The sequence below is a fragment of the Mastacembelus armatus genome, chromosome 17 (genome assembly GCF_900324485.2).
Source record: "Mastacembelus armatus chromosome 17, fMasArm1.2, whole genome shotgun sequence".
NCBI classification, from domain to species: Eukaryota; Metazoa; Chordata; class Actinopteri; order Synbranchiformes; family Mastacembelidae; genus Mastacembelus; species Mastacembelus armatus.
In genome coordinates this window covers 16,344,971-16,397,166 of record NC_046649.1, presented here as the reverse complement: position 1 = coordinate 16,397,166, position 52,196 = coordinate 16,344,971, and the positions used below count along the sequence as shown (strand labels likewise).

Sequence of the window (52,196 nt, the reverse complement as noted above, 5' to 3'; positions counted from 1 at the left end):
GAGCAGATGCCATCTACAAATCCCAGTTTATCCGGCATGGGGCCAATCATTGTGATGGCTTTTTACCGAAATCAAAGCATGCTGTTTAGACTGGAGTGTTCGGCTTGTTTTCTTTTGTAATGTCCGATATGTTCTTTGCATCCGGCCTTAGTGGGTAGCCTATGAGTTGCAGCTATATATATATCACAATTAATATATATATATATATATATATATATATTAAACATGAGGATAGTTGGTGTGGGTGAGGAGGATAAAGAGGATAGGGTTAAATGGAGGCAGATGATTCGCTGTGGCGACACCTGAAGGGAGCAGCCAAAAGGAAAAGAGGAAGAAGAAGAAATATAGCTTTATTTAAACAGCTCTGAGCCATTTTCATCAGCTTGTCTCAAGCTTTTAACTGCCACCGAGAGAAGCTGTCAGACCACACCCCTGCTTGTTTCCTTTGCTAATTCATTATTCTTTGTTTAACCCCAGCTGTCTAAAAAAACACAAGAAAAACAACAAACAAAAAAGTAGGCCTATACATTAAGCAACTTTTTGCTACTGATTAACTTCTCATTTTTGTGCTGGTCCTAACTGAAAGATTCCCCCTTGAGTGGTTCAAGAGAAACAGCAGCACACTTCAGATTTGGCTAATTACCCCAAAAGATTATTTAGGGAAAGTAAAATGGGAAGACAGGAAACAACACTGTTTACAAAGCACTTGCACAAATATTAGGCTAACACTCTTCTGAACCCTCAATCAGGAAGGTATGGGCTGCATGTTATTTCAACTTGGTATCCTGCCATTGTAAGTTGGGATGGAATGGGAGAAAAGCACTAAAATTACTTAGTCATGGCTTAAATACTTTATTTATTTTATTTATTACTGCATTTCCAAACATAACATTTCTATTCCAACTCTAGGGTGGTCAAACCAAATTGACAAATGGTCTTGTTTCTGAATAAAGCTAGTGGATTGCTATAATGTGGGAGTTGCTGGGATTTGTCCTGACTGCATAAATAACTGTCCTTGATTTGGTTTAATATATTGAGTCCAATTATTCTGTGTGATGCATAAAAGATTTTCTTTTCAGCCTGAAGGAAAGGTAGAGCTTGGGAAATGGCATATGCACCAACAGATGGTACGGATACCGTAGTCCATGCTGGCATTGATGGTAAAAAGGTGGAGTCTGTTGGGGTACAATACTGCTGAAGTCACATGCAGTGGTTACTCCACATGACACAGGTCAGATCAACTCATCTCACCACAGAAATAAGCAGAACTCTCCAAACAACTTCCCCTGAATAGATGTTATTGTTTACTGTGCTGCAAAAACTTTAAATAGCAGAGGGGTTTGAACTTCCTCTTCATTGTACTTCATGATTGCATCTGATTTTAAAATATGTCCACAGATATTTCCCAACAGGCGATTCTTCAATGTGGACAACGTAGCAATCACAAGACTCCTAGATTTCCATCTGAGTTCCACTCATTCCAGATGCATTGAGAGATACAAAATATGCATTATGGTCCTGTACCATGAAGGAAGAACCAGCACTTGAACTTTTGGGTCACTACTCTGAATCTCAGGTCCTAACCTCACCATTGCCCTCTAGTGAACACTAAATGAAGTTTGATGATGAATTAGCAGTTTTAGCTCCATAAGAAAGATAATTTAAAAACCTCTCTTCACTCTTTGGTGTCAGCATACAGACTTAAACAACTCCTACCATTTATTTCTGAATTGTAATATCAAATTAGAGGTCCTGACATGATTGGTTTTTTAGCTGTGTTCTTACTAAAGTCATATAAAAATATACAAAAAGTAATACTAAAGGAAAGATGCAGCAACACAACCTAAGCAGCACTCAGAGCTATAGGCTATGTGCTGACTAAGACCCTAAAATACGTTTTGCTGGCAAGAAAACAGAAATCAGAAACACCTAAACATTTGAAATAAAACTTGTGTTGTTTACACAAAATAATGGTCACTGCACCGTTCTCACTTTGACTTTATATAAGTGCAAGAAGTTGAGTTTGATTCATTCTAACAATTTCATTCTGTATTAGCTTACAGTGAAATTAATTTCACTTGACTTCAGTCTGTCTGCACAGATTCTAAGTAACTGGGCTTTCAAGTTGCTGAGAGGTGTAATGAGCTAGAAATCTGCCTGAAAGCTGGAAACCGAAGAGCGTGAAACAAACAACTGAGGTGAGATCAATGATGGAGACAAAATGTCTATCCCCCTGCTGATGTTGTGATCCCTAAAAAGCAGTCCCTTTTAAATGCAGAGTGTGGCACCTCACTAACTATTCACCGACCCACAAAATGTTTGCCAGTGCAGATATGCTGTGGTAAAATTCCACATGTTCCTGAGACGCAAGAAAAAGGAGAGGAGAGGCAAATTGGGGATACAGTATTTTGTATTGATGTTGTAAACAGATCTAATGAACAGATCTACAAACCAGAGTTTTGTAAAGTTATTGCTCAGACAGTGAAAGCACATAGAGTCAATCAATATTGCTTTACTTTGCATCTGGATGTTTAGATATTCTGTTTAGAGGTTCAATATGTAATAATCCAAATTATGATGAGAATGTTTCCTGATTTATAGAGTTTGTTTATCTTACATACATCCTGCTCCAAACAGCAGTAAGATAAGTGAGACATGACGAACATAATGAACTGGACCAATAACCATGTCACCCTAAGAGTGAGAAGATGTGATATTAGGTAATGAGAAGCAGCCTTGGCCTCATCACAGAGTCTGGATTGTTATTTTGTTTATTTGTTTTTTAGACTATAAATTCTGCCCCCAAATTCCTTTAAAAACTCACTTTAAATGTTCTATTTTATTACAATAACAAAGTATTAAGGTGCAAACTGACACTGAAGTCACTGAATTAATCATTGCATAAATAGGGAACTATGAAGATCTTTTTCAAAATGCAGATATATAAAAAATATTACAACGTAAAGTCAAAATACATAGATTAAAATATAGAATACAATACAATAATCAACCTGGAGAATTCAACTTGGAAAAAAGAGATTCAAAAGTAAAAACCAGATCAGGTTATTCAACATTAAATGCAATAAGAAAATGCTGCATGATGAGTGTAAGGTATAACAAGTATGAGAGTCTGTGTTGTTGCTTTTCACTGAGGTGGGACTGATGTCCAGCAGAGGGCAATAATGAAGCAACATTTTCTTTTTAATATTCCTCACAACAGTCAAAAATGTTGCTCCAACCTTTTTAATGATTTTTACACAAATGAGTTTGCATATTTTCTGGTGGCCTGAAGTCTTTTCTCTGCGTTGTTGCAGATCTCTGCACCTGTACTGTTTCTGTTCACGCCTGTTGGATCCTGGGCAGCTGCAAGCATTCTTGTGTCCCTGCTAATTGTCCCCCAGTCTCCCATCTCTACTCCTTCTGGACCTTCAAAACAAATAAAATTTTGTTTATAATTGATTTCCCTGTTTGAAGTAGAGGTCAGATTAACAATTTTACTCCCCTCTTGGGGATATTTAATTTAGAAAATGAGGTTTTTAAGAACTTGATAAATACACCTCTGTGAGAATGGATCTTCATAAAACACAGAGGCGTAACTATTAAATTAAATCCCATAGAGAATCCATTTAAACTTACAGTGAAGGATTTATTTAATGTTTAAAGGAGAGGTCTGGATATCTGTACCTATCTTTGCTTCTAAGCAAATGACATATACCTTTTCAACAGCACAGTCCCACAGCATTGTATACCCCTGATCACTGACATCGGTCTCCAGCACCTATATACTCCCTGAAATACTTCTTTAGAAGCAGGAAAGAGGAAAAATCCAGCCTAAACATCTATTAAAAGCATATGAATATCCAAAGGAAGGAAGTAACAGATAAACTGCATGCATTCTGCAGGTGTCCCTGGTCCTGGAGCTATATTTTGCTGATGTGCAGTTACTGGCCCCACCAACCTGCAGTGACTATTTGTTGCTTATTGTTGCTGTTCTTTTCTATCTCCTCTATCCACTCACCCCAACAGGTCGAGGCAGATGTCCGCCCAAACTGAGCCTGGTTCTGCTGGAGGTTTTTTCTTCCAAGTGCTTGCTCTTAAGGGATTTGTTGGTTTTTTTTTTCTTTTTTTTTTGTAAAGTGCCTTAAGTTGATTCAGTTGTGATGTGGGGCTATACAAATAAAACTGAATTGAATTGAATTAAATTCACCCACTGTTCAAAATGTTACTGTTTTTTTATTTGACTTGATGCTAAACATTTCACAAGTGTTGATGCTTCAGCTTTTAGTGCAAGTCTAAATATTTCACACAAAATTAATGTTTACTCAATAGGCTAGCTGATATCAGAGGTGTTCAGAAATTCAGCATGTGCCCAAAGACTACAAAGGACATGATGTAATATGAAAATTAAGAACTTAAAACCTGTCATCACTGTGTGTGCACTTCTGGATTTTTGTGCGTGTGTGTGTGTGTGTAGTGTGGATTGTGATATGATGGCCTAATAAAAAGAAACCATCACAGATTTTTCACTGTCAGCTTCAGTCTACATGTTAACAATTTTCACATCTTTAGTGATGACTGAATAATCTGCATCATATTCTAATCCAATTTGTTAGACAGCACAGTCAAACAGATTAATTCTTCTTTTTTAATTTAGTGCAATTACACACATACATATTCAGAATACACAGAGTCTAATGCAAAAGTCATAATTCCTCTGATGTGCAGCAGGGGATATTCTCCACTTGAGGATTTGGAGGAGAAATACATAAATAGCAATTTTCTTGATGGAACTGCAGGGGATCATTCACATTTATTCAGAATTTACTCTCACCTGATTCACCATCTAGCAATTTGCAATGATCGCAAAATAGAAACAAATCAGATATTCGTACAGACAACAACATCAAAGAGTGTGAAGCAGAGGTGTCTGGTTTCTTTATTGTCTATTCCAGATGTACAGCACATGATGTACTGGACATTTACAGGCACAGCAGTGCTTTAAATTAGATGTTAACACCATTGTGCTTACATGCTTAATGACGATCCCAACATGATGCTTAAAACATTTGAATAACAATCAAAGACGTCAACTTCATGGTGACGAAAACTCAGCAGATCAAAGTCAGTATGGTTCATTCTCCAATTATATACCCCAGCCCAGGCTCGAAAATTAGTAGCCCCAGCCTTAGTGATATTTTTGATCCTGGGCTGATGTATATGGTAACTCCCCATTCAACACGAATTCTTTTATGCACCAAAGGTTGACCACTTTGTTCTCCAATTATAATGGTATTGAATATTCAAAAAATGTCCGGTTAAGACTAAAAAAATGGTGCCACTTGTTTAGTATAGTATGAAGTCATACTACAAGGCTTTATGATTGCCATTTCTCTTTGGGCTTTGTCTGAAATGCATTAAATAGCTCTAAACAGGCACTCACAAACACAAGGATAGGTTCAGTGGTGCTAAATAGATGCATGAGAGGTTCTTCACTTGCAACATCGGGGAAATGGCGTCACTGATCACAAGTGGTGGGATGAATATCACACATTAAAAAAATCACTCCATGTTAATTCACAGTATGTCAGGAAAAATAGCGTTATTGTCATGTAAAATTCCAGCTGTCATTGAGATTTTATGTCAGGTCCTTGGTTTTGTAACAGGCCTTTAAAGTACTTCAATAACACTGATGTGTACATGCAAAATTGTGCAGTGATGCAAAAGCTGAGAGGAAGTTAATTGACATGTACAAAGACCAAACACCCCATGCATGAAGACCCTTGTCTTACATTTAGTGATGTCTAAATTGTATCTATAACTATAAAATCCTACTGTAATGCAAGCGAAATAAACAATCCTTCATAGAGAATAGTATAGATTATTTACAGTGACAAAATTAAAAATATATATATTTAAATTTGGATATGTGTCCATGCAGCTTATCTTTACAGCTGAAAATATGTAAGCTAGTATTGATGAAAGTAATTTTAAACCATATCCCAGCTATAAACTAGCTGTGCTAAAGTGTTTTAACCAGTTCACTGGGCAAACACACAGGGGAGCTAATAAAAATAAATGAACTGAAAAAGAATTAAAACAGAAGAGAGTAGATGCAGATATTAAATTGTGCAGTCTGATCCTTCTCAGCAGGTTGTTCTAAAGCCTAAGTGGGCCTTGATGGAGGAATCTGATCATCTTTTTATTGTTCAACAAGTTCAGTAACTTCATTTTAATATTCTGTTTTGTTTCAATGTTTTTACACAGCTTTTTGTGGCACAGTTGAACTACACTGCATTATACAGAGAGGTATTTCTGTTACTTAGCCTGATAGTATTCACTGACCTCACTTTCTGCAGTTTGTCTTTGTTTTAATTTGAAATGAATGCTATTTTTGTCCAGTAATCTAAACTCAATAACTAACAATAACACAGTTTAAAATTGTAATAAAAACATAAAATGAAATACCATTTGCAATAATTTTCAGACCCTTTGCAGTGGCATTCCAAAGTGTGGTCAGGTGCATCCTGACTGGAGTCCATCTGTGGCAAATTGAATTGACTGGACATAGTTTGTTTCCCAAATCACACTGCCTGTGAGCCAAGCCATGAAATTCAATGAATTCTCTGTAGAAGTCTGCAAAAAAAAAAAAAAAAAAAAACAATGTTGTAGTGCATAGGCCATTTCTAAAGTTTTGATATTTCTGGGTGCACAGAGGCCTCAATAACTGTGAAATTGAAAAGGTCTGGGACAACCAGGAGTCTACCAAGAGCTGGCAACCATATTGAGTACCCAGGCAAGAAGGGCCTTGGTCACTGTGATAGAGCTTCAGAAATCCTCTACAGAGACACGAGAATCTGACAGAGGGACAACAGTCTCAGCTCCATCAATCAGGCCTTTATGGCTGAGCGGCTAGACAGAAGCCACTTTGAGTAAGAGGCATACGACAGCCTGCATTGGCAAAATGGCATTTAAGGACTCGTGACAGCACCAGGAAAAAGATTCTCTGGTCTGATGAGACAAAAATCGAACTCTTTAGGCAGAAATCCAAGCACTGTGTCTGCAAGACAAACACCAGACGCTGCCCATGACCTGATTAATACCTTCCCTAGGGCAAAACATGGTGGTAGCAGCATCCTGCTATGGGGCTGTTTCACAGCGGCAAGGACAGGGAGACTAATCAGAATTGATGCAAGAATGAATGCAGCCAGAATCAGAGAGGTCCTTGAAGAAAACTTGGCCCAGAATGCACAGGATCTGAGACAGCTGCACTACAGCCTATACTTAATATACATCCCATAGAACATTGTATTATCTGATGTATAGATTATTATTTAAGCCTCTACATTATTGAACCTTCACACATTTTGGGTTCATGTTGTATTGCAAGTGGAATCAATGTGACTAAAAAAGCAGAGCTAATCTGCTGTCATCTCCTGCCTGAACTAATGATTTCTGTCCTAATCAAACACAGCCCTGTCTATGGAGAGAGCTGTAGGTACATCCAGAAAACAGAACACTCGAGAAGAGTGGTCCAGCTGCAGGTACTGTGTTACTGTAGCTACCTGACCATCACATCATGGGTTACAGTCAACAGAATGAAGTCTTTTGCAGACTGATTATTTGTCAAAATGTTCAATGCTCAACACGAGTTCTCATTATCACAGGATGGAAACATGCCAACTGTGGTCAGTGGTCAGTGGTGATTGCCCCCTGGTGATCTCATTTGGTAAGGAAGATAATTAAATGGATCGTAAACCAGCATCTAATAAAAGATGAATTCTCTCCAGGGATTATAATGACAATGGATTTGTAATTACTTGACTTTAGTGGATTCATAAATCCACTTATGTCCTTTCAACTCCTGCAAGCTGAGAAAAACAATCTTGTTCTACAATGGTCACCATGCACCTTTCCATTCATTTATTGTTTCAGAAATTATGTGCTGCATTTCCCAGTCTGTGCTCCCAGAGAAATATCAAATCCCTCAACCCAAGTTAAAAATATAAAACTGGAGATTTTTACCAGATGGAAAACAAACATCCAAGTTACGTTCAGCAACAATTCCTAATATCGCTAATTGAATCCATGTTTTTCTCACTTGATTCTATTGCTTGCGGATCGATCCCACCCGCTATTATGTAAGGAAAAGAAACAAGGACAGAGGAGCCAGAAAACATGTTTTAAGAGATATTAGAGGCCCTTTCTTTCTTAATGGGAAGCCTCCAATCACTAATTTAAAGATATGTGTCAATGTTTAACACCATTTCATTAAGGATGCACTTGTGTATCCTCGGTTATAGATCCTCCAGGCAGCCTCCTTGCTCCTTAGAGCAGAAGCAAGAGTTTTTGTAGGTCCTTTATCATAATGCACTGGAATGACTTCCAGGTTGCCCAAGGAGCGAGGTACAAGGAACGATAAAGTAAGGGAATTTAGATTCCTGGTAGTTGTGGGTCAGTAGAAAGTTGATCTCAGGGCACATCTACAATGAATAATCCATTTATAAAGCTATAATAAAGTTTTCTATTGTTTTTATCTTTTATCTTGGGAAAACAATGCCAATCAAAGTAGACTGGGGCCTAAAGATCTCCATTAAGCTATCTGAAAATGTGCTGTGCAGCCCTGAAATGTTGTCTAGTGTGTCAAACAATTGACATGTTACAAATCTCTATAATTTTGTTTCTTGTATATTGCTGTATTGCTGTGCTTGTGGCGTTAAACCAAATGCAAATGTAGTTTTTAATTTACGGCTCATATTCTGTCATTCAGATGAAAGACTGAGAATGTAATTGCACCCTTCATGCAACACAATAGAACAGATTTTAAGGGAATGTTGCACGGACTAAACACATCACAGAAGCAGATTGCAGCTAAATGTTTTTACTTAGCTCCCGGTTTGTTTGTCATATGCAGAAAATCCATAGTAACCCTTGAAAAAAATTTAAAGTAGTGCACAAAATTAGAGGTGATGAGTGACCTCCTGTGTTTGCCTCTGGTTTCTCTCACGACTCATAATTTAATTCAGGAAAGATTCTGATTGACACGTTGTCTCTTCGAGGCACAAATGCTGATTAGCAAGTCATTTGTGGCTGCTGTATGCCACTATTAAATTTAGCATATGTAAGTATATGATCTTAATTGAGTTGGCAACGTGAGGTGCATCTCTACATACAAAATATAGTCTGGACACTTCAAGGGTAACACTAATGTATGCACAAGTCGAATACAAATCACACATATATCCAAACAGCTGACAAAATAATTCTGGTATCTGTCTGTGCAGAATGTCATAGAGGATATCTCTGATTTATTTCAGTCTGAAATACCCAATGAGGTGGTATTGTGGCTGGGTACACAGTCATTCCCTTTTCGGATGTGGTAATCATTAGAGCATAATACTGGTTTGTTGGTTAGAAAATGCATGTGAGGAGTGGCTCTTTTCCTGTTCAGCAGAGTATATACTGCAGCTATGTCTACAGAGGCACACTGAACAAAAAGGTTGGCTGCCAAGCTGAATATGAAGCATAAATAGCCTATGCAAATCAAGTAGTGTGTCCATTGTTCAAGGGAAACCAGTACACAAAGCACTCTTCATTCACCAAAACATCATAAAGACTGCCAAATTAAAAAAAAGGTAAAACAAAATGAATTAAGGTGGTTAAATACATTTAAACAAACAACCACTATTGCATAGTTCTTTTACAAACATGATTATTATATTAATTTAACCTCTTAAACCCCCACTGACCTGTCAGCGGGTCAGTCATTTTTTTAATAATAGCAATACTTGTCAGCCAAGGCTGTTGTTGCTAATTAGTGTTAATATTCAGTTTTAAAGAGCACCAGTTGGTCTGGGCATTTATGGCTTTGGTTTTAAAAAAAATCTAGGGTTAGGATTAGAACTGGGTAAATCAGATTTGACACAGATGTTTTTAAAGAATATTGTGCACATTGAGAAATTGTGAATAAATAAGGAAATCTGTGTGCTGCCAGGGTAATAACTGATAAATATGAAATAACTGATAAATACTGGCAGCAATTGCATGCATAATGAGCCAAAATGGCAGAGCTGCATGGGAGAATGATGGTCACAAATTAAAATTTTTTCAGTTTCTTAGTTCATAAATTCAACAACATTGTGCTTTTGGCAGTCTGAAGTTTTTAGTTAAAGGTCTTGCAAACATTTTTGAATGTGATTTCTGTGTCCATAACTAGCTACTTACCATTAAATCATGTCCAACAGAAGAGGTGGTGAGGCAAATTCCATGAATTAAAAATAGTCACTGTTCATGTATTTGGAGATCAGGCAAACTGCCAACTGCACCAAATTTTACTCAAGGGCATGTATGAAACGAAACAAGTAAAAACACATGAGAGACTTTACACTGGAATAAAACTGCACATTGTGTTTTGATGAAGCTGAAGTTCACTAGCTAAGAAACATTTTCCCCCTCATTATAATCTTGCAAATATTCATACTCTCACCATCATTTGACAAAGAGGCATTTAACCTTTGACATTCTTCAGACATCAAAGATAACTTTGCCGTTTCGCTCCCAGTTTTCTACAGGAACCTTTGTGACCTGTCAGTGCTTCACTACAAAAAAAAAAAAAAAAAAAAAAAAAAAGCCAGGTTGTTGTTTGTTACTGTGAAGCACTTAGCACTTTGCATCTGCTTGAGTTTACAAATCAGTTATGTTGCAGCAGGAGCCTTTGACTCATGATGAATAACATAAATTAAGGAATGAAGCAGACTAGTTGAAAGACAAGCATTTCAGATTCAGGGTCTATCAATAGACTGTGGACAAAATTGGAAATCCTGCATGATAAAATTCCAATTAAAACTTTTTTTCTTTTGAGCATGTCTTTATATGCTTTATAAAAAGATCCCAAATGAATTTAAACAGGCTAAAGTGGGTGGTGGGTGCAAAATGAGCATGTTTCTTTTCATTGCCTATCCATAAATCCCAGTGGGGAGTTCACTTTTATCTTGGAGGAAAGCTGCAGAAGTCATTGTTAGAATAGCACCAGAAAAACACCTGCTAGTGCGCAAGACTAGCAAATCTGTTCAAGGTGTATTTGTGCTGTTCGACTCTCAAATTGGCAAAGTGAAGTTGAGTGGCTGAACCTCTTGAATCTCTTCTTCAGTCTTCACTCACGGAGATGTGGCATTTGAAACAGTTGCTGAGGTAGATTAGGGGGATGATGGCTGAGGTTTAATGGACCAGAGCTCTGTTTTAGATCAACTGGGGAGGGGGAGAAGTCAAAAAGATGGACAGTTGTAAGTATGAGAGTGACATGCAACTGATGTCTAGGGAATGAAAAGAATTTCATGCATCTCAAAGCCAGGTCAAAATGTAGGACACAAGGAAACACAATGTTCAGTTGTACTGAATCTATTTAGTGGTACACCACCTAATACTTGTAGACAGGTAGTGGAGGTGAATTAACAAAGGTACTTAATTGTGAATTGCAGTAGGTGACTACTGTAAGGGGAATTACCATGAGAATATACAGTATTCACAGTAATGTCAATTTTGGTCATTTGCTCTAACTCCATCCACGTTCAATGGTCTGAAGGAGATAATTAATGTGTTTCATGCAGACGTTGTTGCTTTATATGCTACATTACTGTGGATGTAGGCTGATAGCATCTTTACAAGATTTGCAAGATTTTGCTTCAATTCCAGCTCTATTTTTTCTTCTGTTAATTAATTTATGTAATTATCTTGTGTCACTTTTCTGGAAAGTAACATAAGATGTTTTGGTGTGGCAACAGTCACAACAGAGGAACAGATTTCATACCATTTATAAGTAATTTGTGTCTTTGTGATCTGACTATAAACTGGCAGAAGGACGTTCACAATATTTGGTACATGGTAGAGTCAGAAATTAAACATTTCATTTATAATAATTATATCTATATACATTATTTAATGCAACATAACTGTTAGAGATTCACTTTTAAATTTGGATTTGTAAAACATCTCACTTCTTTTAATTGCTGAATATTAATAGAGCCATATTACAGATTAAAAGACTGTGAATTCAATTCTGGATCCAATAAAAAGTTAGTGTTAGTTGACACACTCTGACAATGTACTTTTTGCATCCATGAGAGAAAATTACTATTAAACCATGTATATAATGCTTATTTCTATATTACATAACAAAGAAATCTTGTAATTGCACCATATAACATATAAAAGCACACACAGGATCAACTTTATCATTTCATCTCTAAGAAAACTCAGAACAGGAAATTGAAACGTAAAGCTACTTACACAGACAGCCAAAGCAAACACACATAAATGTGATACCGATCCATATCTACAAAATAGCTGGAGATTTAGAGATTGTAAAAAAACAACTTATTGGTGTATATATTAGAAATGAACACTAACATTTTTATCGATTATAGCAGAAACCTTGTGAGTTCACTTGGAAAGTGCTGCTGTCCAAGCTCTAATTACCATTTGGTTGCACATGCAGCTGCAAACACTATTTGCTAAATTGTTCAATTATAAATCAGAGCAGAATGCCAAAGGTGTTACTGCTGTCTTGGAGGTGACTCAATGGTAGCTTTGCAGGAGGAGGTAAGAGGGGCAGGATGAATAGAAATCAGATGAAGATCATCCAAGGTTGTATCAGTCATGCTGCGGAATAGTTTTGAACCAGAGATATCCCTGCATATTATGTTACAGAACAAATCCTGGAAATAGCATTATTTTGGTGTTTAATAAGAAATGCAAAATGTGTAATGCCTATTTTTCATTTAGTAGATCAGACTTCACAATTCAATGTCACATGTCTCCATTTGACTGCTTTTTTGTTTTTTTTTTTGTTTATGCAACATGAAAGTTTCTCAAGAGACTGGACTTTTGCACTTTGTCTGCATTAACAGTAGTCCACTGCATATTGTGTGATTACTTTTCAGAGATTGTTTAGTAGTTAATTGGGACATGCAGCCTAATGCAGGTTAGGTGTTGTGGACAATAGAGTTCATGTCATGAATTGGCAGCATCTGTCAGTCAAATGAAAAGGTTAGCTAATGGGTATTGGCGGGCAAACACCTTGTCTGTGAAAGCGGTTGCACAGAAAGGAGACTCAGCAAAATAGAGAATATACATACTTCCCAAAGTCTCAAATTCCTTTAAGGGTGCTCTAGTTTTTGCTTGACTGACAGGACTCCTAACCTAGCATGACAGTTTGAGACTACCCCCCCACCTCTCTATACTCGTTTAGTCACACTTTAAATACTTAGCACTGTAACTGCAAATGTAAGGCTGCAAAATGTTCCTTTAGGAGACTAGGCCTGATGTCACAGATACTGCATTTGCTACAGTCTGTGGTGTATACTCATCACCGTGGATTACTAATGAATTTGCATATGCAGTAGTGTACTGTAAGACACTGTCTTATCTCAAAGTCATGCAAAATTATTTTTTTCATCTCAAAGACAACAGATAGCAGCCACCTCTGTCAAAAAAAAAAAAAAAAAAAAAAAAAAAAAAAAAAGTCTTGGTGAAGAACAGCCCCAGTTTTCTCTTGTGTCTCTATTGGGCTAAAACAATATCCTGACAGACAGGCCTCATGTTTTTCTATTTGCATTGCAAATGTCCAAAGTAAAATATATAATACTAGCAAGCTGGGTAGACCACAAAGTGCTTCAAGACTTCACGTATCACCAAGATCAGTTGGTCTGATCTGAATTTCTTTCTCGTGTTCTACTTAATGATTGTCTCACTATTTTTGAGTTCTTCAGTTAAGTCTTTACAATATGCAATCAATCTGATCTTTTAAGAAAATTCTGTGCATTCCTCTGGAGTATGCTATTAATGAAAAAACAGATAGAAGTGACTTCTCTTTTTTTCTTTATGTAGTGTTGTGTGGTATGGTGTAGCCTGCTAGATTGTCTACCAGAGGATGCTGCAACCCACTAATACAGAATAACATATGGATGGGAATATGGAGCTGAATGTAAATGTCCTCTGCATAAATCTGACTGAGAGGGAAATGTTCTGCTGTCTGCTGGCTTGTGTCATTCACAAAATAATTACATATTCGTGGTATAAACTGAACTTGGCAAAAGCAATTTATGGCTGATGCTCAACTTTACTCAAGAACAGACCAAAATGGTCAGTAATTGTTAAGTAATTATGATATAATGGCAGATCCCACTTATATTTCAGAGTAAATTAAGATCAAAACGATCAGAGGCGTTTTCATAGAAAACTAATCATTAGACATCGGTGAATTAAATAGTATTTATATATAAGTTATCCTTCGGTTTATATTTTGTGATCTACTGGGGGACTCCAAAAATGACACATTAACCTTATGTTGGCCTTCTTAAATAAATCAGGGGTTAGGGTTCCAGCCTTTTCTTTAAATAATTTTTACAAATTTCTGTTATTTTACACCTATCTCTACAATACATTAGAGTACAACAGCAGCACAAACTACAGCTTATATAGCATAACCATGTTTTCTTTTGCATCGTTATACGTAACAAAAAAGGGATGAAAAATATATATCTGTAAATGAATAAATATACCACATATAACCCTGCCCCTAACCCAGACAACCTTATCTATTTTTCCAGAATCCCATTAATCCAACAGGTTTATGCTAGAAAACAATGTTGGAAACCACATTGGAGACAAATGATTAACTGCAAGAAGGTAACTGTGTTGAGCTGTTACATATCCTGAGGGAAGCCGTTCAGTATTATCTGTCTTTTGCTGCATTCTGTTCACGAAGCCCCTCTCTCCACCATGAACCTGACATCTCTAGGGAGGCTGAAACCTGAGGGGAGAGAGTTTCTGTTCTTCAGGTATCTACAGCACATTCAAGGCAACACAGGACGGATGGCAAGGGATCACAATCCATTGTACTGCATATCATGGTCTAAATTGCATTTGGAATTCCTTCATGATATGTTAAAACTGAACTGATAAGTCCTGAGAGGTAATACATCCAAAGAGAGAGCCAGTGCCATTTGTGTTCATAAATATTTTTCAACCTGGATATAAGGTGGAAATAAATAACACAAACTGCATCTGTTGTATGTCTTTAATGGATTAGGAGCTGTACTGAAATGCCATTTATATAAATAACAGTAAATAAATACTCCAGAAAATTTAACATTGCACTAAATTTGCATTTTATAGGGTGTGGGATCTATGTTTAAATACATCTGACAGTGACTTACTGGTGAAATATCTGGTCATCAAATACAAACAAGCTTAATTATTGTGTTTACCTAAATATCAAATTGATCATTTTGAGGAAGAGGGATTATGAAGCTTCCTCCCAAATTCCCTGCAGCTATTTAGCTTTTAGATAACAGCACAATTGAGGATTAGGGTACAGAGCTGAAAGGTACTATATACTCTACGCCAAGGATGGAAGAGTAATTATTGATTAAAGCTGCTTTCTGCTGGCTTATTGTACTGCACAGAAATCTAGAGAGAATGCTCCATAAATTGAGCACTTAGAAAAGAAAACCTAGTTAATGAAAGGTCTAACAGCCTCAACACGAAGAAATTAAGAACAATAGCACTCAATGGGGAAGAATTTTACTGAGCACAATACAAATTACTCATCAGTTTTGATTTCACAGCTCTGGTGATAAATGAAATAGCGAGGAGATGTGGCATCTTAAACTCCAATCAGGTGTCACTGCTCTGTCCTTAACATTTCTCCACTTGTTCCGTCTCTCAAGACACTGAAAAGAGCCTCGATCTGCCGGGAATGCTCTTTAGACTTCCTCAGCACCCTTGCTTGCATGGCTTCAAATCTGAGAAATGCAGAGGGAGAAATCTCCTGAATAATGACTTCTGGTCAAAGGTATGGGGAAAAACAGAATTGCCTTGCACGTCATATGTCAGCTCGTGGTGAAAGCATCACCTCTATTATCCAAGATTTAGATGATGAAGACCTCAGTGTCATTCAGTCAGGGCTTTATTAAGGTGCAGCAGTAAATCCAGGCAATGACACAGAATGAGTGCTGCTCATAGCAGCCTGTGAGATTAGATCTCAGTACTTAATGCTCTCTTTTTATTTATATATTTACTTGTGGAAAAACATTTTTGGAATTGATGGAGTTGTATTAAATTGGTCTTCCAGAAAGGTAAAATCAAGTATAGTTAGTATAAGTAAGTTATAAAGTATCTCCAGCCAATTACAGTGCCAATTACAACTATTTTGTGCATACACTGCCAGTCGTATTTTTCAAAGACCAGTCTTATTTTTCAGAGAGTAGTCCTTTTCTGGACTAGATTATCAAATAGATTATCAAAGACCTCTACCAAGGATATACTATTGTTTGGGAGATCCTTAGTCAACTAGAATTGAAATATGCAGCTTATGTTTCCAGCAAACCAGGGAAATAAATGGCACTGGGTTTCTAACGAAACTACTGAAAATACTTTCAGCCTCTGAGGATCTTCTGAGTTTTACCTGTTACCCTGGAGTGTTAACTCATTCTGCTATCTTGCTATAAGGCCTAAATATATTTTGCAGTGCTTTCATTCACATTCAGGAACATATGGTCAAGGTCTCTTGCATAAAGGAGCTGAAAATCTCAACATTATAAATGATCACATAATTCCTCCTCATACTAAATGATGGAAAGCAACAGATGTCTCAAGTCTCTGGTGGTTTAAAGGAGAGCATAATCTACTATTATTATGGACCAAATGGCACAACTGGCATCATTACATTGGAACTAAATCTTGAATCTGGTAATTTGAGACTCTGCTGTTACACCCCTGGCACTAAGAGCTCCTAAAAAGTATCTCAGAACAGTATCTTGTAACTTGCACGGTGTCTAATACAATCTAAAAAAAAGTCCAGAGAACCAAAACCATTTCATATAAATTTAATCTGAGGCACTGAGAGTGACATCTTGTAAGGCGGCACTTTTTGTCAAGGGACTTCACAAAAGCACCCAGGGCGTGTCAGTCTAACGTGCAATATTATGATGAAGTTAATGGAAAGAATCTGCCTCTGGCAAAATGGCAGCAATCAAAATATTTCTTCATTTTCAGTGAGCAGATGTGCTATATGACATGCCAGCTCACACAAGCAACACTGAGTGACACTTTTCTTATTATACTATATGAGCATTTCTGCACAAACATGCAGCATCATCTCTATCCTGGCAGGTTTGTTTTATTACATACCTTACATCCCTTTAGATAAGTGAAGAAATGGATTGTTTAAATAATTGTTTTAAAGTAAAAAGCACTGAGCAATAATGTCATGCACAAATTGAACTTTGTCTTTCCTTGCAGAAGAGCAATCTGTGAAATGTTTTTATTTGACTGTCCTTTATACTGAATAGTTGAGGTTGTAAAAGCATAAACAAAACTGTGTTTCAGAAGCACCCGTTAAATGTATTCTTAACTAAACATGCTCAGTAGGCCTGTAGCAATGTTGTGGTGCAGTGTGTAAAGAATATCAGAGGAAGACAGGTCAAGTAGAAATAATGCATAGAATAAGACATGTAGCCTCCTGGTATACTTTTACACACAAATATATTTCTATGTAAAGTGCCTTTGTTATCACTGGTGGAATAAAAAAAAACATAACATTCAATAATAAGGAAACAGACAATGATGTTTAAACAAGAACCTGTGGAGAGAAAAATTCTTACACTGGTTTCTTAACATTATTAAGCAATATAATGTTAACAGCATTCATTAGCCTTTTGCCAGCTTGAATACTTGGAAGTTGTAAGTCCAGAACAATAGCAGAATATAAATATAGCCGCGGGCTGCAATGCAGCTCCGGTGCCGCAAACCCTGACATGTCGCCATCTAATATTGTACTCTCAACATGGGATGTTAATCAAATGTACGGAACTACTGAGATTGTGCCCAATGTCACAACCTTTAGACATAGAAATATTAATTGTTAGCTAACCACAAGGTGGCGCTATGTCAGTCTTCCATGTTGCACTTATATATATGTATATCATTATAGTCATTCTCAGTAACCACTGAAGTTTGGTGTTTGTCAAGGAATGCATTTTAAATTTATTACACATTTCCTGTTTATTTGGCAAGATGTGTAAATTCATCATAACGGAATTTCATCATATTTCAACATATCAAAAATATCTGCAATATGTTGACATCATGTATACCAAATTTGACACTAATCTCATGAAAGATTTAAGAGAAGTGTTAAATTCCATTGTGAGTGAAAACACACAAAATCCCAAATACCTCACTTCCGGTTGGGTGTGGCTATAGCAACTTATATGCAAGAAAAAAACAAAAAAAAAAATTGTACCGGGGAGTTCCATACACCTACCATAGTGTGTGTAGCTGAAACTACATGCCAACCACAAGACTCACTGACATAAGGGGGTGCCATGGAGTCCCTGGGCCACACCCATGGCTTAGACCTTGTTTTTGACTGCTCACTGTGGTAACAGTGTGCGGTAAATTTCATGAGATTGCACCCATAGGAACCAGTTCAAAAATGGCCCCATTTGGCAGCAGGAGATTATAATAATTATAATAATAATTATTATTATCATTGTAATTCTAATAATCTTTACAGAAACAATAGGGCTTCGCACCGCGGTGCTTGGGCCCTAAAAAATACGTCATAGACTGAAAACATAAGATGTTGTGTAACATGTTGACATAAAGATGCACCATGTACTATATATTACACAGATATTACCTTAGGAGGCCATTGTTTTATGAATCCAATAAAACTATAAGGAAGCAATGACATTATATTATTTATTTGGCAATAACATTTTGAATAATAGGAAGTCTTGGCTTACGTTAAATCAGTGGAATAAACACTATAATTTTGGAAAGCTATACAGGTTGTACAGGCTGCACCCTGTCTTGAGCCAAGAGTGTAACAAAGACTTCTCTGTCCACTGGGTCTTTCCTGTGAGCTAAACACATCATCACCATCCACATCTTCAGTGCTTCTTTGCTTTTACCTTCCACAGTATCTAGACCCCAGGGAAATATTCCTGCACAGTTTACAGCATGACTTCCCCATAAAAATGATAACATCACTATGGGGTCTAACTGCTAAAGACTCCTTACATATTTCTTCACTTCTGCTGCTGTGTATCTGGGGCCCTTTGCTCGCTAAATGTTCGATTTTCTTTACCAAGCACTTGTGAGCATTTCCAGTTTAAAATATCTAGCTAACATGTTGTGAAGATGTGACCATAAACATTACGTACCTGGATAAGCTTTCTGAGACCAGAGCCTGACGGCAAATAGCATTCTGTGTTGCTAAGAAGTCTGATTGTAGGGAGGCGAGAAGTTTGCTTCCAAACAGAATAAAACAAAGACAGAATAGAAAGAATAGATTTATTCAGGTAGCATCATTATTTTAATGTGTGCTGTATCTTTGTACAGAACTACAACACTCGAAGAGAAAAACCCATACGCCCTGAGACAAAGACTGCAGCTGACAAGTCTCTTCTCATCTACACCTTAATAACTCACACTTCAGAGTCCCGAGAGTCTGAGTAATAACACAAAGTACTACACTAGGAGTCATTTCACATCATTCACTTGAGCTCTACATTGGAAAAACAACCACTTAGATTATCCGTACAGTGGTGAAGAAACAAAACCCATGCAAATACACAGCCATGGACTCATGCGGGCGTGCATGCACACAAATAAACAGCCCAAACACGAAAACTTTGAGTTTGTGTGTTGGAGTGAAAGTTGGAAGAAGCAGAAGACTGTTTATATTTATTTATTGGTCTGGTCTCGATGTAAAGCAACCGCCTCTTAAAACACTTTTCCTTTTGTTGAACTTATGTTTTTTATGTCTCTGCTCAGTGTTACAAACTGGATTACCTCAGCTTGGCACAACTTTTATTTTTAGTGACTATGACGCAGTTTACTACACTTGAATCCTTACACATACACCCACAAAACCATGCCTTTAAAAAAAAAAAGTACTATATAGTAAAATGCAGCATTTGAAGTTGTAACTCACACTGTGACTAGATGAAAATACAGTGTATAACAAAGTGCATGATATGAAACACAAACATCAAAAGTACAAAGCCGCATGTTTTATCTACAGTGCAACAACACGATTTGCAGCATCTCAGCATGAGCTCAGCCCACTATAATGATCTGCTTTGGCAAATAATGTTGAGAAGATTTGAGATTTCCATTCACTCCTCATAATGTATTCATCATGACTCAGAGTAGAAGCAGAATAAACAGTGTGATGTAGGCAGATATTTGCAAAGATACTAGTGACAACAGCTCATTTAGTTTAGCATATTAATTGCAGTACATTTGTCTGCCTCAGCCCCAAGAGAAGCAATTTACAGTCTTTTGACTGAACTGGAGACTTTAACCACTGGTTCATCTGAACTGACACTTAGTTCAAATAGAGAATAATGGTCATAGGTTTTCATCCATGAGGCATCTGGTCAACATGCTGTTCTAGTGTTTTGTGACAGTGACTCAGGGGAATAGGTCGTGGCTGGCAGCAGGACATCCACAGAATAGACTCGACTGCTCACACCCTCGGGCCAAATGAACTTCGAGTCAAATGGCCAGAACGAGCAGTGCTTATCACTTGTGCCACCTGAGCCAGGATCCATATGTGACGGCAATGCTGCTCTGTCAAACAGCTTTAAACTTTGATTGAGTCACCTTGATGCCTGCACAACAGTGCATAGGAGTATTTATTCAGCTGCTGTCATTCCACTCAGTACAGTAAGTAGCTCACACTAAACCCCTGCAGTCATGCAGAGTTTCTGAGGCTGACTCAAGATAATTTTACCCTTCAGTACTATAGGTAGAAATGTTACAGTTCAATCAAATCCTGTCATCTGTGCAGTATAATGTATAGCCGGTATTGGCTTTTATGTTTTGTACAATATTTGTGTGAATTTCTGTTGTATTTTGCCAATGGTTTTGTATTGTTTTCCTTCTTTAATGAGTTGTTTTCAACCCAGAAGGTCCTTTGGGAGCTTCCAAAGTGCACTTTGTGTCCGACCCCCTCCTGTTTTTCTCAGTAGTGGTTTATCCGTGCCATGTCCTAGCTCTGAGCCACATCTCCACGATCCTTCGACACTCAACCCGCAGATTCTCTCATTCTTTGGAGTTTGCCTTTGCCTTTCACTGTCAAAGGTGAAAAAGAAGCTTTTTTTTTCTTTTGCAAAACTTGCAGAAATTACATTCTTTAGAATTAGGTCAACTAGACTCCGGGGATAAGTGGTTTCCTTCAAAGGGCTTTCAGCTTGCCAGTGGCAACAAAACTAACAGAAAATAAGAGTGTTAAGTGATTAATTTGGTCTGTTACCATTCTAACAGTCTCATACAACATGTGAAAAACAATAAAAATTCTAGTTACATGTAAACACTGTGGTCCACATTAGTCATCCCTGGCTGGATGAAACTGGCATTATCAAATAAAAATGTGAGTCATCAAGCACCCTCAAGCTTCGGAATAGCCAGAGAAATCCCACATAAAATCAACACCCTTTTATAAATCAGCATCCAATTTGTGCTCGAGTTGACTTATGTGAGATAGGACTTAAATGCCCTTGGGTCGCCCAGATCTGATGTTGATAGAAGTAAGCTTTGGGTCACCATAAACCTGGTGAAATCCCCACATCTGAGCTGATAGTGGACACTAAAGTATGAAATATATGCCTCTTGTTATGTCCTATAGGCAAAAGATTTTCTGCAAAAGATACCAATCTTTGCTGTGCCAAAATCCTAGGCAGCATGATAAATTACACATTATTGAACAAATGCGCTTTTCAAGCAAGGCCTCATTACTGCAATTTACAATTCCCTAACCTCTAGCAATAATAAGCCCAGATAAGTGTGATTTTGAACTCAAAACAAGTTTACTGTACAGTGTATGATAGTTTAGCAAAAAGTATAGATTAATCAGTACAAGACTGTTTATGCTGAACCTGAGTAAACAGCAAAGTATCTAAAATCTACTGTAGGTGAAAGATAGTTTAGTGAAAATGTGGATACACTTTTGATACTCCATGCAACATTTTAAACAGTACTTTTTTCCACTTTGATTTTAGCTACCCTGGAATATATTTACAGGCTTTGTTAAAGCCAAGGACAGGATAAAGGAGAAGAGCAGGGTGTTATCCCTTGTGCTGTATTTATATCATATTTCAGCTTACTCTTGTAAGTTTTGTCTTATAAAAGTTTCATCTATTTTGGTGCAAGATATCTACAAACCCACACTGACATTATTGTTATCACCATTGTTGTAAAGATTATTTAAAATTTCATCTTCAGATGAAATAGATTGGAATAGTTGAGCTTTACATATATTATAGTCTCAGACGTAAAAGCATACAGCAATGATATTGTAATTCAAAATAAGAATTCTTCTTTACTCCAAGCATTGTGCTTCAGAGCTGGTGATGTGAAAGAATTCATTAACTTTTTGGTTTGCTATTAATAGCTGCTGCAATTATAACATTGTTTGCTACACGGTCAAGTCAATATTCAGATGCTGAACTTAGTGATGTATGTGATGTGAAAGCGCAGGGCGGTAAAATGAGATGGAGCGCTGCATGTTGAAGTTTAGACGGCCCTCAGACAGAACGGCTCATGCCGGTGAAAAGGTCATGTCTCAAATTTAACAGGTAAACAGCCAGGATATTAGACTCAGTTATGAGGCACATGTCTAGTCTAGACACTTTTCATTGGACAGGTTTAAAATTTTGGAGCTCTAATCTGAATATTTTTAGTAGTTTTCACCTTTATATTTATCCATAGTGTTTTCATTTCAAGAAAAACAAAAACCTAATTCAAGGAGATTTCTTTATGTGTCTTTTGTAGCTTTTCAGACAAACAGCTGGAAATAGGCATCTCAGAAGAAATAAGCAAAGGTCAGTTTGTTAATCTCACAAAATTCACTGACTGAACTCAAGTTCAAGTTCAAACAGCAAATGTCAGCCAATATTGACGAGCAGTTAGCTACTGAGTGATCCACTGACTGTGCTGCATTCTGAATCTGCACTTAAGCGAAAGCAGCAGCTAATTTTTAGAGGTGAGTCACTCAACATTACTGCAATTTGTAGTTTTTTTTGTTTTTGTTTTTTTTTCAGAAAATGTTCACCGCTGGCATAATTATTTTCACATTTTAAAATAATTATGCCAAAGTGCAAAACCATCTAGAACTCTTATTTTGTAAAATCTGGCTCTGCTAAGTTAGGGAAGCTCCACTGAATGATTTTGTTTTAATTCCAACATTGTTGACAATCATAAATCATCATAAATCAATCAAATATCCATCCATCTGTAATTTACCGCTTCTCCTGCAACATCCATCATTGTGAAAGGGGGGTGGGTGGGTGGAGCCAATACCAGCAGACACTGGGCAAGAAGAAAAGTACACTTTGGATAGATCAATCAAAATATCATTATAAACAAATAAAAGGAGACTGTCCTCATCTGAAAAATGACAGTATTGCTCATTTATTCTGGTATTTATTGTACTTGTATTTAAGTTTTCATGACAAGAGATCTTTAGTAGTTGTGCAGTTGCAGAAAAAAATTAGTATCCTTAGGAAGAGGGTCAGGCAGGCAAAGTGTCTAATTTGACTCTAGAGACAGTGTGTAACCCACCAGCACTCAATGTCATCACTGAGGCAAGAATGTTAATTTCTGGAAAATCAAGATTAGCACCCAATGATAATGTTTTTTAATTTCTTACATGACAATTATGATTAAGGTTAGGGAGAGATTATCCTCTATAAATTATGGTTACTCTATGAGTAGTCTTAAGCATTGATCACAGGTACATCTACACAAGCATTAATTGCAATATTAATATAGGTTTATTACAGAGTGGAACCAGTTTCCTGAATCAAAGTCAGATATGTTACATCTCCATCCACCATGCACTTCCTTCACAGTCAGTGTGACTTCATCCAAATAAGACAGATAAATAAATTAAGCATTCATTCTGTATAACTAGAAGTCAAAGACAACGTGACTTTTGAAAAAGCTTCTATGAAAGTGAAACAAATTCGAGAAATTACAACCATTCCAGTTATGATTTAGCACTTGTAGATATCACACATCCAGGCTGACTTCTGCTCACAGTTTCATTATGTAACTCCCACAAAAACAAGGTATTTTAGCACCTTTAGGCTGGACATTATCAGCCAATGTTAGTATAAAATTGAAGCTTCGCGAATTTGAAAATCACATTTATTAAACTTTTTAATTACACCTTTCATCCTAGTTTTTTTAAATCCTCAGTACACCTCCATCCAGAGGCATGCAGGTATGCATTATGAATATTTGTATTCTGTATCTCTCCAACACTTACTGCCTCATGTGAACGCAGTTGACTTTCCCCTCATAAATAAAGATGGCAGGTGTGTGGCAGGTGTGAAATGTCAGTGACCAGTGACCAGTGACCAGTTTAGTGTGTCGGCTTTCTTTCACCGGGTTGCTGCAGCACGTGGATGGATGAGTGGAAGCGCGGCTCTGATTGGCCAGGCACGCGTTCCCAGCAGGAGAGCTGGGCTCTCTACTTGTCATTACGGTTGCACCGATTCACATGCCCATGAACACCACCGGGCTCAGTGTGCATGGACATCTTCTTCTCGGACTTGAAATTAATCTCACATTATTTAAAGCATCGGCTCGCACCATGGATGCTACTATCTATCAGATCATATTTGGAGAGCTCGGGGACCTAAACTGTAGTTTGATAGATGCTTTGCAAGACACTTTTTTGGAGAACGCTTCATTGTCATTGCTGAGCACTGACGGTAAGATGGAATTGCTTCATTTTTTTCTGCTTCAGTATATTGCGTTTTGGAAAAGGAAAACTACAGGCGGTCGCCCTTTTTCTTTCCTTTTACTTTATTTGTTTCCAAGGTTTATTTTGTAATGCCACAACCGATGAGATTGGAACCTGCTGGCCACGGAGCAGCACCGGGAGGATTGTAGAGCGACCCTGCCCTGAGTACATCAATGGAGTGAAGTACAACACAACGAGTAAGATATTTAGCAGTCACGACCAAACTTCCATAACATCCATTTGTTTGGAAACCATTAAAGGATGATTTTTATTTTTTTTTTGGTCTTTTTTTTTGTACAAATTTGGTTTGTCACTTAGGGAAAAGAGACATCTGCAAAACATGCACACAATATAGAGACGTATTCATTTAGGGTAGAGGTAAAAATATGCTCATTTTTGGTGCAAATGTAAGGACCCTAGGCTCCAGCAGATCCCTGTGACCCTAAATAGGAATAAGTGCATATAGATAATGGATGGATGGATGTAAGGACCTTTAGTATAAATGACAACAGCCAGCAAAGTCCAGCAACTTAATGGCCACCCATCTATTGAATTTCCCTTTGTAATTTGACCATTATGTGAAAGGCCTATTCTTGGTCTGCTGATGTCTCTTATGTTATGATGCAAAGCAATGAATATCGATGATGATTATGCCTCCTGTCACTGGAACAGCTGCATCAAAATGAGCCTGTGCGCTTCAAACCTCAAATACCTCCATTGCGATGGCAGTTCTTACTTGATTTGTTGTTTAGAGCTAAATTAACAGATAATTGACCAAACTTGCACAGTGAAGTGCAGCTGTAATATTTGAAATGCAGCTAAAAAAAAAAAAAGCAGTGAAATTTGCCTTTAATGCTCAAAATAAAATGAAACATTTAGAGATGTAAGAGATGTACAGACAGCTCACAGATGCAAAACTATCTTAGAAAACTAGGATATATTGCTATAATATATAGGACTATCAGCCAAGCAATATGATTTTATGGCTACCTAATATACAGTGGTAGGCTACACAATTGAGTTCATTGATGCTTTGCTGAATATAGGTTTTCCCCAATCACACCTCTAATAATCTAATAAATCTAATAAATCCCATCAGTCCATTGCCATAATCTATAAATGGGTGGGACCATCATAAAGTCACGACTGCATAAAGAACTTGATTTCCAAATTAAAAGGATGGTTTTATTGTGTTGGCTTGAAAGACCAGCAACACTATCGGTTTTTCTAAGAGCTGGGAACAGCGTATAGCCTAATAACTCCGTACCAAACCAACATGTGACTCCACTATTAATCATAAGAAAGATTAAGTTGTTGATGAAACTCATAAAAGTAAATTACATCATAATTTTCACAGAATAACTCCTGTAATGCACTCCTCAATAACACAGCTGTTATCTCTGTAATAGGCTCAGGTGCAGTATCATTACCCACTAAGCCTCCACCACACGCACTCACACATACACCCCGCTGTCTGCCTAGTCACCTCTAACTGCATTGATTCACCCTTTGTTGGTGCTCAGTATTAGTTGGACATGCCTGATTGTTTGATCTCCTTAGTGTGACAAGTACAGTCACTGGCCATTACAATAGGGTGCCAGCACCTTCTGTGATGTAAACTTTCATTTGCTGGATTGACATAATTTTTTTAATATATATTGTGATACAATTGGGGTGATTGAATATTTCTGTAGAAACCTACATGTATGGAATTTTGTGGATGCAGGAGATTATAATACAAATGCACATAGAAAAGTATTTCTCTTGGAGCCTTTTGCTACTTTACCTCATTTGATGACTCAAATGGGAAAGAATAAGCACAAAAATCAGAGAACAAATTAAGTCACACTCTTCAATAGATGGCAGTTCTGAGATGGAATAAAACAGGTGACAGATTTTTTTTTTTTTATCCCTTTGTTTTGTTCCCACGAGTAACATAATTACAGAAATCAGTCTTTCTGACAGCAGAATGTATGGGCTTTATTCCTGTACACTCAATGTCACAAATTATAAAAAGTGGCAATTTACTTACATTACAATTTGAAAAGTAGATTACTGTTCATTTCTCACCCACATGGCCTTTGTAATATACCTGATAAAAGCTTAGATGTTTAGAGAATCATTGCAATTGTAAACAAAACATTTTATTTAGTTTTTTTTTTTAGTTCTCAGTAACTTTAAATTTTCCATGGAACACTTTGGGAGAGAGTTAATACAGGGAGCAAAGTAGGGAATGGGGTATGATGGAAATTTTAGTTTAGTTTGTCCACTTCAGTCATGTAAGAGAAAGTGTTTTACAGCTTGTTTCACACTCTGACTGCAGTGTTTTGGGATTTTAAGCTGTTTTTCTCCCCACTGAAGTCCCACTGTATCAGAAGATAATAGACTTGTGGGTCAGGGAATTTTGTTTCAAAATTTCTGTGGAAGACTAGATTGGGTAACTGTCTGTGTCAAATCTTTAAATCCTGAGGAATCACACAGGGATTCTGATGAGATTTGCTGTATGGAGCTCTTTAAGACACTTTTAAAGAGCATTCCAGTCTGTGTAAATTATGGCAGCTCTTTAATGTACTTTTAAGTATGTGGAAGAATATTACAGTCTAAGTAGGTTTTGCCAGTGATGCATACTATAGGAGCATGCAGGCTTTTCAAGGGTGATGGGACTGGGAGTGGAGTGTGGTGGTGATGACAGCTAGCAGTTTTCCCTTGTTTTCCATCTTAATGCTAGGTTAACCTAAAGGCCCTTTTGGTGTAGTTTTATATTTAATGGACAAAAATCACAGTGCTAATGTGTTTCCCTATTATTTTTCACTGTAATTTTATATAATATAGTTTTTATTTAGTGATTCGGAGAATTTATGGACAATTACTGAAGCAGATTTGGGTAATCCCCCAAAGGCAGAGTTGTCTGCCTTAAGTCTGAAGCACATCCAGCCGTTTAAATGCACTGTACCAGAATGAATGTACTGGTGAAAATAGAGCCATATGTTTAATAGTGTCTGGTTTAATACAGAAGAGAAGCTTTTACAATACTCACAACTGTGTAACTGATAATTAAGTCACAGGATGCTGCATGTTTTTACAACAAAGTCATATGGGTCCTGAGATGATGGAAGTGATTATTTTGATCATGCTGGGTCGCATTAGCGACACCCATATGCAACCACAGAGAAATAAATAAATTTACATCATAAAATAGGCCCAACTAAGAATAGAAACAGATCCTAACAGCACATGAGCAGGTGTTAATTAGTAGATTACACAGAGTCTGAAAAAATTGGAATTATATAATGAAATAATGTGATGACAACTAAAACCTAACTTCCTTATTCTTCATTTTGGTTACGTACAGTGTCTGATTAATGGGACTAACAATTTTCTTCTTTGGCACATCTCACAGCTTTAGTAAACATTCAATGCAAGAGGTCTAAATATTGATGAGCCACTGTTTTATTTTAAGGAAAAGGCCCTGCTGGTTTGTATTTAGTTGTTGAACACTGGAAGATATAAATTTAGCATGTGTCGTGTAACCTTGTGTTGTGTAGTACCTAAAAATGAATGATTGAGGAAGTTTAATGTCTAAAAAATCAGTTGTCTTAAAAAATCGGATATTTCCATTTATGTCCTTTCCATGTCTTCAAGTAGATATAAATATTAATGTCTGTGCAGTGTGTCTTAAGAGCTTTATGCATTTTTAAAGCTCCCTGTGTCTCTCTTTTGTGCATATATTCAGTTCTTTGGTTTACATGAAGTGCACAACTGGGGCAGATTTATTAGCTGTTGTTTAAAGTCATTTATTATCTCTGGTTTGTCACAACTGTGTGATGTGCTTTCCATCAAACCTCAGAGAAGATAATATGTCTACTGCAGTACAGAAGAATAATACCAACAATGAGGTGCACATTTTACAAATTCAAGCTATATCTTTGTGACCTGTTTCTCTGTCCCGAATCCCAGGGCTATAACTGTAATTATTCAGTGTATTGTGCTTCTTTGGTTGCTAAACTCACTTCATGCCTGTGTGCCTGTATTCATTGTCACAGAGGAGACATCCTGTAAGCACATAATGTACCTGTCTGGTCAACATAGCTCAAAGTCAGGATAGCTTTTTCTACAATAGAACTTTATTGATTCTCTTATCAGGATTAATAAAGTCTGAGACGTATCAGCGCTGTTGTCTATATCAGACTCAGAGAAAAGCAGAGCAGCTGCAGCGTTGCATGTTAAGCATAAAGCTTCATGCTTTATTTCAAAAGAGATTAGTAAGAGCAACATTGCTGTGTCTTTCTGAGTGAAAACATGAAACTGTAGCTGTAAAATAATGATCAAACATGAAAATGGAAGTGAAGGTTTGGGTTCAGGAAGTTAATGGTGATGCTTTTAAAGACAGCGTGTGAGAACACACCAGACACCTGCAAAAACAAACATACATTTCTTCCCCAAGAAAAAAATGAGGTGTAATCATTCAGATGCTTTATGATAAATCTCTTTTTAAAGGTGTTTAGGAACCACCATTGACATTGGAGGACCTGTGTGCCCAAACCGACTCAAGGTGTTGTGTAACCCATTTAAGAGGTTACAGTATAAAAGAAATCTTTCCACTTGTCAAAAGCTTGCTCAGTGCACCGCCAGCATAATCTAATGAGTCACCAGTGTTTGCCACTATCAGTGACAGCCTAAATGAGTGTAATGCTGCTTTGCGTCTTCTTGTCAGTGAGCTGTCATGCCCCCACAGTTCCCATGTGAAGGAGGAACAATATTTCTACCTTAAAAAGCTGTAAAAATGACATATATATAGAGAGTGAACAGTAAGAATTCTATTTATTGGATTGGAAACTTACATTCCACAGAACGTTTTATTTTAGAAACTCATCCTACGGATGTGGTTCCCTTCTGATGTGCAGTTTTTCTTGCTGAGAGTCATGCACGTCTTGCTGCCACAGCTCATGCTTTTTTCTTTACTCAATCAAGTGATTGCACCAAAGTCCTCTGTATAAAGTACCTCTCCTGCAGTGACTCTACCCCCTTGAAACCTTTGATCTCCTTCTCCACAGTGAGACTAGCTACGAGAGTTAGTAAGTCAGCAAACTCAGCTCAGCATGTGCAGCAAACATTTCACTAGCCATTGCACACCAAGTCCCCCAGGGTGTCCAATCAGCACCAGCCTCCATTGACAACGCTCACTACACTACATGACAAGGCATGGTCAGATATTTTTAACAATACATATAACACAGATGGTTACTGCGAGAGGAGTTCTTAGCTTTTAAAATAAAATATAAATATTTATATAATTTAAATAATGGCAGCTGAAAATGAGATGTCTGAAAGGATGGCTTGTTACAGAAGTACAACAGAAGTAACCGGCACAATGCTTCTTTGAAAACAATATTAATGCTTCCTATAAAACATGGAATTACACATTTTTGACTGAGAAATGATGGGTAGTTGGGTGGAAGTTAAGCCCATCAGACCAATAGAAATGAATGGTTTGATTTTAATAACTGTCAGAATGAAAAGCATGACTCGTGACAGAATGTGACAGCATATCCATGCTTTCTATTTATGTAATGTGGTATATGTTCTCATTATTCAGACACGCTATCCTCCATATCCTCCGGGCCACAACCTTGTAGTGCGTGTCTTTTTCTTCATTTGCTGACTTTAGTACGGTTGTGTGGCGCAAGAGTTTCGCTGCAAACACACTGAAAACTGGTTTGAATCAATGACCTACAATTGTTGTTTTTCCTAACAAGTCATGAGGACATGAAGAGAGACAGGAAAGCTTAAGAGACACAGCTGTGAGAAAAAGATTACCCAGAAACTTCTCCTCAGGCTCTGTTGGCCTGTCTGCTTCAGTGGTCTTTGCTCAAGGCACAGTGCTTTATAGAAATATTTAGTGTTTCCTGCTAAAGTGCTCCTTCTAGTTACCCAAACTCCTCGTCATTGTAGTTGCAGTGTGATAGTGCCAAACTTGCAAGACATGCAGTGAAGCTACTACAGTTTTTTTTAAAGATCCAGATTTGGATCTGAAAAAAACATTGAAGGGGGCTTAATATATTAGCTGATTAACAGAAGATTAGATTCATTAATCACAATCAGGTCATATTTTATTAACAAAGTCCCAAACTTTTATGGTTACTATCTTCTGAGATGTGGGAAGTTATATAGATACTCATTGTGGCCTAACATTTTTGGATTAAACTGAACAAATGCTTAATAAGTAGTAATTGAGAAAATAATCAATAGTTGAAATCTATTTGTATCATTAGACTGGGTCCTGTTGAGCACTAAAAGCCTTCCATAGAACAATATTACACTGGGGTAATATCCATTTTGCAATATAAAGGCAAAATGCATTTGTTTATTAGAACAAATAATTATCTTTAATTTTTTGTAATCTTAAATATAGGGCTTTTGCTAACCCAGCAATAAACAGCCATAAATAATTAATAATGTAAGCAAAAATCCTCACCTTGACCTGTGCTTCATGCCTCTTACATGTTCTTTTGAGGTGAGGCCATAAATTTAAATTTATGCAATGACCTCCACAACTTTGCATATTTGGTTTCAAACCAAACAAAATCTTTACTTAGAGGAACAATAGCAGTTTTATGCTGTCTCTCTGTCTGGCTCTTTCAACTTTCATGTGTCTAGCTGACTGAGTCTGAAATAAAACCTGCCCCCTTTCTTTGGATTAGTGGCTTTCTTTTAACTTATAATCACTTATCTTTTCACTTATAAAGGCTCTTCTTGAAATGAATTACTGTATCAAACATCTAAGTAATATTGAGAAAAATATAAAAGGAATTCAACTGTTTACCAGAGGAGATATCTAGATTCACATGACATAAGGAAATAATACATTAAAGCACATAATTGAATTTATGAAATGGAGTGAACCATTGCAATGGAAGTGCCAATCGTAATTCTTCACTTTCTACTTTTTTGAGTATACTGTATAATGCCTCAGGCCCATCTGTACAACTGATATTTAAAATACAATATAATAATATAGTTGAAACAGAAATCTCACAAACATGTCCAGTAATGCCCAATTGTCTGTTGACATCCTATTCCCTGTTGTCTTTAAATTTGCACCAAAACTGGTCTTGCTTTTCTTTGTAAATTGACATAGTTTCCGCAAGATTGCTCAGCCTCTGTTTTTCCAGTCACACTAGCCTCTGCAACCTGGTGGAGGACCAGCACTCTAAATCAGGTCCAAGTCCTTTCAGAAAATATAAAACATTATTCCCTACACTGTGATGTGTGAATCCACCAGGGCAAGAAAAGCTTATTTTAAGTTGTTTTATTGATCTCTGAAACAAGGTTTTAAATGGCAGTGGCTCCAAGCAATTCCAACTGAGAGTAAATGTGTAGAATGCATTTTAACCCAGGAGAAGTGAACATGTCAATAATGCCTAATCACATTTTCCATCTTTCTGGGAAAGAAGTTGTTCAAGATTGTAGCTTGTTTTGACACAATGAATTCTGACATAGCTGCAAAATAAGTACTTGGGTCAAATCAGATGAAAAGGGATTGGTTGTTTTTCAGAGACTAAGAAGACTGATAGTCGACCCTGTGGCTCTGTGAGCCTGTGGTTAGGCACAGTGTTGATTTAAGGCAAATGCTAACATCAGCATGTTAATATGCTTAAAATGGTATATTATGTAACAATATAACTTCATTTAATGTGTTATCATATTAACATTTTCGAATTTGTTTTTGCTTGTTTTAATACCATTGTAAACTAAATACCCTGGAGTTTTGGACTATTGTTCAGTCAAAACAGATCACCCTGATGGGGAAAATATTAATGGGGTTTGTTCACTAATTTCATTTAAACCCTTTGCATATGTACAATTGAAATGGTACAGTGTTGTTTACCTGATATAATATTTACCATATTCACTACTTTACCTGGTATACTAGTATTAGTTAATTACTTCAAAACAAAATTACTGCTGAGGGATGTCATCAGCCATGCAGGCATTTGATCAAAAACCAAGTGTCACAGTGACAGCCGTGCCCTTGGAGTACTAAGTGGCACTTTGCCTGACATGGCTAGACAAAGGAGTACATGGCTTGGCTAAAATAGCAACATGCTATAATAACTTCCACCATAGTTTAATAGTTCTGTCAGATGATATACATTTTTATTTTGGTAATTGTCATCTATACAGTATGTTAAACAATAGCACATAGGGCCCATTTGTTCATTTTCATGCAGAAAACAATTTCATGTTTAATGTATTACCTGAATCTGAGTGTGTGGTTTGCCTCTTGCTGTCAACAAGGAAAGGAATGGACTGGCAAACAGGAACTAGGACAGTACCACCCATTTTACTTTGAGGGTAGCAGGTTGTACCATCTGGGGCATACTGATGAAAGTGATTGGTATCAGTTGGTTTGCTCTCGGTAGAGTAGCTACAGGTATATAAAGCCTGCTGTAGAGCACTCAGGGAGAGGCTGAGGAAGGAGAGTAATCAGACAACTGGCAGCTGAGCTGGTAGCTACAGTGTTGGCTAGTGCCTGTAGCCAAGGCTGAGCCTAACTCTTTTTGCTTCTTTGTGGTATCCTCACTGTAAATAAACTGTGCACGTGGTAAAGAACCCCCCTGCCTCCCTGTGTTCTTCCTCCACTACTTGGCCATTCTTACACCAAGCATTGTGCAAAGGTTTGACCAGATGATGGTGTGAGTTGAACAGTATTGTCTGTATGTTTTATCCTCTGGGAACCATCAATGTTAAAATTTAATAGGACTTAACAGTGTTTGGTCAGGGAGGGCAGAAGTTTTTATTTTTTTATTTTTTGTACATAATATCTTCAACTCCAGTTTCTCTCAGAGTTCCAGTCATACAGTGATGAAGCAGATGCATGCTTCAGTGAACTGAAGATTTACTTAATGAACTTTTATTATAACAGTGCACAAGTTTACAACACGTACAGTATAGCAGTCAGGGGTTGCTAGTGTCTCATGTTAAATCTAAGCCTACAATGAGACATTGAGTGATCACACATCACATAAAGTGCTAGATTGGACTGGACTACCCCCATTTCCAGACAGGAGTAAATAGCTTGCCTTGCCATCCAGTAATAATGAGGTACATACCAAGCATATTGGCATTATAAAAATGAGTGAAATGAAAACTTGGATGAATTAGGTGTGGTAATAGCTGGCTAGATGAATAGCTGACTAATTCCACAGTCTCTCCATCATGTGTTGCTTTCAATAAAAGTTGCAGTGTATTGGCAACTCATACTCCCTTGCCTTGCCTTCTTCCATTCATCCATTATCTATACCCACTTATTCCTATTCAGGGTCAGAGGGCTCTGCTGGAGCTGGGATAGGCTCTTTTTGGGTAAAGCTCTCTTTGGGTGAAAGGCAGGGGTACACCCTGGACAGGTCACCAGTCCATCACAGGGCCACATAGAGACACACAACCTCACACACTCACACTCACTCCTATGGGCAGTTTAGAGTCACCAATCAACCTGACATACATGTTTTTGGACTGTGGGAGGAAAACCAGAGTACCTGGAGAAAACCCATGCAAGCACAGGGAGAACATGAAAACTCAACACAGAAAGACTGGGTTTCAAACCAGGAACATTCTTGCTGTGAGGCAACAGTGCTAATGTTAGGACTTCGTAGAAGGATTTGTACAGGACCCAAGTGCAGACAACCAAACTTTATTGGATGCGGAAAAGATTCAGCTCAGGCACGGACAGGAACAGGCACAAGTAACTTAGGAGTCTCAAGAGAAACATGGCAAACACAGGGCACTCACTGACTCAAACTCAACCCTCCAACAAGGAACAAAAGAAACAGACAGGTATATATACATGTGGAACAAAAGATCAATGAAGCACAGGTGGAACTAATCGAGGCAGGACAGGAAAACAGAAACCAAAGTAAAAGTCCATCACAGGAAACTGAAATTCCAGACCCTAACAACTAAGGCACTGTGGCAATTAACCCTTTATCTCAATTTCACTGAACGTTACAAATTTTTTATCTTATTTAAATAAAGCTTGACCATTCAGTTTTTCTTCCTCCTGAGTATTCAAAAGTTTCAGAACTTTCAAGAAACATAGCTATTGGGTTAACTTTGAGCAATAAACAGTGTGATTGTGCGTGTGAATAAATGAAGAGTCAGTAAGCTCTTGTGTCTTCTCATGGAATATCTAAGAAACCTGGCTGTCAAGTGAGTAAAAGAGATGTAAAACATAAACAACTCTACTCCAATTCCAAAATGATCCATTTTAAAATGTTTTTTTTATTGATTAAAGTTTTTCTAATAATGTGAAAGATCATGTGCCAAAGAGCATAATAAAACCATTCTTCTTGCTGTCATGTGTAGTACTGCATAAATGTGTCACAACAGTCTTCTTCTGGGTGAAAAATAAGGAAAGTAATGTTCTTATTTGTCTTTTGAGAAGGACACTTTTGCATCTAAGATAAAAAGGGCAAGAGCAGTCGCTGATGAAAGCACAAAAAAGCAAAACCTTGGATAAAGAATTCCAGCATATAAATGGAACCAACCATTTTTTATCTTTTAATCCTTTTTAAATACTGTCTTAAGTTATCAGGCTCACAAGATGGATTTTATAACTAGGTTAACCTTAACATGCCTTGGGCAAATAAGGCCCAATTTACTAAAATAGTTAAATGTTTGAGATACCCACAGATTTTAACTGTAATATAATATAATATAATATAATATAATATAATATAATATAGTGGCTGAGTGGTTAGCACTGTTGCCTCACAGCAAGAAGGTCGTGGGTTCGCATCCCGGCCTTTCTGTGTGGAGTTTGCATGTTCTCCCTGTGCTTGTGTGGGTTTACTCCGGGTACTCCGGTTTCCTCCCACAGTCCAAAAACATGCATGTTAGGTTGATTGGTGACTCTAAAATTGCCCGTAGGAGTGAGTGTGAGTGTGTGAGGTTGTCTGTCTTTGTGTGTCTATATGTGGCCCTGCGACAGACTGGTGACCTGTCCAGGGTATACCCCTGCCTTCCACCCGAGAGAGCTGGGATAGGCTCCAGCAGATCCCTGTGACCCTGAGCCAGGAAAAGCGGGTATAGAAGATGGATGGATAATATAATATAATATAATATATTATAATACTATATTAAATCACTGTAGGCAGCTCTTTCAAAGACTAATCACTGTTTGTCATTATTCCCTTATCATATCTAAACCTGACTCCTGCATTCAGGTCCTCACTTGCCCTTTGACATCTGTGTAGCAGTTTTGCTCTATTTCTTGCTGCCTAAATGAAATATCAAACTGCAATGAGCTGTGAGATTCCCATGCTGTTACAGTATGGCCTACTTTACTCTGTCCCTGGCTCATGAAAATTAAATTTCATATTGCTTGAAGAAAATGTTGCTGTCAGTGGCTCAGGTGCATGGCTCACATAAGCTGAGCTATCACTCTGACAGCTTTTCATCTTTACTACAACTTAAAAATCATACAAGTAGAAGCCTCCAGTTTTACTGACACTTTCACAAAACAACTGAAACAAGTGGGTAATTTGTGATAAGCTGTGAGCAGCAGCTTGGTGCTCTGAGGAGGTGCATTTGTTTTTTGAGCCCATCCATCAGAAAACCAACCCACAAAAGTAAGAGAGAACTAAAGAGACAGATGACAAACCCAAGCACAGAGTAGCCAAAATATAACACCAGACATAGAAAGGCTGGGTTACACAACCTTTAAGTGAAAAGTGTTGTAATAACCCTGTGGCATTGTTGTACAGCAACAATTAACTGAAAGAAATAGCTCAGGCTGAGCGGCAGTGGGGACAGACTGTTTGGACTGTTTTCCAAATTCCTTCTATGAATGTATTCATTATTTATTTTGTAATTAGTAACTGAGACATATTATTTCTTCTATCCCTTATTGAAATACCACTTATGAATAGCAAATCCATGCTAAATATACGTAATCCAAAGCTCCTTTTTTATTTATCCTGACAAACAAGCCTCTAATCTCCTTGAACAATCATATGGTATTTGTTTCCATGTACAGATTTATGCATCCAAGAAAAGCAAGAATGTTGGCAGGATGGCTAGCAGAGGGTGTAGGTAATATTGGCACAAAGTAAGCCCGTTGATAATTTGCACATTTCTTTTGTCTCCTTATAATCTATGTCTTTCCATGTTGGGTTGCTTACGGCATTGTTCACTGCATCCTAACTCAACAGTTTATTGTAGATGTGTTAATGTAATGGCCTATACAGAAAAAAATCTGAAGAAAATAGCTTTATCACGCATAGTGATGCACAGATGGTTAGGAAGCAAAGCACTTTCCCTGCACCAGTGCCTTGAATTAGTCCTGCCTCAGTGGACTAGCTCAGAGGGACAAATCTCACAACCTGCTTCCCTTCTTCTATTTCTACATTGTTTCTACTAGTTTCCCAAACATAGTGTCTTATTTGCCTGGAGATACTGAAAACTTTCTTGTATACAAGAGGTAAATTTGTGTTGTTTGACTGTATTGAAAGTGTAAAAAAAAAAAAATTAAACTAACCAAGTAGTGACAGAGGACACACGACCAACCTATTAATGAACACGTTAAGAGTTTTTCACAGAGTTAGACAAATAAGCACTGTGTGTTTTAGAAGAAATTGAAAAAGACTGATGATGTCTCAGGGGACAAAGTTTCCACTTAGCCGCTTTAGTGATTTAACTGATTTGCCATGCTGTTGAACAGCTCCAGCTCTCAGCTAAGGATCTCATCACAGAGATTTTTTTGACTCTGTTTTTAGTTGCCACAAGCAGTTTTTTTTGCTGTCCACTTTCTAAACACAAATGTCACATTACATAACACTACCTTGATTGCAAAGCATTTTACTCTGCTGCTGCCACTGCGTCAGCACTCACTGTAGGCATTTCATAGATGGTTGGTTTCCTCATTTTCTACCATATTATTTTGTTGCTTATTTGGATCTTTGAGTCAGGATGAGTGAATATGAACATTACAGTCTACAATTATGTGAGATTTATCTAAACTGTTGGTGCATAATCAATCAGTTATGCAACTTTCTGAAAACATACATATTAATTTGTAGAATGGATTTTATGGAATCATGTTTGATCATTTGAGGCAACTTGAGCAAATATGTATAAAATAGGGTTGAATTAATCTAATAATATGATAAATTGAGGTTACAGTAATCTGACAGCCATTTGTGGTTGAATAATAAAAACTGGAGGCAGATTATACTATTTTTTAAAACAGCATAAATGAGGCAGTGAACACAGCAGCAGAACCATCATTGACTTGAGTTTTAATGAACAACAACAACAACAAAAACCCTACATAAATAATGTGTATCTTGGCTGCAGAGTGGTTAGAGTTATTACTTCATGTGACCAGTCATAATAGAAAGGAAGAAAATTACATTTACACATTCACTGCTGCTGTTTCCCCTAACCCTTTATACACTTCATGCTAAAGAGATGAAGGGATCACTGAATGCATGGCAAGGAACTGCAAAAAGAAAAATTCTGTTCAAAGTTGATTATGGAAAACAGCTTTTAAAAGATATGCAAATAAACTGTCAGAGTAAGAGGCTTTGCATTTTGCCCCATGAATATTTTTTTTTTTTTTGCTGAATTGTTATTCTATGTATGTCTTAGACATCTAGTAGTGCTCAACTTTCAACTCAGCTCTAAAGAAATTACAAGGATATTATAGTTTACCTACTTGGCAAACGCCACACTATAATCTTGTACAAGAAATAACAGGCATGTGCCAGCACTCATTCAGCAGAATGAAGAAGAGATGTGAATCGACAAGAAAATCTTTAAAACAACCTCTCAATAGAGATCAACTGGTATTTAAAAAAAAATAAAATTCTGGGTCAGGATTTTTTTTTATCCATTTAAAACTACAAGCAGTGATAAATCTTATGTTTGTGTAAAACATGTTATATGATTGAATGGTTCTAAGAAAGTATGTGAAATAATGGCTCTTGATGTGTAGTGCAATGACTTTATGTGGTGCTTCTGGTAAGAGGCACCACATAAAGTCATTGCACTAAAATAAAATCTGTAACAATGCTACAACTTAATTTTCTTAAACATAATCCCAATTCTTTTGTTGCAGGGAGTGCTTACAGGGAATGCATGGATAATGGGACGTGGGCGTTGAAGAGCAATTACTCCAATTGTGAACCCATTTTGGAGGAGAAGGTTAGTGGGCGATAGAGGAGCAAACCTGCATTCTGTAAGCAATCTGTAAACCATGTCAGACAAATACTCATCACAGTCTTTCATCATTACACTAATGGCACACAGGGAAAAACAATCACACAGAGCGAAGTAAATGTGTTTTCATTGTGTAACGATTATTGAACTGCATTTTCTTTCACAATGTAATGTAGTTTTTTTACTTTAAACATTTATTTTCAGAAAACCTACTGTCTGCACTGTCTAAGCAAACCCTGAAGGCACACATTAAGACTGATGCATTGTATGTAACGAGTTTTGGCCTGATTACCTCACATCATGTCTCCTGATTATGTGTATTTCTGGGTCTTGCTCTATTTTCCCAGATAATTTTAAGCTACGACATCTGAAGTATGTCAATGACATATGCTTTCTCTAGTTCTAATCTAAAAAAGGAATCTAGATAGATAGATGTACTATTTGCTTTGGTATAGGACTAATCCATTTTTTTGTCTTTTCAGAGAAAATACCCGATGCACTATAAAATAGCGCTGATTGTCAACTACCTAGGCCACTGTATTTCTGTGGGAGCTCTAGTTGTAGCCTTCATTCTCTTCTTGTGCTTAAGGCAAGTACAGAAATAGAGTCCATCTAAATGTGTCCTGTGTAGATGAGACCTCGTACAAGCCAATCAGGGAAATTCATGTAATAGTCTGGGACTGCCTATCAATTAGCTTGCTTATGTCAAATGAAAAGATTTTGTGCAGCCTGGCTCAGCTGGAGGACTCACACTAAGAAAGGCATAATGTGTATTTCTATATATAGCAGTCATACTTCTTTTCAAGTCTTGATTTAAATACAAACACATCTACATCTGCTATTGCAGAACAGGGCAAACACCAAACAGCCCCACTACAGTTTGATCGATGTGGGCATCTGAAAGTAAATATTGATTTCTTTAGATTAAAGACCAAAAGAATCAATATTTTGTTGCAGAATTGAACCTCTTTGGATTGCCAAATACTTAGTGTTTTACACATAGACGTTTATTCTCCGTAAGATGTGGAACTCTGTGAAAAGATTGACTCTCATCTATTTATTATGAACTATAAAGCTTGGCAAATAAAGTTATTAAACGTTTAGTAGCTCTCTATAATATTAAGCATTGTTAGTCCCTAAACTCCAATTACTTTAAAAAAGCACACTCCCTTTTTCACGTAGTCATAACTGGGACTAATCTAAATGCATGACCATGATACATATAGAATATTTTTTGCTTTGGTGTGACGTAAACCATCAAGAGAAATCAGTTTCTGTGATGTTCAGGGATAAATATCGATAAGTACAATGTGAGGGAGGAGATTTTCTACAGCTGTACTGTTCCTGTTAAAACATGATAACAACACTTTCATTTGACTTGTATTTTAGGAGTATACGATGTCTTCGCAACATCATTCACTGGAATTTGATTACCACTTTCATACTGAGGAATGTTATGTGGTTTTTACTTCAGTTGATTGACCACAATATCCATGAAAGCAACGAGGTAACAGTGTCTACTTCTTATGGTCTTTTAATCTTTTATTCTATCATTCCTTAAAAGACAAGTATAAAAACGCTATTCAGAATAAATTAACTGTCCAACTATGTAAGATTTTTTTTTTTTAGAAAGACCTGGACTATTTCAGATCAAGAAAAGTATTTCTTGAGTTTTTCTGTTGAATGACTTTGAGTCTTGTCTTTACTTTTCCAGCCTTGGTGTCGATTAATTACGACAATATACAATTACTTTGTGGTGACAAACTTTTTCTGGATGTTTGTTGAAGGATGTTACCTCCACACAGCTATTGTAATGACTTATTCAACTGATAAGCTCAGAAAGTGGGTCTTCCTTTTCATCGGATGGTGTGAGTATGTTCATTTTGACATTTGCATTAGTAACGTTACAATAAGCTTGTGGTTCTGTACGATAAACACTGTTCATGGTTTGTTTCGCTTACAGGGTTTTCATTTTTGAATAACCGTAAATGTCAGCAGAAGAACCTTGTTACTGTGAGGCAACAGTGATAACCACTTTACCACTGTGGCACCCACTAAGCAACACTAACAGTGATATTTTTCCCACTTCGAAGTGAAGCCTGGTCAGCAGGCGAAGCAGAGGATGTGTTTTGGATAAGATTTCCTAAGAGAACAAAACAGCAGTGGAGTGTGGAATATATTTTTTGTGCTTGATTTTCAGTGATAGAATGTGTTTTTGAGCGTGCAGCAGATGTCCTGCTATAACCACATAAATTATCTATGCTCACCATGCCATGACTTAAACAAGTAAATGAAGCGCATTGAAGGTTGAGCAGAGCCAACACCAGTGCCATAAAATTTCACCTTGAGGCAGGAAAATGCACTTGGAGATGTTCTTCCTCTCTTGTTATGTAATGGAGATTGTGTGCTCCGATGATAAGAGAGTAGATACACTTCACTGCATATATGTCAGGCAACTGGCTTTAAATTAGAAATGATCAACTGGAGAATCTCATTTTTACGAGCTGATGTGATCAGCCTAAAATATTAAGCTACTGACATCTATGTTATCTGTGCAACTCCCTCTTTGAGGAAGGTCAACTCATCAATACTTCAAATTCACTAAGCACCTCTGCAGGTGAAGATTACAATCTCACACACCCTGCTAAATTTATTATCAGTCAGCACAATATAGGCTACTAAAATAATAATAATAATTATTTCGTTTTCTATAATTAATGACCATCATCTATGAATTTCCATCTGTGAAAAAGACTTTATTCATCACCGGGGGTTGGGGGGTGGGATGGGCAGGAACAATAATCTATTAAATTCTTCTTTTCATTTTTGCTACTGCTGCATTCAAGAAACCATGAGCCAGTAAAGAGATATTATATCTTTAGAAAATGCTAATTACAATTCATTAGAAAGTGATAAAAGTGGGACAGGTTAAATTCGTCTTCCACGAGAGGCTTGATGTTAGCTGCATTCCAAATAGGGTAAGACCTCTATTCGTTCAGCTCCGTTAAAGGTCATTTCACCGATCATGTCACTTTTATAGACCTCTAATCCAATTTGTCTAGCTAGTGTAAAAAAAAAAAAACCTGACCACACCTGACTATCTTTCTGTCACCATGCTGCACCAGCTAATAAAATTTAATGAGAAGATGTTTTGCTCAATTAGTGCGTCGGCTCACTGGCAGGGTGAAAAAGAAAAATCAAGAATCAATTGCTTGTTTAAAAAGAGAGGCCCTTTCTTGAACTGTAGCCTTGTGTGCTCCTGAGTGGCAGTGAGCTATTCCAAAGGGCTTTTGCTTTACGTCCATCTTAACATCTCATGCAGCAAACTGTTGTAGTATTTTCTGAGATAAAATAACCATAAGGTCTGAAACACTTACCACATTAACATGAAAACAGGGAATATATATTAACACAGTAAAGTGCAGTATTACCCGTCAAAGCTTTGCCTTTGTTTTGTAGAGAGGATGGCAGCAGCCTAAGTTCAAATAGTTTAATTTTTATCACTGACAGTTCAAACGCACTTGCACTCAATGTGTTTCTTTCAGATACATTTATAGCTTATTTCACTACTGCACCTCTACACAGGCAGCAGCTGTGGTTCCTGAGTGACGTGTCATGTGACTGCGATGCCTTTATAGGCTTAAATGTTGTTACTGTAGCTGACACTCTGCAGTCCTTTTAGGAGAAAAATGCGAACGTTTCCTCTTTGATTGTACTCTGTCGCGAGACTCCCACAGTCTTGTCATGTTTGATGAAGCTGCACAAACATTCTGTGACTTCCACCTTCATCATTCAGTCCTACTGTGTCTAGTCTAAAAGTTGTTTGTAGTTATGTTACCAAATGTATTTTACTGAATTACCTGAATTTAATTTTTACAGGTATTCCATGTCCTATAATAGTAGCCTGGGCCATTGGAAAGCTGTATTATGAAAATGAACAGTAAGCATTCAAGTCAAAGTTATTAGTTATTATTTTCATATGTATTAATGATTTGATATTATTGATTCCTTATTCTTCTCTGTTAACAGATGCTGGTTTGGTAAAGAACCTGGTAAATACATGGACTACATTTACCAGGGACCTGTTATTCTTGTGCTTCTGGTAAGAGGCACCACATAAAGTCATTGCACTACACATCAAGAGCCATTATTTCACATACTTTCTTAGAACCATTCAATCATATAACATGTTTTACACAAACATAAGATTTATCACTGCTTGTAGTTTTAAATGGATAAAAAAAAATCCTGACCCAGAATGAAAATGGTTTTATAATGAAAACCATTTTCATTCAGTGGCTGTTCTCAATCATGAAATGGTTTAATTCATTTTCCTGCCAGTTAAGACATTTCCACACATAAGAATCCTGCAAAGAAGAAATTGTATTCATAGAAGTGTCTGCACTAAAGGTTTTGTACAAGCTGTTGCCAGCTACAGTTACAGCGACCAAGTGCTGACTTGTGTGCTCCTTTATCACAGTCTTGTTAAGAAAGGAAGAAGCTTTGACTTGTGTCACCTTCTACTCCGTCTGCTGAGCATTTAATGAGCAAAGTCAATTTGCAGCAGGAAATTCTGTGTTTTCCAGCACCATCCGCAGTTCAAAACATTTTTTTTTTCATTTGTTTTCCAGATAAACTTTGTTTTCCTCTTCAACATAGTAAGAATTCTTATGACCAAACTAAGAGCGTCAACAACGTCTGAAACAATACAGTACAGGTGAGTTGACTCTGTGCAACAAAAATGTTTTTCTATTCCTGTTTACTCATTTACAACACTGACTGTGACTGGAAAATTATTTTACAATATTATAGTAGTCCATTTAGAAAACTGACTATTTTAACCTTTATCATTAGTGTCACTGTTTAAATGATTACTTTCATACAAACCAGTGAGCTTGATCCTCTCAGAGAGAAGATATTTGGGGATAGGATCTGATCTCAATGACAATCAAATCAAAGTACTGTTATAGTAGAGCTCAAGCATCATCCTCATAGTTCTGCTGTGCCTATTTCAGCCTAAGCATTGGTTGTAAGAGCAATTGTTGGTAAATTACAAAACAATGCATCACAATAATACCCTAAGCCATAGTTTTTAAGTGTTTCACTCAGTGCTTTATCAAAATGCAATAGTTTTAGCTTATAAATCGAAATAAAGTTTTGTTTTTTTTTCAGTTTCCTACAGAGTATTTTTAGTATTATATGGTGCATGTTTGAATTAAGTAACATTCCATGAAATTCTAAGGTGAATTTTTATTTCATCTCCCAAAGGGGTTATGGCAGATGTCAGGTTTAAATTTTATAGATATAGTAGAAATTATTTTTTTTTAGGCTGCTGTAGATGTGCTTGTCATTTTTGTTTAGGAAGTCTAGACAGCAAAATTGGCCTGAGCACAAAATAGTTACAGTACTTAATGCAAGAGGCCATTTCACTTAGTCCCAGCTTTAAGCGCTAGAGGTGGAAAACCTCTCATGTGTCTGACATGACTTGATACGTGAGTAATGGCACAGATTTGATGTGTACTTGAGAGATGTGATCTGTGTGAAAACCTGCTTTAAGTTGTTATGCTGTGCATCTGACCACTAAAATTGTGAGTTTGTTTTCTTGTCTTTTATTTCTGTGTCAAGTGTGTTTTTCTCCCTTGAGGCTTATTTCAAGCACCACGGGGTGTGTTGCAACACAGACAACTTCAATTCAGGCTTTCAGACCCAAAGTTGGATTTATGTTTCTTGTTTGACAGATATCCCGACATGAGCCATGCGGAATTAAGTTACTGAGAAATGGGAATGTCAGAGCAAACTGAGCAAAAATAAAACATAATAGTTCAAAACCCTGCTGGACTCATTTGAACTAAGTAAAGGAGGGGGTGAATTTAACACTTAAAAGATTTTCTGTTATGTCTGCCAGAAAACATATAAGAATATGTCATCTTATATTGAGAAGCCCATCTTCATTTTAAACATCCTATGCTGCCATGATGTGAAAAATCCCATTTGATTTGTATTTATTGTTCTTTATTGTCATATTTACTTTGGCTTTTTAGCTTTTCGATCCTTTGGAGGAAAAAACCCTGCAATGGACACTTCAACCTTAACCTTTAACCCTAAGCCTAAATCCATTTATGACAACAATTAATGCTATTAACATAATCTTTTATATATCATTTATTAGAAAGAAAAAACAATCCTTAGTAATGTCTCTGAAAATGTAAAACTCAAAACAAGTCATCAGCTCAATAAATTAATTATTAACTACTTACAAATCTATTAGCTACAGTTCATCTTATGAACATTTTATAAAGACTGCCTTGATTGCAAGTGCAAAATATGCTTCATCTCTAATAATGTGTAGATACTGTGAGAAGCGAGGTGGTGGTGGATGTGTTATTCTGCCACTGACACACAATCATGCATTTCATAAAATCAACTTGGATGAAAACCAAGTTCTTATTATAGCCGTTTTATAAATTATGTTTTGCCCTTGTCTTCACAGAAAAGCTGTGAAAGCAACACTGGTTTTGCTACCTCTGTTGGGCATCACTTACATGCTGTTTTTTGTTAATCCGGGGGAGGATGACATCTCACAAATTGTTTTCATCTATTTCAACTCCTTTTTGCAGTCTTTTCAGGTGAGAATACCAAGGCATTGTGATATTGGCCATTGCTACAATGTGCACACACACTGTCCACAAATATAATGTAAATTAAGCACATTTGTGATGTGTTTTTATTGCAAAGTTACATATTTGTTTCAGGAAGAATTTTCAGGTTATAAGCCTTCTTGTGGGAAGATGATTTGAGGTGGTTTTCTGGCTGTGTTTACACAATATGGCCCTCCACCCTAATGTTCGCTGCTCTCAGCTGTGATTATTACCGGGGCCATGTGGCCATGATTACTCTTGCTTTTTTCTATCTTTCTATCTACCATTCTTAAATGTAAGACTGAGTGGGAGAATTAGGATTTTAAGCAGAGTTTCTTTAGAATCAATAATTATATTTGGCATGGCTAGATTTGTTCCCAAAATTGAACACATACTTTTTTCTGCCTTTTGTGCTCATGACTGCACCGTCTGAATGCTCTGATGTCTAATTAAGGCGCCATTACACAATACTGATACATATACCACTTGTAACTATAATTTTTCTTTTTCTGCAGGGGTTCTTTGTGTCAGTCTTTTACTGCTTCCTAAATGGAGAGGTGAGTCACTGGAGTTTGGCAAAAGACTGTCTGTATTTATGAATTTAATTAAATTGTCAGTGTGTTCAGTGTGTTACTAATATGATCTTCATAAAATCCCAAATGGATTTCTATGATTAGTTTAGTGATGTCTTTTTCTAGCTCACCTCCTAGTTACAAGTTTTACTACTGTGGGTTCAAACAGGGGTAGGATTAGTTGGCTTTCTACATGAAAAAAATAACTGCTAAAAGATTTTCTGTTACAACAGTTAAATTACAGCAAAAAGTGAAATTATAGGGTTCAACATGTAAAAAGCTGACAGCTTTATCACTTTCTTGCCAGAATTCAGTTTTCTTTTCAGATGAGAAGAGTGATAGAACTTACAATTCTGTCTCGCACATGTCACAGTATGTTAAGTATTTTAAGCTACACCCACAAACAGTAAGCCTGGATCTGCCCAAATAATAGTATTTCTTCATCTATGTATACATAATAGGTTAAGCAGTAAAAATGACAATAATATCACTGCTTTCCTGACCATTTAAGGTTCGTTCTGCGGTGCGAAAACGGTGGCATCGCTGGCAAGACAACCACACCCTTCGAGTGCGAGTGGCACGGGCCATGTCCATCCCCACATCTCCAACCAGGATCAGCTTCCATAGCATCAAACAGACCACAGCTGTGTGACCAGGGATAAAAAAAAAAACATACTGTGTTCTTCAACATTGTCATTGTGTAGATCAAACACTGAATCGATTTACACAGACTGATTTTTCTAACAAGACCACAGTGTTTCCCACATGAGCCGAGAGCCAGACAATTTCTGCCTGCCGAAGACAACTTCTACCATCTGAAAGTACACTTTATCGCCATAGAAAAATTGCAGCATCGTTGAAGTGACAGATCACACATACTGCTGTATGATCAATATCAAAATTGCTCTTTGAGTTATCTGCACTTTTGCATCAACTTCTTGACAGCTAGGAAAGAATCTGCGGGAAAATGGTTCACCTGAGTGAAATATTAAAAAACTGTGCAGGATTAACGGCTTAAGATCCACAAGAGTCACTGCTCTGTGTATTGAAATGGGATGCAAAATAGTTTAGTGTGTCCTGAACAACAAAACCTTGACACATATACATTTTGGTCAATGTGTTAGGACTGTCTTAGACAAACAAGCCATTATAATGGAGTCTGTATAACGTTTGCTGGAATCAGAGTCTTCTCTTTAAAGTCTGTTGTTTTTTATACATTGTTGAATTTTTAGTCTTGTACTGTACAGTTGTAAACATTGTTAAAATAACTGTTCACAAGCTAATCTTCCACCACTATTTTTCTTTACTTTGCCTTATGCCTTTTGCCCCTCAGTGAAGGAGGGTGTTAACATAGCGATAATGTGGTTGGACTCCCCAAGGCTGATGGATGAGCAGTCCCAAATTAAAGCTCTCTTCCAAATAAATAAAGACAAGATGATGTATTGTGTTTTGCAACTGGGAAAGTGATTCCAAGTCAAGTTATGTATTGTATATGCATATTAGGTGCCATACATGAATTTGTTATGCAGGCACAGTGGAAGCAGATTAAATTCTTTTGGCTTTTTGAAATCCTTGTGGCTTTCACGTAATCAGTGTCACAGCAAAGCAGCTGAAAGAGAGAAGCTTGACGGAATGAGCACCAATCGCTTCTCTAAACACCCCTGCTCAGATCAACATATGGCCGAGCTGCAACATCAACTTACACAAGCTCAGGCTGCTCAAACCATAATACTCAAGTGGGAGCAACTATCTATCTGCAGTGACAAATTCCAAAATACTCTGCAAAAGGATATTGAAAGTAGAGGAAATTATTGTTTTGAAAAGGATTTCAAACAATCAAAAAAGTCTGAATTAGGTTGCAAGCTTAAGCTTTGATGCAGATGTTCGTGTGTGTCCCTGCATTAATCTGGAAGATGATTTTGGTTTGTCAGGTGATACAATTAAAAATCGTTAAAAAATCGAATTTTTGGAAAGCTTACTCACCTTCTTTCCAAGAATTAGAATGGGAAGACTAATACCAATCTAATATAAGTATATATTTTTTTAAATTATGTAACTACAGCCAGCAGCTGTTTAGCGTAGCGCTTAGCTTCAGGTAAAGGGTGAAGAGCCAGCCTGTCCAATCCTAGCACCTTCCTGGAAACAAGCCTCCATAGACTATATAGCCTGTAACAAGAACTGATATTTTTATATAGGTTTTTTTGGAAAGATTAAACAAATGAGATGTAACATGTTTATAACAGTGTTAGAGGTGTTAATGGGTTGACATTGGGTACTTGTTTGCGTTTCAACATTGTATTCTAAGCTAAGGTACAGCTGGAGGTTTGTACAGTAACATGGCAAAAGTATCAATCTTCTGACAAGAAAGTGCATAAACAAATTTTCCAAAATTTCACACATTTATTTAAACCAATAATCATGATATATTTCTGTTCGTTTTGTAGTTTTTTTTGTAATTTATATGTTTATATATTTTTCATTATTTGATAACATACTTGTTACAGGACTAAAATCAACAGGATCTACAAGTCTACAAGGCTTGGATATAAAAAGTGAAATAAAATAAACATGATTTCTTTTAAAACGTGATTCAATGTATTTGAGGGTGTTGTGTTTCATCAGTTTCTGTGGTACAATTTACATTTCGTATTTGTACTTAGTACATTTTTGTTACGTGTTTTTCATCTGTACTGGACTGATGTCAGTCATAATATTAAATGTTGATGATCAGTTTTTATGTAAATAATGTCCAGCATCATAAAATGTGCAGCTGTAACAGTGTACACACTCCATTGTGTTATATCAACACAAAAAGTAGGTGAAGTGAAGTATAACCTTCAGTGAAGTATTTTCATACAGAAATAAGAAAACAAATTCACCAAAGAGACAAACCATGTTTATCAACATACAGAATTTTTATTGTCTGCATATTTCTATTGTTGTCACTTTGTAGACCAAAACTTGTTGACTTTATTTTTACATTTATCGTACATGATTAAATGTATTTAGTGCTGTGTGATATCAGATTTGGTAACTTATAATATAAATGCATTTACCCTACTAATTTTATGGGAAACTCTTAGTTGAACTACCCTTGTTGCCTTACAAATAAAAGATTTTTTTTTTTAGAAAGAATTTAATGTCTTCGTAAATTATGTATCATTGTGTTACTGGTATACATTTGTACATGCACATGTTCATGGAACAACACAGATTTCTGACTTAAATTAAAATCGTGCTCTTATTTTTGCTTTTGGCTATTCATGTTTAAAGGTCTAATTTTTTCATGGGAACATGTAAACAACAGTCATCAGTGTTGACAGAGCATATGATCTATTATATCTACTCAATAACACTGTGGCCATCTGACAGTAGCCATAGATTCTACTAATAGGATCTGTTTAGCTGATTTATTTGCTACTTATCCCTCATCTCTCCCAGCAATGTGTAAAATAATTGCAGGACTCTTGTAATGACTCAATGAAATAATTCATCTTATGACAGATTACACTACTGAACCTCCACTGGCACTGTGGCATATAACTGTGACTTGTACAGTAAAAATATGTTTTAGTGAAGGGAATGACGATTAGTGTGTTCGGTTATGTAAAGTAGATACAGCTTTATATATTTTAGGTTGGGCTGGAGTGAAGTGGAGCAGAAACTACTGCTCTAACTCTCAGGACTTGATAAGTTATACAATTCCAGCAATTATCCTGGAACTCCCATGGAGTCTAATAAAGGCTTGTTATGACAATTAATGCTTTTGGGGGTTGAGTATGACTGTGGATAGGAGAGGAGATATTCTGCAGTACCTGAAGCCAGAAGTGAGCAGCACATCTGCACTTGATTGTGGACTGTTCCCCCGAGCTCCCTTGTGATTATATTAACCTACCTTTCACTAGCTATTATCTCAGCTAAAAATAAATGACTGGCATGATAGTCTGACATTGCTCCTATACAGTCTAACAATGCTTTGTCAATGTATTATTGTGTGATGAGGTATTTCAATTGAATTTGATTCAATTCTATTTTATTTGTATACTGCCAAATCACAATACAAATTATCTCAAGGCACTTTACAAAATAAAAAACCCAACAAATCCCTTATGAGCAAGCACTTGGCGACAGTGGTGAGAAAAAACTCCCTTTAACGGAAGAAAACACCTCCAGCAGAACTAGGCTCAGTTTGGGTGGCCATCTGCCTCGACCGGTTGGGGTGAGTGGATAGAGGAGAGAGAAAAGAACAGCAACAATAAACAACAAATAGACACTGCAGGTTGGTGGGGCCAGTAACTGCACATGAGTGATATACAGCTCCAGGACCAGGGACACCTGCAGAAGGTACAGAGAGAGAAAAACTAGGGGAGAGAGAGAGAGCACAAGCTTAGTGACATTCAGTGGTGGAATATACATGTGAGGGGGGAGGAGAGGAAGAGAGGGTAAGGGAAGGGAGGGGAGGGTTAGGGTAGGTGAGCTCAGTGCACCTTGGTCCTCGGGCAGTCTAGGCCTATAGCAGCATAACTAAGGGATGGTTCAGGGTTACCTGAAGCCAGCCCTAGCTATACGCTTTGTCAAAAAGGAAGGTTTTAAGTCAGCCTTAAAAGTACAGAGAGTGTCTGCGTCCTGAACCCAGACTGGAAGCTGGTTCCACAGGAGAGGAGCTTGATATCTAAAGGCTCTGCCTCCCATTCTGCTTTTGGAAACTCTGGGACCCACAAGTAGACCTGCACTCCTGCAGAGCGAAGTGGTCTATTGGGATAATATGAGGTTTTTAAGGTATGAAGGAGCTTGATCATGAAGGGATTTGTATGTGAGAAGAAGGATTTCAAATTCTATTCTGTATTTTACAAGGAGGCAATGAAAAGAAGCTAATACAGGAGAAATATGATCTCTCTTGGTAGTTCCTGTCAGGACTCAGCATTCTGCATTAACTGGAGGCTTTTTATGGAGATACTGGGACATCCCATAACATTATGGGTCTCTGTTAGGCATTTTTTCCCAATTACTTTAGAAAATATTGCATTCAGAAAGGATGAGCTCCTCCAGAATGAAGATCATGAGTGACAAACTGTGGATTTTATACATAAAGGTGGGTATTATTTGGTGTGTAAAAATAGGAGTATTTATTTTACAGCTGTTAAGGAGATTTTCTTACTATGACTATAAAAATTAATAAATGATCTTGTCCTGGATTTCCATAAGGTAGGAGCCTGCAATTTTTTAGCTTAACCCAAATCCTAAAGTTGGGATATCTAATTGTTTAAGGTGCCTTTTGTGATTTCCAAAACTTTAAGGAAGTGTAATGCAAACTAGGCAGAGTACATCTTTATAAATTGAAAAGTAGGTTTTAAGATTTCGTTGTACATTTCATGTAGGTTCATGTAGGTTATAATAGCAACAAGAGCAACAAGAGAGGTGAAGTTTCAATGTTGAGGATGTTAATCATTAGTGTGAGCATGTGTGGTTGTCTGTCTAAATGTGGCCCAGCTATGGACTGGTGACCTATCCAGGGCGTACCTCTGCCTTTCACCCAAAGAGAGCTAGGATAGGCTCCAACAGATCACCATGACCCTAAATAGGAATAAATGGGTATAGATAATGAATGAATGGATGTTAATCATCATCATCATCATCATTATTACTTCTGCAATAAAATAGTTGCTTCATATTTAGCTAAGTGACAGATCTCAGGTTGTTAAAAGTGGCTCTATAACATAGCCACTAACCTGTGGTATGGAGTTCCACAGGGTAGTATCTTAGGTCCTCTACTCTTTCTAATGTATATCAATGAACTTCCCTATGTTCTTAAACACTCAAATTATTTGTTATATGCAGATAATATTGTAATTTTTTTTGTCCAACTCCCCTACTGTTTACCTGTCTGGTCTCATTCTATAAACAAAATCACAGAACCAATAGTGAGACTCTACAATAGAGCTTATA

The 52,196-nt window shown here is 37.0% G+C and overlaps 1 protein-coding gene across 1 annotated transcript; it reads left to right on the top strand.

The window, feature by feature from the left end:
• Positions 1–24,655: 24,655 nt before the first annotated feature.
• On the top strand, positions 24,656–46,902 carry LOC113134300 (corticotropin-releasing factor receptor 2). The gene is made up of 12 exons (XM_026313604.1): positions 24,656–24,788; positions 24,898–25,017; positions 38,940–39,025; positions 39,523–39,629; positions 40,430–40,547; positions 40,755–40,908; positions 42,920–42,980; positions 43,070–43,142; positions 43,672–43,757; positions 45,531–45,666; positions 46,194–46,235; positions 46,762–46,902. The coding sequence occupies exons 1-12, from the start codon at positions 24,668–24,670 to the stop codon at positions 46,900–46,902; spliced, it is 1,245 nt and encodes a 414-aa protein (XP_026169389.1). The 5' UTR covers positions 24,656–24,667.
• The last annotated feature ends 5,294 nt before the right edge of the window (positions 46,903–52,196 follow it).

Coding starts and splice junctions, on each gene's coding strand:
- LOC113134300 (XM_026313604.1), top strand. CDS start 24,668: ATGGATGCTACTATCTATCAGATCATATTTGGAGAGCTCGGGGACCTA. Junction 25,018..38,939: donor AGTGAAGTACAACACAACGA/GTAAGATATTTA, acceptor CTTTTGTTGCAG/GGAGTGCTTACAGGGAATGC. Junction 45,667..46,193: donor CCTTTTTGCAGTCTTTTCAG/GTGAGAATACCA, acceptor CTTTTTCTGCAG/GGGTTCTTTGTGTCAGTCTT.